Raw genomic sequence first — 72,089 nt, 5'->3', positions numbered from 1 at the left:
GGCCTGGTCACTGTCCCTAAGCTCTTCAGCTCAAGGCTAGTGCTCTACACTTGAGCCTCAGCACCACTTCCAGCTTATGTGGTGCTGAGGAATCAAACCCAAGGCCTCATGCATGCAAGGCAAGCACTCTACCACTGAGCCACCTTCCCAACTCTATCACCATGTTTTTAAAATTAAAAAAAAGTAATGTAAAAAATTTTAAGAGGTAGTCAGCTCTCAAAATGCGCATGCTAACATAACAGCTGAACTAGGTGGGGTGAGCCTGTGGTGTGGGATTCCTTGTCTCCATGAGGTAGACAGCAGTGATGGCCAAAGCAGCAGTGAGTTCTTTGTCTCCATTCTGATGAGGCTTGACACTAAGCAGCTTTCATTATCCCTTTAAGAGGGTTGGAGTCATATCATGCATTGTTTCATCCAGTCATGCCCTGAGCATGGATCCAAGGACAAAGTGCATCATGCTGAATTAGGCATATAGGGTTCCACTCTCCCCTTTCTCTACCTTAGCTTATGCTCAGAAGAGGAAGAAGCATATCCCAACAAAGAATCAATGATAAAGGTGATGTGTGTAGCAAGGAAGTACAGCATGCTGTATGGACAGATGGAAGAAACCTAGCTAAACTTCTATTGACCTCCAGGTGACATCTGAAGAATAAATAGGAATTTACCTGGCAGGAAGAAGAGTGACCCTTGGAAGAAAAGAAGGCAAAAAAAAATCAGATTAATTAGGCCTTGTTGAAGACAGAGCTTTGACCCTAATGATTGGGGCAATGATGGTGGTTAACTCGGTGTCAGACACTGCGTTGTGTCCTGTTGGGTTACTGGACATAATATCCATGTGTCCTCAGTATGATTTATTTTATTAATGGAACAAATGGATGAGTGGAGAATCCTATAATAAATTTTTGACTCTGTATTTCTGAATAATTTAATCACAAAATGCTTTTTAGAGATGTAGAAGACATTATGTCAAAAAACAACGAACTGCACAACTTTTGCGCAGGGGGGGGCTGTGGTGGGGGAGGAGATGGGAAGGGATGGGAAGGGGAAACAAAGGAGGCAACAATGCTTGATAAGAAATGTACTCATTACCTTGCTCATGTAATTCTAACCCCTCTGTACAGTATTTTCACAATTTAAAAAAATCTAGCAGCTTTCATTGGGTATTAGTGGCTTGTGTCTATAATCCTAGTTCCTCAGGAGGCTGAAATCTAAGGACTGAGGTTTGAAACTTGCCTGGGCAGTTAAACCTACAAGACGTTCATCTCCAGTTAAGCAACAAAAATCCAGAAGTGATAGCATGGTTTAAGTGATAGGGCATCAGCCTTGAGTGAAAAGACAGAATGAAATGAGGAGGTCCTGAGATCAAATACTGAAAAAAATGTAAAACCTAGAATATTTTATTAAAAAGAATACATGTTGGTAGTTTTATGAGTTTTAAGATACAACTGACATCTCTATAACCAAGCAGAAAATAAATTCTGTTTCTATGACATCCAAATATTCCAAATCAACGAGGGGTAGGGTAACTTGTGCTTGAAATATATATTCACCTTCTAATAACCATTGTTATAGATTGCTAGTAAGTCTCTTCTCTGTGTTTAATGCATAAAACAGGAGATATATTTAAAGCAGTGTGAGACTTACACAGTTCTTAAAACCTTTGTGCAACATTTAAATCCTGTAAGCCTGCTTCAAAGCAAAAACAAATAAATAATGCCAGTAATTACTAGCATTATTTATATAATTACTTCTTACTCTCAAATAGGATTCACTTCCAAAACACCTTACTACACTTGTTCTCTCCACTTGTTGCACAATGTCTTTTTGCCATCACCTAGCCCATTTAAGCATTACATTAGCTCCACTTGGAGGATAAGAAAACATAGGCACAGGTGTGTTTATTCCCAAGGTCACAAAATAGTTGATAGATTGGAGAGAGATGCAGTTCTCACAAGCCTAAATTCATGGTCTTTCCACATTATTGACACTTGGCTAGATAAGTCTTTGACTTGTGCATTGTAGAATGTTTAGCTACTTCTCTGGTGTCTACCTAGTAGATGCCAACCTCCCCCATCCCACAGTCATGACCACCCGAAATGTCCTCCAATACTGACAAATATCCTCTGGGAAACTTTATATATCCTCTTAAGAAACTTTAGCTTCATGATTTTATCTGCATTGACATTCTCTAGGAATGTGTATTTCTACAATGGTAGTTATACATGTATATATTTCCATGGTTTCATTATTTGGGTTCAAGATATTTATTATTTATTTGTTCATTAATCTCCATTTCTATGTAAAAATAAAGACAAAATTCATATATGCATTTGAAGAAAATTTACTAAAGAATATCTATAAATATGCCCCCAGTAATAGCTTAGCTAAAGGTTTTGATTTTTTGAGTTCATTACTTTTTATATTTCTAAATCTAATTAATAATATTGAATAAAACAACTTTATAAGAAAGATTTTATATACCATAGAATATTTTATGCCCAGAACCACTGGCTCATGGCTATAATCCTAACAACTCACAAGGTTGAGATTTGAGGATCTCAGTTTAAAGCTAGTCCAAGCAGAAAAGCCCAGGAGATTCCGTCCCAAACTAACCAGCAAAAAAGCTGGGCCAAAGGCATGACTTAAGTGTAAAATAGCCGCAATAAAAGTAAAAACAAATATGATTTTAAGGCCCTAGTTTCAAGCCCCAGTATCACTACAAAAAAAAAAGGAGGAAGGAGAGGAAGAGGGGAGGAGGAGAAGGAAGAAGAAGAAGAGGAAAAGAGCAAGAAGAGGAAGACAAAATATATCTTGTATATAAATATATCATTGCATTTTTAATTGTAAAGTTTCATTACAGGCAAGTCTGTTGTAAACACTACTGTATTGAAATCTTCAGGAGTTTCTTCCAGAGTTTTGTATTTCCTTAATATAACTTTCCAAAGTAAAGTTATTGAGCTAAAAGGAGTGAGTGGGTTTATTGTTATATTGACAAATTAAAGTTTTAATCACATTGTAATTTAATTTGTCTACTTTGGATTGTGAAATAAAAGATTTTTAAATACTTTGGCTAGTTGTTTTGTAAATTGCCTGTGCATGGCTTAAGTTTTTTCTATTCATCCTTTCTATGGAAAGCTCTACAAAACTAAACATTTAAAAATTTTTCTTTCTCAAATGTAATTTACATTTTGTTCTTCAAAGTTTGTCATTTCTTTTCATTCTTCACAATATTATTTGCCTTTTAATTCTGGGTTATGTCAGAATTCAAAAAATAATTGCACCACAATTTTATTTTTGAATTGTATTAAATCTAAAAATTAGTTGTGGAGAGCTGGCATTGGTACAATGTTGAGCTCCCCATCTCTGAATGTTAGTTTCTTTTCTAATTCCTTCTTAATGTCTTTCAGTAGAGTTATTTTCTCTATAAAGGGCCCACACAACTCCTAATTCTTAGTTTTACCAAGTTTTATTATGACCAGATAGGGATGATTTTTCATTGTATTTCCAAACTGTATTTTGTTGGGTTTTCTCTATGTTAACAGATTTTATATTTCATACAAACATCTTGTTTTCTGCTCACAGTATTATTTAATATTATTGACTTGGAATTGTTTTTCATTTCAGTAAGTTCTATGCCTTTCATTTTCTTATCTGTTTCTATGACTGACTTTTTTTCCTGCTGGTAGGAATTGAACCCAGAGCTTTATACCTACTAGGCAAGTGCTCTAACACTGAGTTGAACCCCAGCCCTACTGGTATCTTTTAAGAAAAATGTTCAAATCACTTTCTTTCCTTTCTAAAGTATACCACTCAGATATATTTAAAGAAAGGATCTTCTGATACATTAAGCAAAAATATTCTACAAAGAAAAGTTTACCAAAATAAATAATAAAATAATGAGACATATGTAGGAGTTTACAATTTTTAAAATACACAGAATACATTTATTTAAATACCATAGATAAAACTAAAGTACCAATTAATGTGATGGTATTTTTTTATTTTTGGTTCAATTTAGATGAAGGTGGTAAAATAACAGTATTTACTATTTTAGTGAAAGGCAAAAGCTCATTTATATCATGACTTCATTTTATTACTTGCAATTTTGTATATAGAAAATATTTAGTTAGTAGATCTGACTTCTATAATTAGCACAGTTGATGTTTCATGTAAAAGCATGTGACTAAAGGGCTTTTCAAAACTTGAAAGCAGCTTACCCAGGCTAAGCATTCCTTTTGCAATCTTTACACTCTTAAAATGCTTAGCATTGGAATTCTTTTATTTTTCATTTATAGTGCACAGATAAAGCAACTTCCACTCATTAGCATGGTACAGTTTCATGGTATTTATTGCCTCTGAGTGTGGGTACTTTAAATCACTAACAACCTGTGCAACCTTGGATAAATCATATTGTCTCCCTAGACCTGTTTCCTCGTGTATCACAGGAAAATGTTAGAATCAAGGAATAGTTAAAAAAAAAAAAAGAACACCAAAGAAAAAAAGACCAACATTCCTTTAAACGCTAAAGTTCTAAAAGTTTATCAGTTGAATTGTATGCTGTGTCATCCTTTATCTGGCAATTTGCACTGTGGCCTCCATAAAGTAGGTAAAATCATATAAAGCAAATAGGTTACTTGAAATACGAAAGAGGATAAAGTAAGAGCTCTTGTCTGTAACCTCCAGTCGTGATTGAGTAGAGAAGCTAGTACCAGGCAAGCCCTCCTACATGAAACCATCATGAAATAGGACAAATTTTTGCATCCATTGGAAACTAAGCAACCATATGTTAAGATTATGGTCCTTGACAATTGGATGACTCACAAGAAGAGCTCTCTGTGCTCTCTGCTAGATAGTGACTTCCCATCTGTAGATTAAAAGACTAGATTATCAAACAAGTATGGTGGGCCCAAGAAAGGAGAGAGGCAAAGGAGTGTTTGAAAGCAGATAGAGTATTGGAAGGTTAAGGAAAGAGCACCAGTGCAGATGGAAATGAGGCCAGTGAGAACACTACTTATTTGGACAGGGTTTTCCTACAGGTTCTTGGCCTATATCCTGCTTGACACTACGGGTGGCTTCTAAGACAGGAACAAACACCCTAGAAATTAAGTATTGCCTGAAGAATTGAATTATCTACTAGTCAGAGTGTGGAAATGGTGTTAAAATCATACAGCATTTAATGTCACATTGCATTCAGTGAAAATAACACAAAGTTCATATGATAAGAATAGAGACCATGTCTTACTGTAGGCCTTTCTTTCAATCACTTCACAACAGAATAAACATCAAGACTTGAAAATATCTGTGGTGAAGTCATCCCAATGAAAAATCCTCATGAGGAAAGCACCCCACTAGAAAAAAATGCTCAGAAGCCCTTGAATTTTGCAGAAAAATCAAGTCTAATGAAATATTCAGTAGACACAGCATAGGATGATCAATTATTGAAGTTGCTAGTATATCAAATCATCACGTTTCAAAAGAAGACAGCAGAATATAGTGTCCTATACAGTGTCTAGAACTTAATGAAACTTACTAGAGATGAAAGATAAATAGGTAAATGTGATCCAATATTTAGAAAGTAAAAGTAATCAATAGACCAAATTGTCAATGGCCCAGATACTTGGCTGGTGAATGTACTACTGAAGCCAATGTGAATATGTTCAAAGGACTGAAAGAAAATGTGTTCAAATGATTGTGGAGGCGGGAGGGAAGGGATGGTAGGGGAAAAACAAAGGAGGAGGCAACAATGTTTGATAAGAAATGCACTCATTACCTTGCTCATGTCACTGAAACCCACTGGACAGTATTTTCACAATAAAAACCTTATGAAAAATTTTAAAAAAGAAAATGTTTTCAAATGATTAAACAAAAACATGTTGTTGTTTTTGTTTTTTTTTTTTGCCAGTCCCTGGGGCTTGAACTCTGAGCTTGGGCACTGTCCCTGAGCTTCTTTTGCTCAAGGCTTGCATGCTACCACTTGAGCCACGGCTCCAGTTCTAGCCTTTTCTATGTATGTGGTACTGAGGAATTGAACCTAGGGCTTCATGATTCGAGGCAAGCACTCCACCACTAAGCCACATCCCTAACCCCAAAAACATGTTCTTAATGAATGAACAAATCAGGAATCTCTTAAAAACAAAACAACAAAAATCAATAGTGAAAAATGTAAGATGGTACAACTACTTTGGAAAAATCTGTTTCCTTGTTTCTTGGGAATAAAACATATGGCAGAGTACTCAGCATTACAAAAGGAATCAGTTATTAATGCAGGCAGCCACAATCTCAAGAGACCATTGCTGAGTGAAAAAGTCAACCATAAAATGTAATGCACTGCCTGATTCAATATATGTAATATTCTTGAAATGATAAAATGACAGATAAGGTCAAGCCTGAGCAGAAAGGAGGAGGGTAGATTCCATTGAAAAAGTGGAATCTGGGGCATTGTGCTGATGCGTTGGTCTGTATCTTGACTGCCAAATATCCTTATCTTAAACCTAACATTGGACTACCATTTTGCCAGACATATTACCATTTGAAGAAGTCAGATAAAGAGTACTTAATTTTTCTCTGTATCGTTTCTTCAAAGTGGATTCACATTCACATTATTTCAAGATACATTTCTTGCTCAAAAGAATTGACTTGCACTCCCAGCTATGTAGGAGGCAGTGATTGGAAGGATCAGAGTTTGAAGCTAGCCGAGGCAAACTATTTACAAGATCCAATTAACCAATAAAAGCTAGGCATTATCATATGTGCCTGCCATCTCAGGTATAAGGGAAAATAAATGGGGTCATGGTCCAGGCTGACCTGGACATAAATGTGATACTGTACTTGAAAAACAACTAAAACAAGCCAGGTGCCATGGCTCACGCCTGTAATCCTAGCTACTCAGGAGGTTGAGCTCTGAGGCTCACGGTTCAAAGCCAGTCTGGGCAGGAAAGTCCGTGCGACTCTTATCTCCAATAAAACACTCAGAAAAATGGAAGTAGCACAGTGGCACAAGAGGTAGAGCGCTAGCCTTGAGCTGAAGAGCTGAGGGACAGTGCCCAGGCCCAGAGGTCAAGCCCCACCACCGACAAAAATAAATTTAAAAAAAGAAAAACAACTAAAACAAAAGTATTGGAACATAGTTCAACTAGCAGAGTACATTCTTACCAGAAGAATAAAGAATTAGAATAGCTCTATATCTAAAAAATTAAATTCATTCCAAAATTGATGCCTATACCAAAAATCAAGGCTAGTCCAATTTATTTTCCTAATGAGTTTATCACACACTTAAAGAAAAGTTACTGGCAATCTTAATGAAAAATAAAGGACAATTATTACTCATTTTCTAGGACTTCAGAAGCTGAGAAAACCATAACACCACTATAAATTAAAAGAAAAAAAGAATCTTCACTTTACTTCCCAGTAAAAAAATGGAAAAGGCCTGAAAAGTAGGATAGAGCAACATCAAAAAAATATTAATTCATGGCAAGATTGGGGTTCAACCCAGAAATGCAACATTGGCAAAAACTCATCAATATAAATTACCATCTTAGCAAAATAGAAAGAAATACCTATGGTTTTCTTGATATTTGCAGGAAAAATACATGAAACAATAGAACATTCTTTCATGATAAAAAAAAAAACTCACAAAAACAAGGAATAAAATGGAACTAACAAACATATCCTGACAAAACAGAGAAACCTGAGGTAATGATTATTGATGAGAGGCTGAATGGCAAATTCCCTAGTAGGGAGGAAGAGCAATCTGGTGACTATCAGCACTGGTATTCAACATTGTACTTGTGTTTTAACCAGTGAGATAAGGCAAGATTAAAAATAGAAAGCAAACAAGTTAGAAAACTGCAAGCAAGCCTTCCTTTAGAAATGACATATCTATGTACAAAAATTTAACAACCTCTCAAAAAAACCCTTACTACTAAATTGATATAACAAATTTGAGGACACAAGACTAGTGGTTAAAAATTCATCTTTATGATATAGGTGTCATCAACTTGAAATATGTTCAAAACATGAAAAGATCTCCCCACTGAACAAATACGCACAGAAACCTGAATGAATGGAAAGAAAGCCCACTGGATGGATGGAAGACACAGCAATTTGTGCACTGATCCACACCATGAACTTAACCTAATTTATTCTCATCAGTATCTATTTTAGAAACTGCCAAGCTGATTCCAAACTTCATTCAGACATTCTAAGGACTTGTATATTAAACAAATTTTTTACAAAAGTGAACAAAAGAAAGTAGCTGTGGTGGGAGTGATTATACACACCTGTAATCTCAGAACTCCAGATGCAGAAATAGGAAGATAGTAAGTACAAGTCTAGCCTGGACTACATAGACAGTTCAAAGCCAGCCTTTGAACTGAGACCTTTCACACAAAACTACAGGCTTGGAATGCAGTAGCTCAGTGGAAGCACACATTCCTAGCATGGGTGAAGCTCTGAGTTCCACCCCAGAAACCCAATAGAGAAAGATGCAGGAATTAAGACCACTTCACTTACGGATCATCGTGTATTGGCAGTGGTCAAGAGACAATTAGGTGAATAGGATAGAATATAGAATGCCACATTTATGCCATCAATTAACTTCCATCAAAATGCCAAAGCAATTGAGTGGGGGAAATGGAAGATTTTCAGAAATTGATGCTGCAATAAATGGTAAAAAAAAAAAAAAGTGGGGATGTCTATAAAACATCAGAAATAAGTCAGAGGCCTAAATATAAAGTTAAATACTTACACAAGAAAACCTAAGAGAATATCCTTACGACTTGGAAGCTTGTAAACTGTGGGGTTTTTTTTTCTTCTTTTCAGGTTCACACAATAACAATAAATGTAAAAATTGTTAGATTTCACTTTTTTTTTGGTCCAGTCGTGGGGCCTGAACTCTGGGCCTGGGCTCTGTCCCTCAGCTCTTCAGCTCAAGGCTAGTGCTCTACCACTTGAGCCACAGCACCACTTCCGGCTTTTTTCTTTTTGCTTATGTGGTGCTGAGGAATCAAACCCAGGGCCTCAGGCATGCAAGGCAAGCACTCTACCACTGAGCCACCTTCCCCGCCCCTAGATTTCACTTTTAAAACCTGAAAACTCTGCTCATCCAAAATACCACTAATTATCTGTCTTACAAAATGGCCACCATTCTGTACATCATCTTTAGAGTAACAACAAAAATATTTAATAATAATAATAATAATAAATATATGTATAACTACCACTGGTAAGACCAAGCACAGTGGCTCACCTCTGTAATACTAGCTACTCATGCATCATGGTTTGAGGCCAGTCTGGTTAAAAATTTAGTGGGACTGCAGCTCAATTAACAAGCCAAGCATGGCACTTATATACCTGTGGACCCAGCCACACAGAAGTGTAAGGAGGAGGATTGTAAACCCAGGCAAAAACGCAAGACCCTACCCCCAAAATAACAAAAGCAAAAACAGCTGGCAGAGGGGTTCAAGTAACCCTGATTCAAAACTCCGATACTGCCAAAAATTAATTAATTACTGACGCAATTTCATTTATGAACAAGCCTTAGTTTGTTTCTCCATCTGCCTATTAATGAGCACTTGGACGATTTGGGTGCTGTGAGTTATACTCTGAGCATTCTCCCACGAGTTTTCATGGAATAGGCTCTCCCAACTCCTGGGTAGATACCTACAGTCCAACTGCACGGATTGATCCGTGCCTGGTTGTATGAGAAACAGCTGGGCCCCTTTCTCCAAGCAGTTCTAGCGCTCTCCACCCACACCACAATGTATGGAATTTGAGGTGGCATTGCGCCCTTGCCAACATTTGTTGCTGTCAGTCTTTAATTTTAGCCACTGTAGCGGGTGTGGAATAGTCTCTCACCATGATTTTGTTACATGTCTCTAGTGTCAACTATGTTCAGCTCTTTCTCCTGGACTTCTCTTCTTTGTGAAGTATCCAAGTGTTGTCAATTTATCTGGCTATCATTTTTTTTGCTATTGAATACAATGATTTCAATTTCTTAAAAAAACCAGTAGTTTTTTAAAAGAAACATTTTGCAAAACTGTTCTCTCAGGGTTTGGCTCACCTATCATCTCTTCTTTTTTGCAGTACTGGAATTTTGACTCAGGGCCTCCTACACGCTATGCAGGTACTCTATTCGTGGTTTTGCCCAGACCAACCCCACACTGCAATTCAAAATTATATTAATTGAAAGAAACTTTGACTACATATTACATGATTGTACCAAGGTCTAAAACAGGGTAAACTAAGGCATACTTGAAAAACAAAAAGAGAAGAGCTTATTTTTCAAGATATGAGTAAGAAAGATTCACTTAGAAGAAGCATAGGAGAATGTAATAATGTTACATGCCCCCCCCAAAAAAAGCTTGTACATGAATGTACAACAATTTTGTTCAAAATAGCCAATACTAGAAACAACACGCATGTTATCAATCTGTGGATGGATACAATCAAGTATCTTAATGCTAAATTACAAGGAGCAAACAATAGGCTAGGCAGTATGGAAGACTTTCAATAATATTATGCTAGGAGAAATAAGGCAGACACAAAGGATAGTATCTATCTGAATACATGAAGTTACAGAACTCTTCTAATTAATCTACAGTGAAAGATTGTGCTAGCTGCTTCCTATGTGTTTGCTTATGGAGGTCGGCAGATGGGACAGAATCCCAAAGAGCAAAAGGGAATTTTCTGGAGTGATTGGGTTAGTGGTTACATTAGTCAAAGCTTATCAAAATGTACACCTCTAATAATACCTCAAATGTGCATTAAAATACACAAAAAACTTAAGTAGGCATTTAGTACCTAAGTCTAATTTTAGAGACTTTTCCTCTCCGCAATACTTATGGAGACTTTCGTGGTTTTTTGATCTATTTTTTTGAACTTGGGTTTGGCTTGTGCTATGAAAAGCTTAGAAGTTTATAAATGCCAAAGTCACATCTCAACCTCTTTCCACATTAAAACTGTCAATCAAATTTTACTACATGAATGAAGTACTTTACCTTAAATCTGTCAAGATAATTGCTAAGAGTAAGTTAAATGGAAAGAAAAATAAAAGTAAAATGTAGGGCAGGAAGTTATTTTTAAATTCAAGAACGGGTTCTATAAGGAATTGCAATGTGGTGTGGTGATATACTATGTTAAATTTCCTTTGCATCTTTTCTAAGGTTGGGTAGAACCTTAAGGTAGGAGCCCCTATTCAATAGGCTTACACAGAAAGCATTCGTTATCTTGAAGTAGGGAATGTAACCAGCACCATCTTGGCCATGTGTTGGATGACAGAGTCTGGGGTTTAAGTGGGCCATCTTGTCTTCATGGTGGAGGCAGGAAGTCCTACCTCCCAAGTGATGGACATGTCTGAATTCCTAGAGGCAGGGCGGGGACTTGGACGATAGGTTACTGGACCTGCCAATCTTGAGTGTGAACTCTCAACTCCCGACTTCCCTGTCCCCTGACCTGACCTTATTTAGGCCCAAACCAGCTCAGGCAGAGATATGCCATGCCCCGAGTCTCCTGTCTGCTCCTGTCCTGCCGCCTGGCTCTCCTCCTGTCAACATGTGTGCCATTTCAGCTCTCCATTGGAGCCGATCTGGTTTGTTGGTATTGTTTTTCTGCTCTTTCTTTTCTCTCCTGCTCTCATGGCTGTTTTCTGACAGTGTTAAGTGTATTTGATGGGGGGGTGGCAAGTCTTTGCAACAAGAGTCTGCCAGCCGTCGCTGGCCTTCTAATGAACACTCCCAGGTTGACCTCTCCAAGTGTGGCTTCTCTGTTTTCTCACAGTACAACAATCTCATGTATCTGGGGACACCTTTCTCCATCTGCCCTGGGAGCAGCACCTCTCAAAGGTTTAAGAAGATGATCAGATGATCATAGAGTGATGCCTTATCCTCATGCCTTTCTGCTCACCTCCTGGAAACCAGCAAGGATCCTCTACCAGCATACTGATCTTCCACATCCCCAGCCAGACTTTAAGGGCATGCAACCTATTAACAAGAGGAATGGGACTGCCTAAAGCATTAGGGAACAGAGGGAGGAGAGTGGAGATGGCGAAAAGAGAAGGTGACGGAAGTAGAGGGCACTAAGCCCTCTACTGATCAGTTAATAGTGAGTGCACACAAGGCCATGAAGAAAATTAGTTCTATTCCTGAAGTTCTATTCATTTTTCCATGTTGCTTTCACATGAATGCCTCGCACTGGGGGCCTTTTGGAACGTGAAAAGGAAAATCAAATTGAAAAACACCAGCAGTCAAAGCCCGTTTCCCAAATCCATTGCCCCCTTTAAAGGGGCTCAAGAACATTTGCTGACTTTTGGATAAGTACTGAGGAAATTAAAGCAATTCTCACTCCTTATGTGCTATTTACTGCTCTCTACATCACTAAACCATATTTATTTCTTGGTTTACAGCACAGTTATTGTAGAGTAAGTGCTAAGCGGCAAATAACCTCCCCACTGCCAAAATTGGTAGCGATTTTGTTCTCAGTTGAACACATTACATGACCCTTCTACATTGGCAAGTGGCTTTAAGCTTTTTCTCCACCAATAATTGCGATGACATGTAGCATTGGTGATGGGTAGCTGTATGTATCGCACAGATACATTTAAAAAAAAGTGGAGATAGAAGCTACTAAGCATTATAGTATTCTCATACTATAACCCAGGATACTACCCAGAGTCCAAATTGTCTTTCTGTAGCTAGGCACAGTGGCTCATACTTGTAACTGTAGGCTACTTAGGAGATTGGGAAGACTGCAGTTTGAAGCCAGCCTTGTCAAAAAGAAAAAAAAATTCTAAGACCCCTCCCTCACAACTCATGAAAGAATGAGTGTGGTAACAAGCACCTGTCATCTTGACGACTCAGAAAGCATAAATAGGAGAATCATAGTGCAAGCCAGCCTTAGGCAAAAAGCAAAATCTGTTACAAAATAATAATAATGAAAGTATGAAGGGTATGAGTCAAATGGTAGAGCATTTGTCTAACAAGCTCAGGGCCTGAATTCAGACCCCAGTACAGGAAAAAAAAAGATAAATAAATAAAAATGGGTGGGGGGAGTTTGTCTAGTAGAATATTCATGTTGCCATTTAGGTTTTTACTTAGAGAATGTCTGCCCCTTGGAAGAGTGTGTGCTCCATCCAAGCATTCTCCATGCCTGGATGGGGATGGGGAGCCGAAATCCGAAATAACACTAAAGAAGAGCAAGAACATATCTTGGCCTCCTATTCATGGAAAGATATTTTAGGAACATCAATTAGAACATAAATCTCTCACTCTGAACTGCTCCGTTCAAGTCCTTGTTCTAGACCAAGTGACTCACATTTATGGATTTTGCAAATGTGGATTATATTTATATACATTATTGTGCTGTGGGAAGCTATGAGACCAAGCGAGTGGGCTGGAAATAAGATATTCCTAAAGGGCAGTGGAAAGTTGCAGCTGAGGCACTGGAGAGAGACTTGTCTCAAAGAAGAATGTGGAAAAGGAGGAGGTGGAGGAAGAGGAAGGGGGAGGAGGACCAATAAAAGGCAGAGAAAGAAGACAAGGCATTTCTTCTTCTTTTGGTTTCTAATAATAACTAAAATCCTGTTTTTTCCCCCCAGCATTATTATTCCTTATAGTTACTTGTCCCCTCTGCCACTAACTTTCAGGATAGGTAGCTGTACAGAAAACAACATCATGTTAGTTGCATGAAAAGCATTAAAAGTCTTAGCCTTCTTAACCTAGTTGGAGTCAACATAACTATCATGGACAAATGTTTATCCCAGAGTTCCAGAAAATAGACCCAGAGTTCTAGGGTGTAGATAACCAGCAGTAAAGTAAGCAGATGTCCAAGATGATGTGAAACTATGTGGTAGGAACAGGCATCAGTAGTCAAGTACCTATGTTGTCAATTCACAGAGGAAGAGAAGTGGAAAAATCAATCTGCCAACCCCAAGTAAAAAACACCTTCTGAATGTGGAGTTTCTCTCAAGATGTAGTGAAGATAAAGGCAAGAAATGCTTTATTAAAAGTCTTTTACCAGCTATTATAATTTTTGAATGTTGGATCATATTTTTGACATCAGACTATTCATGCTACTCATGTTGTATGAATATTTAGAAAAGCTCTAGCTCTTTCAAAGCTGTGATAAAATGTGAAAATTGTTTCAGTGATGAAAAACTCATCTCTCTCTCTGTCTCTCTGTCTCTGTCTGTCTGTCTGTCTGTCTGTCTCTCTCTCTCTCACACACACACACACACATACATTTGAGCATGCATCCCCAGTATCTGTAAACTTTGGAAGCTATTGGGTACACACGTTATTCTGCTGGTTGGTCTTACATACACCAAAATGCATTCAATCAGAAATGTCAAGGATGTAAGAGCCTACATAAATAAGCATTCTACGTTAGGTTTCCTATATTCACACCTGTCTGGAGCCCTTTCTTAGTATTAAAGTTGTTGAAACTCAAGAGTCAAACAAATCTCCATTAGAATCTCAGGTTTTCCACCTATGGGTTGTAAGAGTCTCATTCTCCGACTCTTAAGATTATAATAATGCCCTCCAGACTATTCATGAGATGATGATCTAAGTGTCCCTGGTGCCTTTATACCTAAAAATATAGGATAGATATAACAAACCTGTAGGAGTGTTCCAAGTCACCATTGACAGATCCAAAGCCCGCTGGGATCAGAGGAACCAGACAATGTCTTTCTCTATAGCAATAAGCTCAGAAGATAGCAAAGAGTTAACACAAAGGCCTCATGGATAGATAATAAAGAAAACCCCACCAGAATAGACAAAAGTGATAGCCTCAGGGATGGTAAGTAGTTACTTACTGTATTTATTATCCAGAGAGGAATACAGATTATATATTTCATGAGCCAGATGGGAATAGTTATTTAATCTACAGTAACGACTACTCTAAATGGCTCGATTGAATCTCTACTTGAAAGTATACTTCAGAAGAGTTGCAGGCTATGAGAGAATAAAGCAAGAAACAAATGTAGTGGTTAAAGGATATTTTTGCTGAAGCTTAATTAAACTTGAGATTTTTTTGTACCATTCTTTATATAATCTTCAAAAGACATTTTTTCTGATAAAGGAACCAGAAAGAGTGTTAAGAAATGAGTCTCAGAGCTATGTAGATTCTGTAGGGCCCTGAAGAAAAAAATGTAAAAAAAATAATAAAATAAAATATAGATTTCAATTTTAAGCAAAGGATTGAAATTGCTTTCTCATATCCCACACTTCCAACAGCATTGGTACCTACTTGAAATGAACAACTGCTAGAGGAAACAGCTGGTAGAAAGCTGTTCATGCAAAGCAAAGTGCAATATGCATGCTGTAATTAGTTTGCAATCATTACTCAGTCCACTGTTGAAGAAAACCCTTGATTTGATCACATCTAGTGCATGCCTATGGCCAATCCAAATGTAGGACACTTTCTCCAAATCTGAATACAGTGCTCACCTCTACCATGGCTGATGGTTTCATGATGTGTTTTAAATGTGGTCAGAGTAAACACTGGACCATAGAGAGATATTTAAAACAAGTCTTTCTTGTTTAGATGTAAGTAAAGAGTGCATTTGTAAGCATTTTTAATGCACCAGATTGGAGCGGGCTGCTCAAAAAAAAATATAACACAAGGCACAAATGCAAACCACCAAAATGATATCTAATTTACTAATGAACACATTTTTGTTTGTTTGAGGGGTTGTTTGTGCCAGTAGTTGGGCCGGAACTCAAAGCCTTACACTTTCCCTTAGCATTTTGGCTCAAAGCTGGTGATTTACTTCAGTCATACTTCCCTCCACTTGTTGGCATTTCTCTGGTTAATTGAAGATTAGAATCTCTCAGATTTGTCTGTCTGTGCTGGCACTGAACTGAGATCCTCAGATCTCAGCCACCTGTGTAACTAGGATTACAGGCATGAGCCACCAATGCCAGGCTGGAAACCCTTTATTTTAAAAAGTGGAAATCATTCTAATACCATATTCTATTTTATTTAACATGGACTATCCAAAATATTGTGGGGTTTTTTGTATGCAATCAACTAGTCATATTTCATACACTCAATAGGCAAATGGCTTTCCTATTGAGCAGTACAGTGCTGAATGGTTTACATGATTATATCCCTTATGTTTCTCGACAATGGTCTGTTGTAGTAACTATAACAGATGCGAGGAAAAGAAAGCACAAGAACAAGTCATTTACTCAAGGACACACAGCTAGGTAGTGGCAAACTCAGGAACAATCCTTCAAAAGTTCAGAATATAAACTCTAGCCAGTAAAACTCTAAATCATTCTGGATAGCAGATGGACTTTTGTCATTCCTCTATATCCTTTTAAAACTGTACTAGACAGTTCAAATCCCAAATATCCTGCACTAGTATTGGAACCTTGCTGAAATCCAAGTACAAACAGGCTATTCACTTCTCATATTATCCTTCCAATTAATTTAAGTCACACAGGTGTGGTGTGTGCTGGGGTGATGGGAAACACTTATGAGTTAATAAATAAACACATTTCAAAAGGACTGTGACTTATCAAAATAATACCTCCCTTTAAAGAAAATAAAAATCAAGACTGACTATTGTCCCAAGACTGTTTGTTGGATTATTGCTTTATATGCAAGCAGATAAATGACAGAAAATGTTCAACAGTAACCTCTCTAGAAGGCAACAATACAATTCAACTGAATTATCCAGCTGTACATAAAAACTGAGTAAAAAATTTTTTTTTAATCCTGAGACGGTGATAAACACAGTGAATATCCTTTTGAAAGAAAAGAAAAAGAAACAGAAACCTGGGGTTGAAATAATATTTGGGGGCTTTACAAAGCTTTTTATCTAAGGATCCATCCACTTCACATAAACAAATTCATTAACTTTGATCACACTCTTTTGATGTGTGCGGAAAAGTGTTATGCTATTGTAACCTTCTGCCGACAGAAGAGATGGGAGCAGAGCCAAGACCCACAGCGTGGATTCGATAGTCAGCAGGGCCTGGATTAAGGTCTCCAAATGGAATCTCAAGGGCAATTGCTCCTGCAATTCTACCTTCTCATCCTTCATAGCTGGACACAGAATGGATGTACTACACAGGTGAGAGCAATGTTACCATAACATCCAGTAATTAGTACCTGTCTTCCAGAGGGTGTTGCAGACATTACCTCATTGATTTTCATAATATCTTTAAGAAAGAGGAAGAGAATAGTCTCTGACCTCATTTAACGGATAGGATAGCAACAGTTTAGGGACACGACACAACAATGTCTTAGCTAAAAATGAGGCCAAATCCTCACGTCACAGCTACTTCAGAAGTGCAGCGAGAGACAGCTGACAGTGAAGGAAACTGAGTCCCAGCAGCACCAAATGCGGAAGTAGGCTCGAGGGATAATGCTATTCATTGTTACCAAATGCACCACTTTTGTAAAGCAAATGCTTACAGAGGCCTGCAAGGACCACTTGGCTGTTGGAAGGGGAAAAGAAAGGAAATCGGGAGAAGCATCTACAAGTCAGACCTGATCACTCAGTGTGCACATTCATTCAGCAAGTTGAAATTTACAAATACCACCAAGTGAAGGTGTGTGATTTGGAACATAGGGTAATATGTCAAGGCGAGGGTGGGGATAGATGAACGGAGAGAGGAAGGGCAGGTGAATGAAGTCATAATGTTCACTGCACATATGTGAAAACGGAGCCAGGTAACTTGAGGGAAAGGCTGGGGTTGGGAGAGATGAAGGACCTTGAGCCAGGTGCATTGTATACTGACATGTTGAATTTAAGTGTCTTTGTATAACTTTTTAAGCATAATAAAATTTTGATTTTTTTTTCTTTTAGAAAAAGAAGACACAGCTAGAAAAGAAAGGGAAGACAAAGGTCAACTTTTAGTACCCAAGGCCTGGATTTTCAAAGAGTGTTTCCTGGGGTCCATCAAGGCAAAGCATGATGGGAGTCCCATAAAACAATGAGAAGTTCAGGAGGCAGAGGTTAACAACTTTGAGCTGACATTTCTGTCTTACTTAACCAGAGTGGACCAGGAAGTCTGGCATTCAGATGACCTTGGAGTAGCAAATTGAGCATTTCCCACATATCCATTCCTGCAGGGAACATGAGGCACTCAGTACAGAGCCCAATTTCCAGCCTGATGCATGATGATTCTTGTGTGCTCCACGTATAGTCGCACTTTACATTGAGATGGGCAGGTACGACAAGCAGCTGCATGTTCGTGCGTCATCTGCATTATGGCTATAACCATGAAGTTGTGACTGAATGCTCTGTTTACATGCAAGGGTTTGTAGCATGCTTTATATCTTTTTTCAAAAATGTTGCTGCACAAGTGATCTCATCTTGATCTTCACAACCCACCTTGGAGTTCACAGACATATAATTCTGTGCCTAAATTCTGATGACTAAAGGTCCTGGAGTTCAAAGCTTTGCCTGGCTCAAAACAGAAAGCGGCACCGCTACATAGGCACCTTGACTCCCTTCCTGTCTGATTCCACAAGAGAACTCAGAGTCTGCAAAGCCAGGTGATGGGTACGGTCATCAGTGGAACCCTCACAAGGTCAGATCTATGAGAAAAGTATCCTGGAGGCATTTCCAGCAGGTTCCCAGGGGTGTCAAGAAAGGAAGAGTCAGGAAATCCTAAAGGAAGTACCCAGGGGGAGCTGCACTGGGCCCTCAGGACTTTCAAGCTCTTCTTCCCAGGGTGGTGGTAACAGGAAGCCAGCTCCTCTTGAGAATTTACAGGCCTAGAACTTTCTAACTCCTGTGATTGGACCCCATTGTGTGTGAAGGTATGAAGAGAGCTCAAAGCAGATGGTGCTATCTTTAATTTTGAATGGTCTCTCATTGTAAATGGTTATCACTGCTGGAGACAATTCTATGGCACCCATCAATTTTCATTTGCAGAGGTGCTCAAGCTAAGGTCAGCGTAGAGGAAATAATCAGAGAGAAGTGGAGCTGTGTACATCTTGTAAATTACATGAAGAGCTATTTTGGGAGAGAGGGGACAATGTGAAAAATGCCTTCCATGTTGAATTTTGTCCCGATTGTGTTTTTTGGGGTTGGATCCTAATATATACATCTTTGTAAGTACCGAAAGTTCATACTCTTGTATGGCAGCTTAAACTTAAGCCCCCAAATTGAAAATTTCACAAACCCTCTATGAGATCATGATAATGAAATTATTTCTTTTATTGAAACTGTTGAAATGACTTTCCCAGAGAATGGATTTTTTCCCCTCCCATAGCTCGAGTGGGCTGTCCACATAATTCCAAAGCCTTTGTTTTCTGGTCTTCAGGCAGGCTACTCCACTCCGCATCCATCTTTCATCTTTATTACCACCACTAGCTAGGCCCTTGTTGGATGCCACCTAAAAACACATCGCAGGTTTTCTTTGCTTCCTTCCCAAGAGCCTGCAGAGACCAACATTACTCTCAAGAGGACTCAGAGGTAGTAGTGTTATTTATCTATTAAACTCATCGCTTCCTGCCAATGTGGTAAGCTTGTTCTCATTCATCTTTGTGCCTCTGATGCTTGAAACTGTATGACACCAAGTTTGTTTGTTTGCTTGTTTATTAAGGCACTTGGAGGAAGGAAGGAAGGAAGGTACGAAGGGAGGGAGGGAGGGAAGGTGGAAGGGAGGGAGGGAGGGAGGGAGGGAAAGAAAGAAAGAAAGGAAGGAAGGAAAGAAGGAAGGGGGAGGGAGGGAAAGAGAAAGAGAAAGAGAGAAAGGAAGGAAGGAAAGAAGGAAGGGGGAGGGAGGGAAAGAGAAAAAGAAAGAGAGAAAGGAAGGAAGGAGGAAGGAAGGAAGGAAGGAAGGAAGGAAGGAAGGAAGGAAGAAAGGAAGGAAGGAAGGAAGGGATAACACATATGTCATCTTTGATTTACAAGTGCACTTAGAAGGCTCAAATGGCCTGATCTTGGTGGTCTGACAACTGGATAGCATCAAATGCAACTCTCATCCCAAGTCCTCAGACACACAGTTCACAAATTTTGCTGCTATAAACATTTGAGTGGATGCAGAATTCTAGCCACCCACCTGCAGTCACTGCCTAGAGGACAGAAGTGATCAGAGTTCCGATTTTATCTTCAAGAGGCTTTCCCTCTGCAGAAGCAATGGGCCTGCCTGCTGCCTTGGTCTCCGTTGGATCATTTATTATGCATGTGGATCCCACACAAAGACCCTCCCTGTCCTGATGTTGGGACCTAGACTCCCACAGGTGCTCAGTAAATGGATGAACAAGGAAGCAGAAGGAAGAAAAGAGAGGTGGAAACAAAGTAATGTACCTTTTGGTTTATTTATCAAGCAAGCATAGGTAAGACATCATGCAGGCCATTACCAAACAAGTATAATACAAACAAGAAACTCAAGAGAAAAGTATCACAAGTTGTTTGTTAAAGTCATTTTAATGTGAGAACATATAACTTCATCTTTTTTTTTTAAGCTCCATTTTTTTTCTCCTGAGTAGCTACAATTACAGGAGTGAGCCATCAAATCAGGCTAATTTAGACAATTTGATGGGTGATAGTTGACTGAGTTTTTAAAGTTTTTATTTACTTTTAATTTTATTATTTACTAGTTGTCCAAAGAGGTTACTTTGGGGGGGGGCAGGAGGCAGTTGTGGGGCTTGAACTCTGGGCCTGGGTGCTGTCCCTGAGCACTTCAGCTCAAGGCTAGCACTCTACCGTGTGAGCCACAGCACCACTTCTGGTTTTCTGGTGGTTAATTGACGATAAGAGTCTCACGGACGTTCCTGCCAGGGCTGGCTTTGAACCGTGATCCTCACAGGTCAGCTCCTCAGTAGCTAGGATTACAGGTGTGAGTCACCAGTGCCTAGTAAGGTTAGGTTTTTAAGTTGCATAATTTTATTTTAAAAATCACTTCACTAGCCTCAGTTTCTTTTTTACTGAGGATGGGTGTAACATCAGCAGAGCCCTTTTACTAGTCCACAGATAGTTGCCTAACTTACAAATGGTATTTGGGAATTGGTACCCTCCAGCCTCACATCCAGGATGCTGGATGGGATGGGGACTGAGCATAAGGGCAGACCAAACAATACTATGTGATGAAGAGCAAGTTGATGCATACCACAAAGACATAAAACACATGGAATGCACTTGCTTTAGAGTGTTAAAGATCAGCTGTTTAATAACCAAACCAGGGGACGATACCTCTGGGAGAGATGGAATTGCACCATGAGATCTCACCTGTGCAGTCCCTTCCGTGGCTTGATACTCATCTGCACTGTGCAATCAAAACAACCTTCTCAAACTCCATCTCCCTGCTCAGACACTAAGCCCGTAGCGAAAAAGGAGAGGTATTTAGACATCACAGGACTGTGACTTTTGGTGTTTCAATTTGTCAATAACATGCTGTGCAATGAGTTGACAAGAGCAGGCTTTTCCAAAATATGGGGGGAAGGAGTCATGGGAAAAAAAAAAAACCAGAGTGGTTGTTACATTCAGTATCTCGCCTGCTTTCCTTCTGTTGCTTGAGCATGCCAACTTGATCATCCTCAGGGCATTTGCATTGTATATCGCTCCTTCTTCCTGGGGCTATTAGAGCCTGCCCTCAGGGACTGGCTTCTCAGCTTTCAGATCTCAACAGAAATGCTTACTTCTCTGGCAGTCTTTTGGGACCACATTACCTGAATTAGGCACTGGGCACTGATTCTAGCCTCACTTTATTTTGTTTATCTGTAGAGCAGCAATCACTGATGGCGATATTTTTTGTTTGTTTGCTTGTCTGTTTTCTTCCTGCCAGTCTTCACTCAATAGAGGAAAGACTTCAGGAGGACAGAAGCCTTGCTGGTGTCATCTTCACCTGCCAATCAATCCCTGGTGCCCAGAACAGGGGATGTTTCTTATCTATCATCTATGTTGAAATGACCACCTAGATTCAGAATAACTCTTTTACAAATAAGAGAGGTTCATACGGCACATCAGCAAGTATAGCGACTTTACAACTGTGTGTGTGGGGGGGGAAATCATGGGGTTGATTTCTAGACCAATTATTTTCCATGGTTATATGTTAGTTTTTATATGATTTGACCTCTATCCTCAGGAAATACGTCAACAGAGGAAGGGGAAAATAGAAGTCTAAAGGAAGTATGGGAAGATTTGCAATATAATATTACTAGGGAAGTAAGCCACTGAGATGACTCTGCCTTATTTAAAGAATAGACATAGGTACTTTTATATTAAAAACTAAGGTACCTTGACCTTATGAACTTGCTCACAAGTTTAGAGAATAATAACTACTGAATTGCAAAGATTGTCCTTATCCTAAGGCATGCCTTAGATGTCACTTTCCAAAGTAATTTACTCCTGGCCATTGCTATTTGATTCGATCAATGCCATTCCCAACTCTTTCTTGGATTCTTTAGAAACTAAAAAAAGAAAAAAAGAAAACCTAAATACAGATGCTCATATCCTGCAATAGGCCCACAGGAATGACAGGACCAAGTCCTAGTGGATCAAACATAAGTAAAAGTCTACAAGAAGATGGTGAGAAAATGTTTGCTTTCCTAATAAAGGGCTACACATTGGAACTGTCTTCCTTGCCTCATTCCTTTCTGCCTTGAGTAGGTACATGATGCCTGGGACTTCAGCAGCTATCTAGTAACGATGAGGAAGATATCAAGAGATCTCAGAGACACAGGCAGGACCTTGAGCAAGTAAAATAGGATCAGTAGCTTCTCATCTCCAAAAGTTTAGTGTATGAGGAAAACATGCATTTCTATTTTTACAAGCCACAGGGGGATAGAATTGGACTTTTTTTTTTCACCTGTACTCTTTTTATCCTAAAAATTTCAAGTACCTGAATTCTCCATTGGAAAGAGCCAAGGGAAGAAGTAAGTACCAGGATCTCATCCTTCTATCTAATTGCCTTCACTCTCCTCGCCACCTCTCGCTTTTCAATAAACCAGAGGGCAAGAGAGCCCACCACAGATAGTCATTCCCCAGAGGCCCAGAGCTGGGTGAAGTGAAGTTGGAGAGGCCCACAGGACAGAAGGGCTAGTCAGTGGTTTTCAGTTCTTAGCAACTAAGATCTTGTGACAAATGAAACCAAATACTAAGTGCCAAGACTCCTATCAGACAATGTTGGAGCTTCACCTGAACTTGGAGGAAGCCCCAGCCTCTGCTCTACCTCCCTCTTCCTTCTAAAACATCTAGTTCTCTTTCCTCCCCATCCTGGGCCCTACCCTGTCCCCTTTGCTAAATTCTAGAGACGCTTGAAAAATAAACCCTCCAACTACTACTTTATAGGCTTGTCAGAACACCAGGTATCCTCCAGTTAAATCTGAGTCATAGATAACACTATAACGTTCCAAGGGGACGCACGGAAACCAAAATTTGACTGGTTATGCATGTGATTTTGAAATTTAAGTGAGGGACTAGTTAGTTACTTGTGTTTGTTCAGTCTGACAGCCCTACTGGTTGTTCACATTATGTTACACACATCTGAATGGATTTTGGTGAATGAAGGTGGTAGTTATAAACACACAGACATAAGACATAGGTTTGAAAGTGGAAGAGAATACCAGAAAGGTAACTTCAAAAGGCTTGCAAAAGAACTTATCTAGTTCTCCACTTCGCCCTTGTCTGTCTGAAATGATCCTTCTTGCATTTCTGAATCTACTTGAGCCCACAAGATTTATTTTTCTTCGAAGTTCGGTTTGCAGAGCTGTCCGTAGTAGAGGAGACACAGGGAGGTACATGCATTACTCGAGATGATGTCCTCAAATTCTGGCTTTCCGACTCCCAATCTGGGACATTTGGCTGTTTTCACAAGCAGAAAATGTTCCTCATCCAATTAAATAGAATGCAGCCGAAGCCAGGTGGAATGCTTCCAGTTAAAGCCTCGCTTCTCTTATCTTCCCTCGTTCAAACCCTTTCGTTCATTATCGCGAAGGCGCACATCGGCGCACGCTCCGTGGCTAATAAAGATGTTCCCGCTGTACTCCTAATGAGCCGCCCCCAGCCTAGTGACTGACGCCTCGCCAGAGCCCGGCTGCCTGGAAAAGCTGGCGCCCGGGCCGGGCCCCTGGCGTACGGGGCCCCGCTGGGGCGAGGAGGGCAGGCCGGAGCGCCCGGACCGTCCTGGAAGGAGACGCGCGGTTCGCCAGACGTTGTGCGCTCCTCGCTTCACTGTGCCCCGCGCTGCGCAGAGTCAAATCCACGCACCCCGCCACAGAGTGTCCAGACCTGCACCTTCTTCACGGATAGACACACAACGCTCCCGCTCGACTGGCTGAGAACCGAAGCAGAGAGGGAAGCGCACCGACCCCAAGAGAAAAAGGAAACCACCCAAAGTGCTGCTGCTTGTGTTGATGAGCAATGAGGTTTGGAGTCAGAACAGGCCAAGCCCAAAATACAAAGTGACGTTTCTGATCCTTGCCATACAGAATGCTACCTGTCCTGAAAAAACAGACACAGGTTCCTTCTGGAATGTATGATTCATTTGAATATATATATATATATATAAATATATGTGTATATGTTTAATTCAAAGATAGAGAAAATTGGGATATATGTGGGAGACGACACCCGGAAGTCATCTTTGTGCACCCTATTTTTAGAACAGGAGCTGAAATTATTCAGGAAGGTGGGAAAAGGCAGAGTTATCCGCTGTTAGTTTTACTTTGACTCCTGATTCAATAATGGTTTCTGACATTGTTCTCAAGTATGTAAGAATATAGCTCTTCCAAATTAGACAAATACTTTCCTGATTGAGACACAATAAACACTTTCAAAAGTACTATAAGAATTATATTTTAATTTGGGAGTGCTTATAACCACAAGTCTGATATATACATATAACACTATGTACACCATATCATATATTTATCCTATATTATCATACGTGTATCATATTACATATCAAAATGTGTGTTACATATGGCATCATACATTATATATGTTGTATATTATATGCTGTATATCATATCTATTATGCATATAGATACTACATGCATATTATCTATGATTTTATATATATGTAGCATCTACACACAAAAATAACTTGCAATTTTCCTGAATAATGAGTTGTAAGTGGTGACATACACCACCAGGCAAGTCCATTTGGCTTTTTAATGTCCCAAATGTAAAAGGGATTGCCTCCCTTTTCATTTTCGCCTGTGTATATCTGTTCAGAAATAGATACAGTCTAGCGGCGCTAACTTCCTGGGCCCTGCTGGGGGTCTGTGTGATGAGAGCAATTTTACCCAAACTTAACACAATTACCCTGCTGCTGGTCACGCTAGGCTGGAGTAAACAGCAACATTAAGGGAGTTTGGATGTTATTAGCCAAGTGCTTCCCGCCATTCCGGGAACCAGGCGGCGGCCCAATCTAACAATGATCAAATGTATTCAGGCTCATGTCTTACACCAGGAAGGAATTAAAAATCATGTTCTTTAACATCACCTTTGGATTATTATTATTATTAATAATGATAATAAAGAATCCTCATTCCTTCTGCAGCCCTGCGACACTGAAAGGTAAAGGCTCTCATTTCTTATTTTGGTAGCTTTAATGTGTAGTAGGTAAACCCCATTTGTGAAATGCATGATTAGTATAGTATGCTTAGAGCATGTATCATGTAACTCTACACATGTGCCCTGGACATCCTATCAAGAAATCTTTCGGGCTGGGAATGTGGCGGAGTACTTGCCTAGCATGCATGAAGTCCTAGGTTCTATTTTTCAGTACTACATAAACAGAAAAAGCCAGAAGTGGTACTGTAGCTCAAGTGGTGGAGTGCTAGCTTTGAGCTCAAGAAACTCAGGGACAGTGCCCAGACCCTGAGTTCAAGCCCTCAGGACTGGCCAAAAAAGGAAAAAGAAAAAAAAGAAAAGAAATCTTTCTAGCACAGGGGCTCACACCTATCCCAACTACTCAGGAGCAGCAAATCATGGTTCAAGATAGGCCAGGGCCAAGAATTCACAAGACCTCATCTCCAATAAAAAGCTGTACAAAGTGGTATGCACCTGTCATTGGCACCGGCCAATCTAGGCAGAAATACAAGATGCTATTCTAAAACTAAGTAAAGAAAACAGGGCTGGGGCATGGCACCCACTTTGTAAGGGAGAGTTCCTGAGTTTAAACCTCTGTACTACCAAAAAAAAATCATCTTTAAATGCTTTTTTTTTTTTTTTTGTCAATCGTGGGGCCTGAACTCCGGGCCTGGGCGCTGTCCCTCAGTTCTTCATCACAAGGCTAGCACTCTACCACTGGAGCCACAGCGCCACTTCCAGCTTTTTCTGCTTATGTGGTGCTGAGGAATCGAACCCAGGGCCTCCTGCATGCAAGACAAGAACTCTACCATTGAGCCACCTTCCCAGCTCCATTTAAATGCTATTTTTAATTGCAACTAATAACTGTATTTAAATGGTACTTTATATATATCCATATTGTGGAATGTAAATCAAGGCGTTTTCTGCATCAATTTTCTATCTCCCCTCCCCCACCAGCACTCACTGTGTAGCCTCTCATAACAACCTATTACTGCTGCCTCCTCCTATGAGGTTAGCTGCTGGTCTATTCACACAGTAGTAAGATGGCTCAATATTTGTCGCTCTATACCCATAATTTTACTCATTTGTTGACTGGCCACAGAGTCACCAGTCACTATAAAAGAGACAGAGTGGAATAATGGTCTCATTAGTTTGAAACTTGTCTATGTTGTAACACATATCAGTTGTGCATATTGCATTATAACTGAGAAGTTGCAATTGAGGTACTGCATTTTTTTTTTACTGGTCAGTTATTGTATACTTAAGTTGGCTCTAACTTGGGGATTATTAAATAAAGCTTGTATAAATATTTGCATGTGGTGTGTGTGTTTAATTTTCTTTGTGTTTCCTTGTTTAGGTACTAAGGCTTGAACTCGGGCCCTGGAAACTGTCCCTTAGCCTTTTTTTGCTCAAGATGTGTACTCTATCCCTTGAGCCACACCTTCACTTCTAACCTTTCTCTGGTTAATTGGAGATAAACGTTTTGTGGACTTCCTGCCTGAGCTGGTATTGAACGGTGATCTTCAGATCTCAGCATCTTGAGTAGCTAGAATTACAGTCATGAGCCACAGGCACCCACTTTGAACTATTAAAAAGACTTCCGAACTGTTAACAAGAATGGCTTTACCATGTTATCCCTTCCACAATGTTGCACAGAGATTGCGGGGGTCCAATGCTCTATTCACAGAGAAGTCACAGACAGGCAAAGCACTGTTAGCTTAGTGTTGGTGGCCCTAAGCTCCAGAAGGTCACAGCCTGGACATTTCAACCCAGAAGGCTTATAGCTCTAAGACTTGAGTACGAGACGCTTATGGCTCCAACCTTGCCAATTCAATGCCTTATTGCCCTACATGTTCAATGTGGAGGCTTGTTCCTCTAGGCTTAGAGCACCCTTAGCTGGAGTTACGGCTTTCAGTGTTAGCTCTGTAGCTGTGGAGGCTCTCCCAAACTCTTCTAGGGAACCTGGCTTACAGCCCAACCGCCACACCACTTGCCTTGCCTCCTGCCTTCAGCCCTTCCTGGCTTCCCCACTATCTCTCCAGTTCTCAGTTCTCCTGATTCTGCCAAAGTCTTAGCCTCTTGCAGTTTTTGTCCCTGGCTGCTCTCTGGAGCTCTTGTTACAGCTCTGTGTGATAGGTGTTGGAAGCCCCTGATAATGTATGTTTGCTGTGTGTATGCATGCATGAAAAAAAGTCTTCATTTGCCTTCATCATTGGAAAACTAATTTTGGTGACTATAGAATTCTGGGCTGTCTAGTTGTGGGCTGTCTAGTTGGTTCCCCCCTTCCTTTGTTATATTAAGAATGTACTCCACCATCTTGCAGTATGCATTGTTTCTGATGAAAATTTAATATCATATTTATCTTAGTTTTGCAGCACACAGCTCAGATTTCTCCCCTCAGATTATTTTTAAGTATTTCTTATTATCATTGATTTCATAAGGTTTGATTGTGTGTCATGGGATCATTTCTTTATCATTTTTATACTTGAGAGTCATTGGATCTGAGAACTTACAGTTCTCGTCAAATCTGGAGATATTTACTTCCTGTTCCTCCTACTTCTCCTTTTCCTTCCCTTCTCCTCCTCCTCCTTCTTTTGGCAGTGGGTTTAGATGTTAAGGGGGTCATGCTTACTAGGCATTCTTCCACTTGGGTTACTTCTTCAGCCTATCAGCTGGTACTTCTTGAAATCATTTTTTCATCTCCACTTTTCTCTAGTTAGACATGTCTAAATTTCTCTCCCTCTGTGTTGAGAAACCTTTGACCTCTGATGCCAATTATACTCTATCTTGTTCAAGTTCCTTTACCTCAAAGTTAATTAAATTTTCAGTCAACTTCAACTTCAGTAAATGATAAGTCCCACTTGCTCAAAGGAAATGTCTTGAGAACCAAAAATTTATCATTAGAATATGGCTGTGCTGAAAAGTGTGAAGCACAAAGGAAAAGGAGTGAAAGGAAACTCTGAGAGAACTTGTCTACAAGCAGCCCATCGTCAGAACTTCGTAATCAGGACAATCAATGAATTGATCGTTCAAACTGAGTGCCAGGTGTGTCCAGAGGGTTTACTTACTTGTGAAGACCATTGTGGGTCTATAGATGTAGCTTTTGTGTCATTTTCCTGAAACTCTAGGCTTTATAAAATGGCTCTTGCTCTCAACCAAGAGGCTGTAATTTACTAACAAAAGCTCTCTTTGCTCCAGCTTTAACTGCATGTGCTGAGGAATGGGAGGTCTGTGTACTGGGTTGTATACATTTTATTTGGGGAGTGAGAATATACCAATTTTCAATCCAAAGCTCCTATCTATCTAGGCTTCTCTAACAATACAGCCTATAGAATAGAATAGCTGTCATCTTTTCTAAACAGTTGGTACAATATGATAATGACTCTATATTTTTCTCAAATCATCACTAGAAGTTATGTAATAAAAGTTCACGTTATTCCATTTTAAACATGTACATGGTAGCTCATGCCTGTAATCCCAAATTCTCAGAAGTCAGAGATTGTGGTTCAAGGCCAACCCAGACAAAAAGTTAGCAAAATCTCATCTCAAGAAATAAGCCTGGCATGCTGGAATCACCTCTGTCATAACAGCTACACAAAATGCATAAGTGAGCGGATTTCAGTCTCAGGCCAACCCAGTCAAAAACATAAGACCTTATCTGAAAAATAGAGTCTTGTGATATCTGAACATAGCAGCATGTTTTCCTGCAAGAACAAGTCCTTCAGTCACACACACACACACACACACAGAGAGAGAGAGAGAGAGAGAGAGAGAGAGAGAGAGAGAGAGAGGGAGGGAGTTAACATCATTCAAACATCTGAACTTTGCTGTCTAGGCTTCTCTCAAACTGTAGGTCTCCTATTCTCATCCTCCCAAGCCATTGGCCCCTAGCTATCTACTAATTTTTTTTCTTATATCATCCCCTACTCAGGGGTTCATAATTAGAAGTCTAAATTGGTTGGCATTGAGTGACGTTAGAAATCATTGGGTCTAAGTTATGATAGTTTAACTTACAAATCCTTGAATCTATGCTGGAGGGAAAGTGATATGCATTTTGTAGAATAATGCTGTATATTTTGGACTTTGGTATTTTCTGGGACTAGTGCTATGCAATATGATGCCATCTTACAATACTAGGCAGTGGCAGCAAGCTGTTCCCAATGCTACAGTGGACTGTGCTATAAGTTATCATCTTCAGTAGATTAGGAGATCAAATGCATTTTTGACTTGCTATATTTTCAATATTCCATTGCATCTATAAACACATAACCGTACCATAAATCAAAGAGCATCTGTAGATGCACAGATTAATCTATATATAGCTGGATATAGATGTGTAGATATACAAATACATAATAACCTATCAAGCATATTTAAATATGATAATGAAGGGTGATCAAAATGCTAATATGTGACAAATCCATAGGCTGAGGTTTAAATGGGCCAACTTTCAAACTACTCTATCCTCAGTTTTCCCCATGTACAAAATAAAATGACCGTGCTTTTCAGGGTTATTGAAAGGTGTAGAACTCACAACTGACAGAGCACCCAGCACAGCATCCAGCACTTTGCATAGCATTTATTAATAAAATACACAATGGTGTGATAAAGATGAAGCTTGGAAATTATGCAGGACTGGGCTGGGATTCTAGCTCTATCACTTACTTTCTCTGTGTCTTGGGAAAATCAGTTAAAATCTCTGAGCTTCAGTTTCTCCATAAAGTCATGGAGATGCCTGGACAAAAGACCTTCCTTGCAGGACTGATGAAGTAATAGATATGACATGCAGGTCTGTAATGTTCCCCAAGAGTCTAGGAGAAGAGTCATGGACCATGGAGGAAGGTGTGGTGGAGGGATAGATGCCTCCAGAGTTTTGTTCCTCTGCAAGAGAGGGAAGTAGCTTTCTGATCCTGGCAGGGTGTATACTAAAATCCTGGATAAAGCCCTACTTGTACCCCTCTACCGAATTCTGCTGATGGTTCCCCAAGATGTATTCCACCAGGAATACATCTGGCCATAAGTACTTGCAGAGATCTACAATATAGTTCTGAAAAAGAAGGCCCTCCTGCTGCACCATTCCCTGCCTGGGACAGGGATCCCTAGGCAAGCCAAGATTACCCTCCTATGCAGCAGGTGCGCACAGATGGTGAAGGAGCAGGGCCAGCTGGTCATTGTCCTTGGTGCCACTTTGGTTGTTGACATGTGGTATCCACTCCTTGCTAAGTGAGCGGCTCCACATGGGTGCTTGAGGCTCATAACATGGCAGCTCACTTCTTCATAGTGATTGGTCCACATGAAGGAGCAAAGGGAAGCCATGATAGTTTTTATGACTTCCCTTTGAAGTCATCGCCTATTATCTTACAATACCCTGGTGACTTAAGTCAGCCCAATTTAACTTGGAAGTGGCTACCCAAGGACAGGAATGTCATATGATAGAGATTATTAGGATCAACTTCAAATTTGACTACTACAATCTGTACTATGAATATAATTCAAATTACTTCAGTTATATCTTCCCTGGCTACATCAGCAGTGTTGATGTTACTTTCATGTCCCAGTGGCTCCCATTCAGGTTTAATAGTTTAAATTGAAATACGCTATTTTAACATGAATGTTATATGACACAACTCTTGTAGGAATTGAAACTTCCTAACAAAACTTCTTGACAATTTCTAAGACAGCCCATAAGGACTTCCATGAACAAAATATGTCCACTAACATCAGCATTTTTCTAGCTCTTTCCTCTTTGTCCATGAGATTTCCTGCAAAGATCTTTGTTATGATGCTATAAGAAACATGTCCCTCCTACTCCAGAGCCCCAGCTGAATACTTTCTTAGTCCAACTTCCAGTCATTTCTTCTGCTCTGCTACTGATGCTCTTTCTAATGATGGCAAGGCTGCCAGTTGCAGCATCCAGATAATCATTTAATCAACATGTACTAATACATACTAATTCTCTGACATTGTGCTAGGGGAACATGATCTGAGCCCCCTTCGTTTATAGTCTAAGCTCTAAACTACTATACTCATGTTACCAACCTAGTGGCCAAGTCAAGTGTCTATGTGGGCTATAGTTGGGCTAGTGGGGCTCCCAAAGGAGTATTTCCATTGTCTACATTTTTTGCAAGGTTTGGCTATTTCTATTTAAGTTGATAGTTTTCTTCTCTCAATAAAAAATCACACAATAGCCTATGAAAGCTAGACCAGAAAAAAAATCAAGAGATAGATTTTTATACTCAGAAGCCCATTTTCCTCCAACATGTCGGTGTGTAGGACCAACTGTATCTGCTACTCTCTTTGGATGACATCTTTCCCGAGATGCTCTTCATAACATCACACAGATAGGCATGTGGGCGGGTGTTTTCCCTAACTTTCCTTGGGACATAACCAAGCTTTTGCAGTGTACATCAATGAAAAAGACATTCGGGAACAGCTTTACTCCCTAAAGACTTTCTAATACGTAAAGAGAGAGAAAATGACCATCATATTGCACTGACATTTTTATGTGCTTTAGAGATTTCTAGTTGAAATTGATTAAGTCATTGCTTCCTGCTCCCTCTAAAACTCCACTGAAAAGACAGATGAGGATTGAGCACATAGACATAAGATTATCCCCAGCGTAAACAATAATGAATGAACAGTTAACCGCCCCACCCCAATGTCACTTATAGGTTGGAAGTTAGTAAATAGGAGTATCTACTGATTTGGCAAAGAGGAGAAAGTGTGAAAGAAATTCAGCAAGAAATAAGCCAAAAATTAGCCCAACAGAATGTCCCCAAAATTAGAGATGCTGAAAATGCAGGAAACTTTAGGCTGCTCCAAGGAACACTTCAACTTTTGTGGATCCTCTGTATTTCCCCATCACCACTCCTCTTCCAAAACCCACATCCCACAATTAAACTAAGATCTCTGAACCTAAGAATATATGATAGATCCAAAAGCCTGCCTAAAGAATTCTTGCCGGGCACCGGTGGCTCATGCCTGTAATCCTAGCTACTCAGGAGGCTGAGATCTGAGGATCACAGTTCAAAGCCAGCCTGGGCACGCAAGTCCATGAGACTCTTATCTCCAATAAAACCACTAGAAAACTGGAAGTGGAGCTGTGGCTCAAGCAGTAGAGCGCTTGCTTTGAGCTGAAGAGCACAGGGACAGCACCCAAGCCCAGAGTTCAAGCCCCACAACCAACCAAAAAAAAAAAAAAAAAAGAATTCTTGTGTAAATCAAGGGATCAGGTGAAAAGATACGTGATTATTAAAAACTGATTGCTTCTCCTCTCTGACAGGGATACATTCTACTGGTCAGAGTGATATCCTATTGCTGGCCCAAAGAAAATTATTGATGACAAGTTCTACTAGAATTAGCATTGTCTGATACAAAATTAGAGATATCTCCAGTAGATATGGTGAGGCATTTCTTTCTCCAAGTAATTACTTTGGTTATAACGCAAGCTTCTTTCACTTATCAGCTTGTCTACAAGACTTCCCTGAAGTCCTACTTTCCCTTGCATTGAAGATGAGGAGCCAATGACAGAGGGGTAAGCAAAAAACAGAACTGCCACTCAGAAAATTCTATTACCTGAGGCAGGAAAGTCCTTGAGCCTCTTATCTCCAATTAATCAGTGCAAAGCCAGAAGTGAAGGTGTGGCACCAATTTGCTTTGCACCAGCCCTGAGCAAAAGACCAAAGAGAGAACAGAAGGCCTTAAGTTCAAGTCTGAGTCCCCACACAAAAACAAATAGATAAATAAGGAGCAGGGCACTGGTGGCTCACACCTGTAATCCTAGCTACTCAGGAGGCTGGGATCTGAAGAACACGGTTTAAAGTCAGCCCAGGCAGGAAAGTCCGTGAGACTCTTTATCTCCAATTAATCACCAGGAAACGGGAAGTAGAGCTGTAGTTCAAAGTGGTACAGTGCTAGCCTTGAGCAAAAGAGCTGAGGGACAGCGCCCAGGCCCTGAGTTCAAGCTCCACAACTGACAAATAAATAAATTAAATAAATAAATAAGATAATGGAAAGAGATAAACTCTGAAACATTTGAGCAGTAGTAATAGTCCTATAGCAGCTACACTAGCCCAGTCCAATCAGAACACCACATCTCTTTGATGGAGTATCACAAGTTTTAAAAATTCGTTCAATGGTTTGTACGTGATGTTAGCTGTGAGTGCTTTTACTGCTGTGGTAGCTGCTTTGTTTTTTTCTATTCAGAAAAATCTTCAAACAAAACTACTTCCATTTGGAATTGCTCTTTAATCTCCCACGTTAGTTTCAATATATTCATGATACTGACTATTTGCTATGCTTTCTCCAGTTATGTCTCGTTCTATTTTATTCTCCATTCAGTTTGTGGAATATGGTGTCCCAAAGGGGTTTATGTTGCTGTGATTTGATTCTGATGTCTGCATTTATTTCTTTAATGACACAATACTGAAAGCAGAAAAGCAAAAAAATGATATCAGAACACATAAGCCTTCTGGATCCACAGAACAATAGCTGCGCTGTCTTAGAGAAAAGGCATTTCCTCAGTAAAACATCATCTCAATCCCCAACCCTAGAGCACAGAAACTTGGATAAGGCCTTGGTGAGTCTTCCAATGAAACTGACTCCTCCAAATTACAGTGCTAGAACTCCATAGAAACTGACTTCTCCAGATTAGAGTGCTAGAACTCCATAGAAAGTGACTCCTCCAGATTATAGTGCGAGTACTCCATAGAGAAGCAAACCAATCACAAAAACATACTTGGAATATTTTATTAACTCTGGTCCAATTGTCTTTACATTGAAACAGCTGAAATAAACTCCATATGGCACATTTTTAACTTAAATCATATTAAATATACCTAACATTGAAAAAGAATGGAATGTGTAGCAAACCTTCATAGAGAATTTGAAATACCATCAAACAGCATCCACATTTCAGATACACTCTTAATTTTACAAACCTCTCAACAAGTAAATGTAGCCATTACACATAAACTTGGCAGGCATTCAGTTAAAACTAGCATGCTGAAATAGTAGATAAGCAAATCACTAAATCAAGACAACTCACTTCTTTTGCTTAAACAGAAATCTTTGGGGATAGAACTCAGTTCTTTTGTTGTTGTTGTTGTTGTTGTTGATCATGGGCCTGAATTCTGGGCCTGGGTACTGTCCCTCAGCGCTTCAGCTCGAGGCTAGCGCTCTACCACTTGAGCCACAGTGCCACTTCCAGCCTTTTCTGCATATGTGGTGCTGAGGAATCGAACCCAGGGTCTCATGCATGCAAGGCAAGCATTCTATCACTTAGCCACCTTCCCAGCCCCAGAACTCAGTTCTTTCATATTTTCAGTATAAAAAAACGAAAACTAAAGGTCATCCCTAGAGTTACTCAGCTCCTCCCAGTTGAAGTCACTAACACTTTACACTGAGAAGTTCAGTTACCTTATTCTGGGTCTACCTTAAAGAAATAACCCATGACTCAATGGCTGCTGGGATTTGCCTCGGGGAACTTCCAAACCATTCCTGATTACCATGTCCATCAGCAGCATCATTCCCACTTCATTCCACCTCCTACTTACACTGAACCATTCCTATTTGATTTGTAGATTACACTGGGTTGTAATTCCTTAGTTATTCAATTCTCCAGCCTTGAAATGGACTTTGAGACTGTGCCTTACTGGTTGCTGTATCCTCAGTGACCACAGCAGTGTTTGTATATAATGAAGGCTCAAACAAAATGTCTAATGGATGGATCTTAAAGTACTCATCAGCCAAAGATTCAGGATTCAGTGGAATTAAATGAACGTCTAGCCTTAAGACAAACCTTCATCCTCCTCCTTCCAATCTCCATGGTTCTTTGATTTTAGCTTCCCTCAGCCAATGTGGCAGTTCTCTGCATTTTGGCCCTGCTCTGAGGCCTACTTGTGAGGTAAGAGATGCCACTTTCCACAGTGCTCCTCTTCCTCTGTGTATCTTCTGTTCTGGCCTTTCCCCTACTCCCTGACCCCACCCAACATATTGAGACTGTTACTGGATCCTGATTTTTGCTAAAGGCAAACTTTCATGGACTGTTTCCTCTTTGAAAATAAGTCCTGGATTATGTTCTAGATTATTCTGGGCCAAGGCTACTCCCAGATCAGTTATCTCAGCCCTGAGACCACATAGTACCAATTTCTTCCCCTTCTCTACCAACTAATATAAAACAAATTTAGGTTTATTTCATTTCTATTCTGATCACTAGCTTCTTTCTTAGAGATAATATGGGCACAGGTGTAATGTATGTCACTCAAAGGAAGAAAATTAAAATCTCAAAAGAGAAAGGATGAATAAATAATAATTGATCTCCTTTGATTCGATACAGAGTCTGACTACAAATTATGGCTAATTTCATTTTATCAAACATTTTAATATATGAAGTTTACCTTCCTGAGTGTGAGGGAAGATTCATTCCACAAACGAACCCAAACCAACATGTTGGACAGATGAGGAAATTTAGCCTGAAAACTTTTAGTTTATGTTATCTCAAAACTTGATTAAAAAATAAACTTGACTTATAAGAGCTGATAGTTAATTTTCAGAAATAAAATTTACCCTTAAAAATAATCTCCTAAATTGGGCACTCATGATTCATGCCTGTAATCCAAGCTACCCAAGAGTGTGCAGTCTAAAGGATTGTGGTTCAAAGCTGGCCTTGCGGGGGAGGGGCAGAGTCTGAGAAACTCCATCTCCAAGATAATGGGTAAAAAGAAGGGCCTGAGAAATGTCTCAAGTGGTAGAGGATGAAAAGAGCAAGCAATTTAAGTGTAAATTCAAATACCAGTACCACCAATAAGTAAATAACAAAGTAAGGATGGGCCCTCAGTAAGAATATTCACATCAGTGAGCAGTAAGATATGAACACATTTCTGAGAAGGAAGTATATTTAACATCTGGGGTAAAGTTAAAGTAGTATAACCTAAACAATTGTAGAACCTCCCCAAGAGACAAAAACACAGATTGTGCTTTTTCTTTCCTGATTGTACAGTTTAATGTACAAATTCCAATGCATCTAACTTTAAAACAATCTGATTATCTCTATCTTCTGTATTATTTTCTTGCTTATGTCATTCAGAATGCCATAGAATGTAATTTTTATTGTACTCAAGAATCATACTTTGAAAGAAATACCTCATAAAAGCTATGTAAATAATACCTTCTGTATGCAATGTCTTCCTTGCCTAGCATTACCATTCAGCCCCTTCACATGTGCTTTAATGGGGATTAATTCCCTTGGACAAGTAAGGGAACTGCATGGCTCTTGAAACACTGACAAACCATCTATAGGAAAGGGCAAATTATTTCCATCTCCTGGCCCTCACCTTAAAGATTCATTTTCTTCCCATCTTACCTTCTGTTTGCTTCAGCTGTTTTCAAATCACATGTCAGTTGTAGGGTGGCTACAGAGCTATATTCTTCCTCTATAGAGTGATGGATCAGCGTCTGCACTGATGAGACTTTGTACAGCATGACAGAGGATAATGACAGAGGGCTAAAATCAAGCAACAGTACACCATATTGCCATTACCCTCACATTGCATTGGTTAAAAGAAACTGTGTGGCCAACCTTGATGCTGGTTTGCTTGGAGGATACTCATCCCACAAGAAAATACTTTAAATTATACAGCTCTGGGGAAATGGCAGCAGTACTAAATTTGAGCAAGAAGACGAGAAGTATGATACTTCTTCATTATTCCTTGATTGCTCTGCAGGCCTCAGGAAGACAGGCCACTGAGGACAACAAGATGGGAACCTGCTACCAGCCTAGTTTCATTGGTATCCTGAGAAGTCATAGCTCCCCAATGTGCCAGCTCCTGTCCCCTGCACTGAGTCTGACTAACGCAAGGAGTGAAAATAATGAAGTCATTCTCTTTCCCTAGCTTCCTCCTTTCATTTTAGGCCACTGATAGATTTTATTTTAAGGTTATACATACACATGGAACAAAGGACTGGGTGAGATTCTCCCACATCTCAGAACAGCCAAAATCAGTGATTGTCCTCAGCAAGTCAGACTGAGGCTAAGGCAATCAGCAATGGCACCTGTGGGAGCAGCTCTGGTGGTAAGAATAGGGGGAACAGGAAAGGGACAAGTAGGCTGCTAGGACAGATGCCAGAAAGCTGACAGAGTTAGGGCAGGAGGAGAATGAGTGGGAATCAGGAGTCACAACTGGCCAAGTGGTAGGCTCCCAGTCCTGTGACAAAATACCTGAGGTGAGCAAGCTAAAAGAGAAACAGGTTGTGGTGGCTCACATTTTCCTAAGTTTCTGTCCCTGGTTTCTTGGTCCCATTGCTTCTCGGCAAGGCAGAATGTTGTGGTGGGGAACACCTGGTAGAGGACACCACTTACTTGGTTGGCCCAGGCAAGTGAATAATGAGACAAAAAGGGTTCCAGGACCTGATATCCACTTCCATACAGTGCCTAATGACTGAATTTTCTTCCAGTGGGCCCACCTATTAATGAGTTCAGCACTTCCCAATTGAGGAGGGACCAAGCCTTTAACACATGGACCTTTGGGGATATTCAAGAGCCAGACAACAAGCTACAGAAGACAAAAGAAAAGTAGTATGGATGGATGGATATATGGATGCATGAGAGAGAGAGAGAGAGAAGAGGGGATCAAAAGAAAAAGAATGCTTGTGTCTATGCACCTGAGGTGGCAGTTGCTAATTCCAGGTAAAAAAGGGGTCTGAGAAGGCTGTTAAGTGCAGTTCATACACGCTGTACAATACCATCACTATAGATTTGTTTGGTGTGAAAGCAAACTAGTCTACAGCTTGATTTTACTTTCAGCACCTCTTTAGAACAGTGTGTCATGGGTCTTTGAATTTTTGAGGCAACTCTTTTTTTTTGCTAGTGATGAACTCTATCTTCATTCTCCTCCCAAACATGTATTCATGAAGTAGTGAAAGATGGACAGGTATATTTTCACAGATATACATGCTCACATACAGAGAGAAATATGAGAGAAGAGGGAAGAATACATATAAAATACTCAACTTCTACTCATTCCCTACATCAATATATTAGTAACATAATTTGCCATTTCTGTTCCATTGAATACCATTAGGGGACAAAAATTTATCAGCAACAGTTTTGAGTTGATGCTCTTATTTTTCAGGTAAGATTTTATTTGTATATTAAGAACCTTGTTAAACATATAACTATTATTTGGTTGTTTGTTAACTTTGCAATAGAAGTTCTGTATAAGTAACAAATGCTCAGAGTGATAATGATAGCCAGACAGATCCTTGATGTGGTCTTTTGACATGATTAGAATTTGTGTACTCAGATACATCTAGTATATGAAGTATTCTACTGCTCTTTGTGTCTTCCCTTGCCAACCTTCTGATTGAGTGTTTTGCTTGACATGAATCTGCTTAAAGGATATTTGTCTTGATCCTTTTCTTATTCTTATTGCATCTTTCAGCTTAACTGTAAAATCTTCTGGTTTTGCCATTTTTATCCCATAGGACATAACTATTTCTCTTTAATCTTGTGCATTCATCTGATCTAGCTTTCTACTGTGTGTGGATTTCCCATTTGGATTTAAGCTGCTTATAGAATTCTTATTTTGGCTAATTAGTTTTAATTCTGAAAGCTGACAAAGAACTAAATATACCACTTTTTGCTTCCCACTTCCCTTCAAAAAAAATAAAAGTTCTATCCCAGATGTAGGTGTGGGGAACATGAACAACTGTGAGTCCAGATGTCCATGGCACATCATTTTACAGGAAGGATCCAATACAGTTTCTGTGTCCCTCTTTCTAGCCCCTCTTCCTGCCAAATGTCTTCTGCCTGTTGCCTCTGTCTGCTTACAAAATTTTGTAGGAGGAAAGCTTTGCATTTCACAGTTACAGGTATCTTAAAATGCATAGACCCATGAAGGGTGGAGAGAATGATTGAAACTTCCTTAAATGTAAATTTAAATACATTGAAGAGAAAGTTTTTCATTCTTCAGAGCAAATACCAATAAAGACAGAATGTCAGGGGGAAAATATTAAGAAAAAGTTTCCCTGCTTTATAGTTCAGTAACACATAGCATATCCAGCCCAGATTGTTCATGGAGACAGTCTCCACGAGAAATGGCTGTGGTTGAGGGATCTACACTATTTGAGAGTTTGCTTTAGGGAGAACAAGTTCCCTTGCCCTCCAAGGTACTTCATCTCTTCAGAGATTCCACTGGAACTCAACTAAACACCACACTCTAATCTATGGAACAAAATCAAACAAAATGAACAGATTATTTTTTATTTTTTTGAGCAGATTATTTTTTACCTTTGCTACGATCATAATTTTTGCAAGTAGTATTTTCACTCAGCCTGCTCCTACACAAATATTTGACATAAATATTCACATTATTTTAAAAGGTATTGCAAAGTTGTTCAGTGCTCATATCTGGAAATGATTGTAGAGAAAAAAGCCACACAATATTAGAGAATCCATACCTGTTTTTCTCCATACTTCAAAGGCTCAAGACTTCAGAGCTGCCCTTGTTTTATTTTTCAGGGTATCTGGACCAGATTTGGAGCCTCTAATGTTCAAAGACAGACATTATTTGTTCCAGGACAAAGCTGGAAGAAATAAGGGCAAATGTCAAAAGCTCCCTTATCTTTCCAGAAAGTTCTAAACTGCCTCCTCTTTCCCCAAACACACACACACACACACACACACACACACACACACACACACACACACACACACACACACAGCATTTCCTTCAGGAATGGCTCATTGTTTTATTTATTTTATGATGCTTGTCCTGTGCCCTGTGTCAGTGCTTCTGTTTTTGGCTGCATATTAGAACTCAGTAAATTGTTTTAAATTGCAGTGCTCAGGCCGCACCCCAGACCAATCAATTTAGAAGGTCTTGGAATGAGACCAACGCATCAGTACTTTTTAAAGTCGTACAGATTCACCTGTCATGCCACAAATATACACCGAACAGATTCCAGCAACTCAGCTTCTTCCCCTGGTTCTGGCACAGTGTAGTTCTGTGGGTGCAGCGGGCTGATGCTGCAGTTGAACCTAGACCCGTGTCTTTGGCTTCCTTCTCGTGTGATCATTTTTCTTCACATATTTCAGACTCTTGGCTCTCAAGAGTACTTACTGTGCTCATTACCTACAGTTATTCTTTTGGCAATCATCTCTCCCTGAGCTTGTTTGTTTACAACAACATCAATAGCATGCTGGGCGGCATCACAGACACATGAGCTTTGCTATGGTAACAGTTGGGTACCATTCATTCATGAGCAGTCCCATCACCTTGGTGTCTACAAATTCACCTGTATGTGGCCAAAGAAATGACCCTGTGGAATGAAAAAGGCCAAAAAAAACTTTAGTCAGTATCTTTCTCCTTTACCTTTGTGTCCATCTTGTTGAAATACTGGAAGAGGGAGAATGCAGATAAAAGTAATTCATCAAGCCAGTGCCAATGGCTCATGCCTTTCATCCTAACTACTCAGGAGGCTGAGATCTGAGAATTGCCTTTCAAAGCCAGTGCAGGTAGGAAAGTCTGTGAGATTCTTATCCCCAATTAACCACCAGAAAACTGGAAGTGGTGCTGTGGCTGAAAGTGGTAGAATGCTAACCCTAAAACAAAAAGCCCAAGGACCTGAGTTCAAGCCCCACAACCAACAAACAAAAAAAAAGTAACTCTTCAAAGCTTTTCAGGATAAGCCATGAGCAGCTAGGGTCAAGAACTACCATGCTATTTCTACAGGTTTACTGTGGAGGTAGATGCAACAAAACTGAGGTAATTCAACAACAACTGAAACCATAAGTGACCATAGCCTAATACATCTGCCTCTTAATATGTCCTCTTAAAATTCTCTCTTCCTTTCATTGCTGACACAGTACACTATGTTGGCTCTTGTCTCACCTTTGTCATGCCTCTCTTGCCTTCTCCTTTCTCATCAAAACCCTAGAATCAGGCTGGGAAGATGGCTTAGTGGTAGAGTGCTTGCCTTTCGTGCATGAGGTCCTGAGTTTGATTCCTCAGCACCATATACACAGAGAAAGTCAGAATTGGTGCTGAGGCTCAAGTGGTAGTCTTGAGCTGGAGATCTGAGGGACAGTGCCCAGGCCCAGAGTTCAAGCCCCATGACTGACAAAAAAAAAAAAATACTAGAGTTGGTTGCTTCTTACTATTCATGGTTCACGGTTCTTTCTCCAAAAACCAGCACCAAATACATTTTAAACAACAGCATCCTACCCATTTTCCTGTGTTTATTTGTGTAATACATATTCATTGGGAGGTCATGTGGGCATCTCAATTTCAATATAGCTAAAATGTGACTCACATTTCTGAATAAAATCTCTCTCCATAAGGCTCACTAATGTGAATGCAGATTCCATTTTTTAGAATCATCTTTGCTTCTTTTTACAGTCTATGTCTAAAGTTCAGTTGGACTTTTTGGCACAATACTATGTTTACATTCTGATTACTAGCTTTCAAATTTTATTTCCTGTCTAGGCTACTGAATCAGTCTCTTGTTTAGCCCTCTTTGCTTTGTTACTCCCTACCACAAAGTTATCAATACTCCACTAATAGAAGCTTAATATAGGTCCAATTCCAAGCATGTTATTCAAAATCCATTGCTCAAAACTCTATCATTAAAAGGTAAGTTTCTATCATCCGGTGCTTTGTGGTCCAAACTATCTCTTGGACCATTTTTGCAAATATTTCTGCAGACTAGATGGAAGTATTTACTTTAAGTAGAAAGATATAAACTTTGAATCTGACAGATTTAATTTCAAATTCAAATCTGCTACTACTATCTAGGCCCTTTTCTCTACTTGTTACATTTTCTGGTAATTGTAAAAAATAGTTTAAAAAATGGTAAAAAAAAATTCTGGTAATTGTAAAAAAAATTATGCCTATAAAGTTCTCAACAAATTTTATCTCAAAAGATGAAACTTAATCTGGACTAAGTGTCTGGATTTGATCCCTTGTTTCCCTAACGAATAGAATTGGTCAAAGATATCACATATTAACTTTTTATAGTAGGTCATAAAAGTCATTGTGGTGTCCATTGTGGTCTTTTGGATCACCAGTTCTGGAGAAATTAACCTACCCTATCAAGAGACATTGAAGTAACCTAGGAGAGTCCCAGGTGCCAACCCAACAGTGATCTCCAACTTGCCCCATGGAGCCATATTGGAAGCTGATCTTCAGGGAAACTTCCTGACTGAACTGCCCATCAACATCTGAACTACAAAACTCATAAGGTCCACCAACCCTGAATCATTTTGGCTGAACCATTCTAAATACCTAACTACAGAAAGTATGAGAATAACAAATGCTGAGTGCTGGTTTAATTATTTAAGGTTGAGTTAATTTTTATATAGCAATAGATATCTAATATGCCAGAAAACCTCGTTACCATCTAGAGAACAAATAGTAAAATGTCAGCTACTACCTCGACCTCTCCTCTGACCTTAAATGGATAGCAACTGCTGAATTTGAATCTTTTCTTAAGTCAAAGTCACCAATATCCAACCTGTGCTAATTGTTGATTCTTGTTTAAATGTGAGATATCTCCAAGAATCCTTCTCTCAGTAAATGGCACAACGAGCCTAATCCTAAACTATAGATCTAGGCATTTATGGTCATTATCTTTCCTTCAGACCCCAAATCTAACCGATCACCCACACTAGTTTGAATCAATTGCCATCTAGCTTTGAAATAAGGTTGCTCTTCTCCAGCAGCACTTCGAGGACACTGTTCAGCATCTCCCACATCTGTTTTCCTATAAGAAGTCTGCTCTAAGAACTTTATTTCTTAGAAGTAATCTATATTTCCTTCTGATAGCTTTTGACAATATACATCCTTGAACCTAAAAGTGGTTTTATTTTTTATTAATCCCACCCAGGAATATGTTGTGATTGTTGCATCCTGAAAACTGACATAGCTCTTCAACCTCAAAATCCTCTGTCATTGTCTCTTTGAATATTGCCTTTTGACTCTTCTTGCTATTCTCTCTCCAGAAGTCAGGCTTTGATTGGGAAACACAACTCAAATCAGTGATCTTAAATTAAGCTAAAGCGTGAGAAGGACAAAAATTGGTCACTGAAATCAGATACTATTGATTTAGAAGTGGTAGCATCAAAAAGTTTCCACCACCAACCATGAGGTTTAAGGGAACAAAAAGGCGAGGTTAAAAATTACCAACATAGGGCTGCGAAGGTGGCTCAGTGGTAGAGCGCTTGCCTTGCATGCCTGAGGCCATGGGTTCGATTCCTCAGCACCACATAAGCAAAAAGAAAAAAGCCTGATGTGGCGCTGTGGCACAAGTGGTAGAGCGCTAGCCTTGAGCTGAAGAGCTGAGGGACAGTGCCCAGGCCCAGAGTTCAGGCTCCAGGACCAGACCCCCCTCCCCAAAAAATTACTAACATACCAGTTGAGGTATTATAGTAATTATTAGTGTTCAAAGAAGCATAATGAGGCTAATTATGCAAGTTTTAGAACTACTGCAAACTGTACTAACTTCTGCTACAATCCACTACACTTTCAGGTCAAGCATCAAACATGCATTCCTTAAGGCACTCCTCTGCTTCAGAACCAAATGAACAAAGGCTTCCCCTCTCTCCATGGCTTTGGGACATTGGAATGCCCTTCCTTTTGCCTTTTAGTTCAGTTACACTTGCTTTTGGACCATCATCTGCTTAATAATTTCAAGAATGTTAACTTCTGACATTGATCAAGATGCATTGTGTTAAAAAAACTAACATTTGAATTGAAGCTCATTTGTACTGAAGGATGATTTGAAGAATAAATAATAATAATAAAAATGATAAAACTCCTCAATCTCCACTATCCTCACCCAAATCCTAATGATTCTCATGTCTTTCTGAGACTATTAGTACCATCTTCTAATTTATCTGTTTGCTAGCCTGTCTAACATACCAGCTTCTACCATTTTCTCTTTACCCTATGGTTCATGTTTTGCCACTGTCTCTCATTGCATATTTCCTTCCCACAGAAAACATTCTGAAGTCCTATGCGGTCTTGTGGGTCCTGACCTAGTACCATCTTGCTTCTCGTTGCTTCTTCTGGTGCTTCCTGGCCATTTGAGCTCTCTTCACTATTCTCACACGGGACCAAGCCGTTCAATGTGCTCATGCCCTCAGTGCACTGAACCACATTGGACTGCTCTTCTTTTCATATCTTGGCCTATTTAGTCATCTCTCATTCAGCACAAGCCAATGAACATTTCCTTCAAGAAGCCTTCCTTTCCTTCGTCACACTAGTTTAGCTCTCTATATGGTCTCACAAACTTGAACTTTCATTTTATAATTTATAACATATTACTTGATACAATCTCCTCTAAACTCCAGAGAAGAAGAGATATAAGCATCCCGAACTCCTGGTAAGAGTTTTTAGCATATAGCAGGTGTTTAATAGCCATCTATAGACTGAATGAGTGAACCACCCTGAATTTTGATTGAATTTCAGCATCTTATAATGATTCTGATACACTCATATAATTCATTAGGAACATTTATTTTTACAATGAGTCTTTTGGGGTGCTATTCTGGGATTTTGAAAATTGATTAAAGCCACAAGTATTATTTTGTAATTACCAGTGCCTAGTACATTGCCATGAAGGTAGTATACAATCAACAAATTCTTCATATACTTGTTCTTCATGATCATGATTAAATAATTGATGCCATTATAGTTAATGCAGTAAAATTTTCTAATTCAATTATTTCCTTGGCTAGGATAAAACTCTTAAAGCATGCTCCTTTCAAGTAAGTAAATGGTAGAATTTAACTAACCAGTGCAGTTTCCTGGATGCTAGTCTATTTTTTTTTCCAGCTACTTATACTTGAAATTAATGGCATGTTATAATAATGTTTAAGGTCTTTAACATGTCTCACTTTGACTGAAAACACAAATGTCGTTGAATGGTGTTCACAATCGTTTAAATTACACAGATGTGAGCAACGGTGAGATTTTAGAAAGACTTCTCTAAGAATGATACATGAGCTGGGGACATGACATCCATCTTGGAGGATTTTTCTGCCTCTGAACAAGTTTGATAAAATACCTTTACTTCCACTCTGACCTTAAGCACTTAGAAATCATTTGCTTCACAAAATCCATGTGGTCCAAGATTATGGCAAGTAGAATAGTGACTTCTGTCTCATATTTCAATTGTGTATAGTTTATCACTTGAGTGTAAGGAGATTCTTTTTCGTAACAGATTTCACTCCTATGCCTTTGTTAGACTTCTGTGAATAAGAGCTTTGTGCTTTCAAAGCAAGGAACTGCATCCCTCAAACTCCTGCTAGAATCTCCAAATGGTATGGCATCTGCATACCTATGTTCATAAACTCAGGTTCTAGGTTTCAGTACTCTGATATGTATGAGAAAAAAAAGTTGATTTTATTTTAGAATTCAAGCTTTGAGGTATCCTACATTTTATTTTCAGGAAGAATCTCTTGAATAAAGTTTAATGTTTATATATAAATATATATATACAATATAATATTTGTATATATTATATTGGGGACAGTACTAGAGCTTGAACTTGGGGCCTAGGCACTGTCCCATAGCTTTTCTGCAAAGGCTAATGCTCTCCCACTTGAGCAATGCACCCACTTCCTGCTTTCTGGTGGTTACTTGGGGTTAAGAGTCTCACAGACTTTCCTGCCTGGGTTGGCTTTGAAGCACAGTCCTCAGCTCTCAGCTCTCTGAGCAGCTAGAGTTACAGCAGGAATGAGCCATGGATACCCAGCTATCATACTACATTTTAAACTCTTTGCCACTAGGCTACAAAAATTGCTAGTGTGATTCATTCTTTAGACTTCCCTATAGCTTTCATGAAGTATCACCATCTAGATATTTTGGCTTTGTTTTTCTAAGATGCCTAATAACCAATGCTTTTGCCAGAGACTGCTAAATATTAATATGACTTTATATTTTCATCAACAGCCACAGAGTCTCGATCTCAGACCTTCTGCTCAGCCTACTAAATACATGACAGGGACTTGTCACGAATTTTCCAGCTATTTGTAGAATTATGAATTCTTTTTTCAAATTTAAATGAGTAAAGATTTCGGAGAAAGTATCATTTTTCTGTAATATCATTAAATGAAATACAATAAGGTCATAGATTTTATGCTGTGTCCAGCATTTTCACTATGTGTCCATTACCTTCTCATAGAACTAAGAATGTCCTCCTCTTGTCCTGTGCAAGTGTATGATCACTGCTATGATAGACCTAATCAACTTTTTTTGTTGTTGTTGTTGCCAGTCCTGGGACTTGAACTCAGGGCCTGTTCTTGAGCATTTTTGCTCTGGGCTAACACTCTGTTACTTGAGTCACAATTCCATTTCAGGCTTTTTGGTAGTTATTTGGACTAAGAGTCTCACAGATTTTCCTGCCCAGGCTGGCTTTGAACCTCAATCCTCAGATCTCAGCCTCCTTAGTAGCTAGCATTATAGGTGTGAGGCACCTCCCTCTGGCATCAAACCAATTTCTTGGAAAACATACCAATTTTATAACTTATCTGTGATCCTAGTAAATATTTCCCATTTCAATCTACTGTATGACCACATTTACTTTACATACAACAAAGCCCAAAAAGCACATTTTGCAAAGACTGCTCATACTTTGAAGTTAGCTAATGTACATAGCTAGTGTTGAAAATTTTCTAGAGCTTTTCAATATGGGGTAAAAGAGAGGAGTCTCAGTAGATAATTTAAAAAATAATTTTACTGTATTTCTGAACCAAAAAATGTAACTAAAAATTGTGTTACTACAATTCAAAATGTTTTTAAATGTTTTTTTTAATAATTAGATTCAATCAAATTCAGACTATCATTTGAGTGCATAAACAGAGAAAGCAAGGTTTCCATTGGAAGGTGCATGGTAAAGTGACACTGTGAAGTATCTCAGAGTGAGACTTTTTCCCAATCCCTTCCCACATATTTGAAAGCGTGACCTTCCTTCCTGATGTCACCCAGCTCCTAGTGAAATTTCAGGCAAGTATCAACCATGAAGTGAAGGTCCTCAGAAACCTGTTCCTCAACAAGCTTCTAGTGATCAGGAATTTTATTCAGCCACGGAGAAGGGTGGAATTATTTGCCAGAAAATGAGTAGAGCTGGAGATCATTGTGTTGGGCAAAACAAGCAAAACAGAAAGACAAATGTCACGCTCTTTTTTATATGTGAAATCCAGACTTTCATAAAAAGGAATATAAACGAGAACAAGTTGGGTGTGGGAGCCAGGAGAGGGACAGAGTGGAAGAAGGCAAAGGGGAATAAAGTACTTTATACACATGTATGAAAGTAAATAATAGAGCCCATTAAAATTGTTTTACAAAGGGTGGAGGAGAATAAGAAAGTAATAGAGAGGATACATTTGATAGAAACCTCATGTGCATGTATGGAAATATCATCATAAAACTCCCTTGTGCAATTCACACATGCTTCAAATGAGAGGGAAGGACTCACATGCTCCTAGGTTACCTTCCCGACTCCTGGCTGAGCTTGGTGACTTCCTGCCACCGTATCTTGTGGAAGCCATCGCTGGGGCATCTATGACCTGTGCTTCAATGTGTCTGATCCCTGCACTGTTCTGTAAAACCCACGATCCCTGGTGACAAAGTGGCTTTTCCTTCTAGCACATTGTAGCATATCTAGCACACAGTCAACGTTTGTTGGATATCTGGTAAGTCAGTGTGGCTCGACAGGCATGTTCATCAAGCAAAGACACAGTCTTTAGCACCAGCATACTCTGAAAAATCGCTGGGTAACTGAGGCCACACAATTTCACAAAGCAGAAAGCCTTTCATGTGAGCAGAAGTCTCTCACCCAGCATGCATCACAGGGAAAGGAATGGACTGTCACCCTACATTTAAACAGCCGGAGAGGCCACCCACAGGTTTCTCTCCCCCCTATAGTCTACGTGAGGCAATCACATGGGCTAGCCTATTTTTGGTACCAAAGAAATGGTCGCTGTTCTTTGTTCAACGTCGTTGTGGTGGTTCGTTTTCAGGTGTTGTTGCTACATGATTGCAGTGTGGCGATTGAAATTCGTTATGAAATTCGGCTCTACAATACGTTTCTCCACTTTATAGTTTTCTCTTGCAAAAAGGGACACCGATGCAAAACTTCTCAATAAAATTTTGGCCAATCGACTTCAACAAGTCATCAAAAAAAATCATACACCATGATCAAACAGGATTCATTCCAGGGATACAAAGTAGTTCAATATATGCAAATCAATTAATGTAATACATCATATCAACAAGAGCAAGGATAAGAACCACATGATTATCCCAATAGATGCAGAAAAAACAGTTGACAAGATGGAGAGGCTAGGAATCCAGGGAACATTTTTAAATACTATAATGGCTGTGTATGACAAACCCACAGCCAGCATTATACTTAATGGTAAAAAGCTAAAGCCATTTCCTGTAAACTCAGGAAAAAGACAAGGATGTTCACTCTCTCCACTCCTCTTCAATTTAGTATTAGAATGCCTAGCTAGAGCAATAAGACAAGATGCAAACGTAAAAGAGATCCAAATAGGGAAAGATGAAGTTAAACTCTCTCTTTTTGCAGATGACTTGATCTTGTATTTAAAGCACCCAATGGACTGACTCCACTCCCAAGCTACTTGAACTGACTCGAAACTTTGGCAAAGTAGCAGGGAATAAAATTAACCCTCAAAAATAAATGGCTTTCCTGTATACCAATAATAAGAAGAGCGAAGCTGAAATCAGGAAAGTAGCTCCATTCGTAACAGCCCCACAAAAAATAAAATACCTAGGAATAAACTTAACAAAAGAAGTGAAGGAACTCTATGATGAAAACTTCAAAAACCTGGAAAAGGAAATTAAAGACAAACCTCCCATGTTCCTGGATAGGGAGGATTAACATCTTGAAAATAGCAATACTGCCAAAAGCTTATCTACAAATTCAATGCACTCATCAATATCCCAACCTCATTCTTCAATGAAATAGAAGAAGCAATCCAAAAATTCATATGGAACAATAAAAGACCCTGAATAGCAAAAATAATCCTTATCAAAAAGAACAGTGCTGGAGGAATAACAATGCCAGACTTAAAATGCTATTACAAAGCCACTGTAATCAAAACAGCTTGGTACTGGCAAAAAGGACATTGGAAAAATATATTATTTGCTTTTAAGTGAAAAGGGATTCCAGTTTCTCAGTGCTGACACTTTGAGAAACATTAAGGATTTCTTGTTGAAATTTTTAGTAGTGACCATGTTATTGGACCTATTAAACTTGGTCAAGATATCCCTGCCAAAGCATCCCTGTAACGATCTCCACATGCCCATTTCCAGGAAGGAGAGAAGCAGAGTGATGTGGCTTCTGCTTTTATATGTCAAGTTTCAGACCATCCAAAATAGAAGCATAATTTGGTGGTAGGTGCAGCTAAGTAGCGGAGCACTTTCCAAGCCTGAACAAAGCACTAGTTTTCATTCCCAGCACCATATGGACGCACAAATGATATGTTGGAAGTAGAACTGTGGCTCAAATAGTAGAGTGCCAGTCTTCAATGAAAAGCGAAGGGATAGCATACAGCCCTGAATTCAAGCCCCAGTACAAGCATAACAACCACAAAAACCTAAACCTCTAAACATAGGCCTTTGCTCATGGGACACCAAACTCCTCTCAAATCCCACTGTTACTGTAACCCACCCTTGGTGCCGGAGATTTAGCCAGGGAACTCATACGTGCTAAGCACATACTCGGCCACTGAGCTCTACCCCTTGTCGCTTCATCAAAAATTTTTAACAATCAAATGTACTTCATCCATCTTTAGGCACTATTCTTTTCCCCAAAGCATATAGTATTCACAGACAAGAAATGAAAGGAAGATTATTCCTAGATAAATTTTGCTGGAGGATCAGGAAAATACGATCTAATAGAAGAAATGTCCAGACAAACTGAAGATAGTGAGTGGTAACATGGGAACTGGCGTAAGTATTGCGGCAGATTCCTCCTTTAAGTAGAGGTCTTGATAGAATACATTTTGATTTATATTTCTAATGAAAACGCGAAACAGAAATCTACTTTTCCATCCCACCTGGGTTTCGTCTGAACACGCTGCCCTCTCCCTAATGAGTCAGAATAGTGTGTACCATATAACAGCACAGCGCATCTGAAATGCTGACATTTCCTTTTTAATTGAAATCAAACAGAAATGACTCCACTGGGGAAGAAGAAAGTAAAGCTGGCTTTTGATAGAAATTAATAGGGGAAAGAGAGAAAAATACTTTTCTCTGTCTTAAAGTAGCTCACGGTGGAAGGCTGCCAGTCCTCTCCCCTGAATCCAAGATTATCTCCAGGATTACAGTTGGTAGAAAGAGCACATCTCATTGTGAGTGGAATGAGAAATCATGTTTGGATGGACATATTAAATGAAGTGGAAGAAATGAGAAAGTGCCTCTTTGCTTCTATTTTTTCTTTTTACAAATTATATAAATGTAAGAGTTCAAAGAAAACCTACTGAAAATTCCTGCAAAAAAAAATCAAATGATCACCAAAGCAAAAGAGCTCCTATCACCAACAAGTCTACAAAAATAAGTCAGTAAATACCTACTTTGGAAGGTAGGATAAACTTACCTTACTGGATTAAAATCCTCATATGGATAAAGCACATTTCTTTCTTTTTTTTAAATATAAAAACCAGTTTTATAGAAATACCTATAGCAGTCATATTTTTAACAGCTGGAGCTTGAATAGTAGTAATGATAGCTCTATATGGATTATAAAATAGTTTATAAGAACCTTAATAGTCAACACTCCTAGAAGTATTATGAAAGTAGCTTCAGCCTTTAGAAAGCCATATTTTATCTCCAAAAAGACAGACTTTAAATACAAAAAGCTATAATTTTAAGAGAAACATTTATCTTTATGTCAAAATTTCTAGAACTAATCTGTAGTACTCTGTGTGTGGGGGGGTGTTTGCTTTCCTATATGATTCATCTTAGGGCATCCATCATTCTGTGCAGTCTGATGCCAAGATGCACGGGGCAGGGCACCTGACACCAGGGACTTCTCATACCAGTGTGCAGAGAGGCACTTTCGATAAATGACCATCTGATGTGACACCTGCAATAACCACGACATGAACAAAGTGGTTTGGGGATGGCTGTATTAAGGAGTCGAGTGGTAAATGAAAGAATATAGCCACAGGGGAAGGAGAGATGGTGTGAGAGACTGTTTTCAAGCTAAGCTTGCACGGATTCACAGGTTGAATGAAAGAAAGGAAGAAAGTTTAAGGCGGAAGGAGATGATAGATACATGGGGATATTCAGATTGTAAATTGTGTCTTTCCAAAGCTCACGTCTGATGACACTGACTGCTTCTTGGGGCAAGCTCAACTGTAAGATTTTCATGACCATTAGAATATGGAGGACTGAAGGTCAGATGCTTCCTCTCCTCTAGAGGACTACAGCCTATCCTGACCTTCCAAAGACTGCATTCCTAGAAGAAGGCATGCAAATTGTGGGGCATGACGTCACAGACTCCCCTTGGATGAGTAAATAAAGAGATCTATGCTATAGACTGCTGATTCTCATAGACGTTTCTTCCCATACAAGACCCTCTATACATTCTACATACAGAATTTTAAAGAAAGTCAAGAATGAGAATCAACTTTTCAACAATCAATCATAAAACCCACTGATGTCTACGCATAAACAACAACAAAAATCACAGAACCAAAATGTACATTATTTCTGCTTTCATCCAATACCCCACTAAAATCTCACAAAATTAATATCTAATTTATTTTGAGAAAGCAATTTAATGAATCATCTATAAAAATAAGAAATAGATGATCTGACACTCAATTTTGCCACAATGAAAGAGAAACTCTTTTGAATTCAGCTGATTCTCCCCTAAAGAATGTTCCTCTAATAACGAAGGACATTGCAGTATGCTTTGAATAGATGTTTAAAATCTCCCTCATAAGTTCTGGAAATCTCTCACATTGAAACAGTCCCAGCTTGACAGCCTTGCAATAACCATTAAATATTAAAATAACATTAAAGAGCAACTGCTCAGCTCGTGGATTTAACTGCAAAACTCCGATTCACACTAATGGGACCCACGTAGCTAAATTCCCACGTGCTAGACTGAAATTTACCCCCAAGGATCCAAGGATCAGACACAGTCAGGGAAATGATGAATTCACTTTGAAAGAAATAATCGATCCAGAACCAAATTATTATCAGTCATGCAATTTCAATCACATAATCAACATAAAAATCAGAATGTCTAACATTTAACAGCATGCAGTTTTGCATTCATATAAATTTGTGATGCTATAAAATGCATACTTCAACTCTAAGATAATTTGAATGCAATAAAGACATGTATAGTTATCTTTTTACGTGTATCTCTTTTTATGAACATATCCCACAGCCAAAATTGAATTCTTAATATTTTATACACATTATTTCTATGAGCAATATTGCCATAACTGCCAAAGCTAAGGGACTCATTTTTGTAGTTATCACTAATATATAGTTAGTGTAAAGGGGAAGAGACCCAGGTCAGTTACTAATAGTGTCATATCTAAAGGTATAGGGAGATCATAACTTCCCAAAAGAATATCTTTGGAGCCGGGCGCTGGTGGCTCACACCTATAATCCTAGCTTCTCAGGAGGCTGAGACCTGAGGATCACAGTTTGGAACCATCCTGGGCAGGAAAGTCTGTGAGATTCTTATCTTCAATGAACAACTCTGGGCCTGAGCACTGTCCCTCAGCTCTTCCGCTGTAGACTAGCGCTCTACCACTTGAACCTCAGCCCCACTTCCAGCTTTTTCTGTTTATGTGGTGCTGAGGAATAGAACCCCAGGCCTCATGATGCAAGGCAAGCACTTTACCACTGAACCACCTTTCCAGTCCCTGTTTTCATTCTTTTAATTGACAAAATAGTGTGTATTTATCACAAAGACAGGCAGTTGAAAGGAATGTATTATGAACTAAAACCTAGCTTACCCAGATGCCAAACTAAGACTTTGTGAACTTCTATGTCTGAAAATCCATGACTTTCTTTTGTAACAGCCAACTTGCTTCACAATGTGTCTGACTAGATTTTCCTCTTTTCCCCATCTCAGCTTCACACTCACCTTCTATTAGATGTTTCCAAATCCAGGGAAGGGGAGGATATAAAAATCAACATTCAGAAATAGGTTACAATATGGGAAATTAAAAAAAAAACTATCACAATAGCTTTAAAGGAATAAAATGCTTTAAGAATAAATTTAACCAGAGATGAAGGACTTACACAATGAATACTGTGAAACATTGGGTTAAAAAAGATTACAAATATATGGGGAAAATCCTATGTTCATGGATAAAAACCTCAACATTATTAACATGTCCAAGTTATTCAAAGTGTTCCACTGAGTCAACTCAAAATTCCAATGGCACTTTTTTTCTTAACAGATATTGAAAGAAAAACCTTAGAGTTCCTATGCAACCACAAAATTATTTCAGTAGTCAAAGAAATTTTGAGAAAAGATGAGTTAAGATCATCTGACTATCTCACTTCAATATATACTACAAACTATCGTAGTTGAAACAACATACTACTGGTATGAATGCATATTTATAAAAGGAGACCAAGCAAGGTGCTGGTGGCTGTAATCCTAACTACTAAGGAGGCTGAGATGTGAGGATTGCAGTTCAAAGCCAGCCCAGGCAGGAAAGTCCAGGAGACTTTTATCTCCAAGAAACCACCAGAAAAACCAGAAGTGGCGCTGTGGATCAAATGGTAGAGCACTTACCTTGAGCTGAAGAGCTCAGGGACAGCACCCAGACCCATGACTGACAAAAAAATAAAAAATTTAAAAAGAGACCAATGGAATGAGAAAAAATGCATGTTACATAGAGTCATTTCACCTTGAATAAGTATTTCAAGAAAGCACAGTAAAGAATTAATGATCTCTTCAAGAAGTAGTATTGGGAAAATTGAATAGCTACATGTAAAGAATATACTGGACCTTTATGTTATACCATTCAGAAAAAGTTGAGCTCTATGTAGATTAGATATTTGTTTGTAAGACCTGGAAGCTATAATTCTCCTGGAAGAAAATAGAAGAAATGCTTCAAACATTGAGTCCTGGCCAAGAGTTGTGAAATACAAGCATAAGCAGCAAATGAAAAATTAGACAAGTAGACCCACATCAAAGTAAAATGTTGAGTTAGACAAAAAAAAAGATTCAAAAGCTTCTGATGAAAAAAAGGAAAGAGTCCACAAAATAAAGGGGCAATCTAACACTGAACAAGAGAAAACATTTGATAAGGAGTTCACATCCAAAATATGCAAAAAATACTGTCAACAGTAGCAAAAAAAAAACAAACCAAAACAAAATGACCCAGGGACTTGAATGGACATGCCTATAAAAAAGACGCACAACACAAGAAAGATGTGGAAAGATTCTCAGCAAGACTAATCACCAGTGAAATGCAAACAGGAATATTATTTCACACCTGTTGTGATGATTACTGATTTTTAAAGTGCTGGCAAGAGTATGGAGAAATTAGAACTCTTAGAAACTCTTGGTTGGTTTATAAATTGATGTAGCTACCAAGAAAAATAGTATGTAATTTCCTCAAAATATAGTAAAACAATAGAATCACCAAATAATCTAGCAACCTACTTGTGGATATGTACCAAAAAAATTAAAATTAAGATCAAGGTTAAATCTACATTTCCATGTCCACAAGACATAGAAACAATCTAAATGGCCACCAATGGACAAATAGATTTTTGGAATAGAGCTATAATGTATATTATTTAACCAGTAAAAAAAAAAGTGCTTCAGATGCCAATGGATTGAGTCTGTCATATTAGCTAAAATATTAGCTACTTGGAAAACTGAGATTTAGAGACATCATCAGTCCAGGTTAACCTTGAAAAGGCAAGAGCCTATCTGAGAAAAGAGAAAAGCAGAAAGTATAAGAGGCATGGTTTGAACAACAGAGTACTGTCTTAGCCTTGAGTTCAAACTTAGCAAAGCCTTGAGTTCAAACTTGAGTATTATGAAGAAAGAAATAAAAAGGAAATGCACCACATGTAGTGACATGAACCATCCTGGTGAACTTTCTAAATTGAAACAAGCCAGCCATAGAGGACAAATACTTCATAATCTCACTTAAATGAGGGATCTAAAATAATCAAATTTACAGAAACAGAATGCTTTCCCAGTCTATGAGAAGAGGAAAGCAAGGATTTGATGTTTAATAAGTACAAAGTTTCAGTTAGAAAAGAGAAGCTTGAGGGATCTATTGTACAACATTGTTGTTTTAGTTAATAATACTTTAATATGCACCTACATTTTTGTTGAGAAGGTTGATTTTGCAATAAAAGATGAAAAAATACAAGAAAAGAAAATCAATATCCTTTGTGAACACAGATGTAGACATTTTAAACAAATTTTAGCCCAATACGTAAAAATGGACAATATATCATGATCACGTGGGGTTTATCCCTGGAATTCAAGTCTGGTTTTTATCATTGTTTTTAATACAAAATCAATTGTATTAACCATAGTCAGACAAAAGTTTAAAGAAAACTCATTTGATGTTGACAAGTATCAACATTAATTTCCAAAGAAAACTCTTGATAAACTGGAAAAATTCAAAAATATTCCATAATCTCATGAGGAATTTATGAAAAAAGGCTTCGATTCATATCATATTCAATGGTGAAAAACTGCATGTTTTTCTCTCAAATCAGTAACAGAGTAAAAATGCCCCATCTCACCATTTCTATTCAATTTTCCATTTAATATCATAGCCAATGACACTAACATTATAATAAAGCTAAGAAAGGAATAAAAATCATTAAAACTGGAAATAAATAAAATTCTTCTCAGAAGACATGATCACCTCTATAGCAAAGATGATAGCATCTATCAAAAAAAAGGAAAAGCAAGTAATAAAGGAATTTTCCAGGTTGCAATACAGAAGATAATTTATGCAGAAACCAGTGACATTTCCAAGCACTAACAGGAACAATTCAAAATTTAAAATTAGTAATCTGATATAAATGGATAAATTTATCTCAAAATTTCACAACAACTCTACACTGAAGATTGAAGAACATTACCAATAAAATCTATCTGTCAAAGATTCATTACGGTGTTCATTTGGCCTACATTGATCTACAGATTCAATATAATCCCAATGTAAAAGCAGACCTAAGCAATAAACAGATGGTGAGAAAATACGGTTTTAGGTGAGATGTCCATAAAGTTCCCCAGTACTTCAGTCATGAATGAGCAGAGATATCCACTCTGTTATGGCTAGAGTTGGACAGAGAGGGTCTAACTTCAGCTTTGCCAAGGCAAAGAAGATTTTGAGAGCAAATGAGCATGCTCAGTAATGTCATTCAAATTTTAATCAAAGAAACCTGCAGGAATGAAACATGGAGAGAAAGACCCTAGCGGAATACCATCTACATGGGGAGATGAGGCCCAGGAAATGGGAAAAATTCCATCTCTGACCTTTGCTCTTATATGAATGTATTTGCTTGCATGTTTTCAAAGATGGAATAGGTTTCTGTGAATGTACTGGTCAATATTTTGGTACCTACCGTAGAGGTACTAGTCTTGAGACAATTTCCTTTTTTTTTTTCCATTTTAAAAAATGTGTACACTAGTCTCTGTTCTAGGTGACCCTAGATGAAGAAACAGACAAAGGATTAAGGAAGATTTTCTGGGGACATGATCTTAGAGAAATGACCTGATAGAAGAAAGAACCAAGCACTGCAGATACCTGGGAAACATGTGTAAAACAGAGTAAACAGCCAGAGCAAAGGCCCTGGGGAAGCCTGATGTACTAGGAGAAAAGCAAAGAGGACCGTGGAGCTAGAAGAGAATTAGTAAGGCATTCTATGTCTTTAGGGTCTTTACAGAGCATGTTACTGCAGCTCTTTGCTACATTTGTGTTTTAAACTTCTCACTCTTTTTTTTCTTTTCTTCTTTTTCACACGTAACAGGGGGTTTGAACTCAGGGCCTCAGACTTCCTTAAACATCTTCTTAATCACCAGACTCTTCACAGGTATGGGGCTTCCAGCAATGCCCTTCATCTGTATAACTGATAAGCAGCCAACAAGCCATATGTACATTTGTTTCAGCCATTCTGAACCTGCCTCAGCTTCCCACAAAGCCTGAAAAGTTCCTGGAGAGCAGAGCCTCTCTTTTCATCACACATCTCTGAATCTATCAAGTATCCAGCAAACGCCCCTCAGAAAATGAGTTCTCAGTGTATGTGTGGTGAAGAAATTCCCAGACCGCTGCCTCAAGAACTTCCATGGGAACCAACCTCTAGACTTTCCTTCTGACTTTCCTTCCATACTGAGTATGGTTTTTCCCAGCCAGCAACCGTGGCTTCATTTGGACCATAAGGCTGATGCTGGCATTGTTTCTCTTGTCCATACTTAGCACAGCATTCTCCCACCATCTTAGTTCTGACCGTTGTAGTAAATTATTGCAGAAGGTGCTGCACAACAAATCCCCCCTGCAGAATTCTAGAGGTTCCAAGTAGGGACGTCCAACAGCAAGAGTGACTGATGCAGCGTCTTTTAGCTTTTATTTTGTTTTTTTTTTTCTGGGGGGAAGGGTGTCAGTACTGGAATTTGAAATCATTACTACATGCTTGCTCAGTTTTTCTTACTTGGTTGGTGCTCTACCACCTGAGCCATGTGTCCAGCTTGCCTTTTTTTTACAATGAACTTTTTTTTTAATTCAAGGAAAAATCCCCCTGATAAATAAGCCCAAATAGATTATTCATCTACAAAGGACCTAAAAATGTTTCCTAATCATGTGAAAAGATAGTCCATCTCATAAAAGTAGCAGCGTGGCTTTTTGCTGCTTATATTAGAGATAGAATCTGTTGGACTTGTCTGCTTGAGCTGGCCCTGAATCAAGGTCCACTGGGTCTCAGCCTTCTGAGTAGGTAGTATTATAGGCTCAGCTTTTGGTCTGGTTTCAGATGAAAGCCTCTTCCAGGTTTGTAGATATTCTTTCTGTTGTCTATTGTGTTGGGAAACTAGCTAGAGTGTTGCCTGGTCTCTGCTGCAAGGACACCAAATCCAATGGAGAGGCTGCACTTTTAACATGTAGCTACCTCACAAGGTACCACCTCCAGTCACATCACATAGGAATGGAGGTACAAACACAAGGCTCATCTTTCCTCTTCGCATCTAGCTGCTAGCATTTGCATATACTCATGTCTGCTCCTCTGATTCTACCTCAGCCTTTATTTTACTGGTTTGACAACTACAAGTAATCATTGAAAGCAAGTTGCAGGCTGTCAGTGAGACAGATGCCTGTCCTCCAGAGCTGATACTCTAAAGGGCAACTGCTTTGTTCTAGGCAGGACACTGACTCAGCCATCACCACGCCCACTGTCTGTAGCACAGAGATATCATTCCCTAAACGGTCTGTAAAAATATACAATTTTACTAGGTGCTGGTGGCACATGCCTGTAATCTTTGCTACTAAGGAGGCAGAGATCTAAGGATCATGGTTCAAAACCAGCCCCAGGCAGGAAAGTCCATGATACTCTTATCACCAACTAATCACCAGAATACCAGAAGCTGAGCTGTGGCTCCAAGTGGTAGAGGGCTAGCTTTGAGTGCAAAAGCTCAGAGAGAGTGACTAGGTCCTGAGTTCAAGCCCTACAACTGACAAAAATAAATTACACACACACACACACACACACACACACACACAATTTTGTGAGAAATACCTTGAGTCAATTACAAAACAGTATTTTTTTTTTGGTCGGTTGTGAGGCTTGAACTCTTGGCCTGGGTGCTGTCCCTGAGCTCTTCAGCTCAAGGCAAGCACTCTACTGCTTGAGCCACAGCACCACTTCTGGTTTTCTAGTGGTTTATTGGAAATAAGAGTCTCACGGAGTTTCCTGCCTGGGCTGGCTTTGAACCGTGATCCTCAGATCTCAGCTTCCTGAGTAGCTAGGATTACAGGTGTGAGCCACCGGGGCCCAGCACAAAACAGTATTTTGTAGAAACAAAAGTAAATGTGTTATTCATATCTTTTTAATGGCAAAATTCTTCAAACAGCCTGGTCATGATAGAGACTATTTAGGTCAATGACTTCCTCTAAAACATACTCAAGATCCATTTATTTGCAAGGTGTTATCTTGGTACTTGATAACATACACCTCAAAAACATTGTGGCAAGATAGTAAAAGGGTCTAATTTTCTCCTTGCATTGTGCCATTTTAAGACAACTGGCGGTGAGAGTTAAAGGTGGTGGGTGCTTCAATGTGACTATTTAATAAACTGCAGCACTGGTAAGCCATAGGCTTTAACCCCTCAGAATATCAGTATATCAGTATATCAGAAATCTGTAACATCGTTGTCAAGGAGAAGAAAGTGAATCTTGAGAAATTGTTTAAAGTGCTGGGATTAATATGACCGTTTTGTGGTCTAGGAAATTTTTGAACAGCCCTGCTGATTTTCCATTAAGGGTACGGTAGGACAGAGTGGTGCACGGCTTCCTTCATAGATTCACAGTGAAGCAGACAGATAATGTGGTTTTTATCAGCATTTGCAGGGCTAAGCCCATATGTTCACAGGTGTTAGGAGTCATCCCTTGAATGAAAAGCTGGGCAGAGAAACAGTACTCACCTAGAGAAAACAGAACTGAAATATATACACAACCTACATATCTGAAGATGTCACATTCTTTGTTGCTGCAACATTTTCTTTCATTGAATTAATCTAAAAAAATCAAATTAGCAAATTTTAAATTCTTATGAATATGACACTAGATAAAATGAGAGCAGCAGCATTTTCAATATTAATTGGAGGCCTACATCATGAAACGACATAATTATTCCAGCTAGCAAGTGGAACTTGTGAACAGTGGCATAAAAATTTCCTTGACAGAAGAAGGCTGAGATATAAAGGATCATAGTTTGAGGCTAGCCCCAGTATAAAGTTCATAGGACCCTATTTTAAAAGAAAGGGCTGGGCATGGTGGTGAGCACCTGTCATCCAGATATGGCAGGATATATAACTAGGAGGATCATGGTCCTAGAAAGAAAAGAAGTGAGACCCTGTCTTCAAAAGCAACCAAAGCAAAAAGAGCTACAGGCGTAATTTAAACAGTAGAGCTTTTGTCTTGCAAGCATAAGGTTTCGGGTTCAAACCCCAGTACCACCAAAAAGAAAGTTCCTTGACAGACTAGAATTAGGTATCAAATCCTGGGAACAGAATCCCCTCAGCTTTGTCCTGTTCATCCTTGGGCAGATCTCTTGGCAGACTGAACAGTGGAGGCTGTTGCTTTTCCAATCTGCTGGCCTTGGAACTTGGGAGAAATCCCTACTACACTTCACACACAAAATGCTTCCATTGGTTTACACATTTCCCTGGAAGAGGGAAACGAAGTCTGGTACACTTGTGCATTTCTTATTTTCCTTGTAGAAAAGCCGAAGAGAAAATATAATTTGTAGGAAATGAATACAACATGAATCGACAGTGCAGCCTATCTCTAACACTGAAGGGATCTGGCGTAAACACACTCACCGCTGCCCATTGTGTCTCTGAGCTGGAGGTATTGCTGAACATATGGTAAGTGATGTCACCCACTGTTCTCATCTCCCCTTCCTCCGAGATGTGCCGGGGAGCCCCCATCAGCATATCTACAGAGGATAATATAATTATATCAAGTTACTGGATTTTGATGTGCAAAAAATGAATCAGGTAGCACTTTCCTAGCAATAGGAGTATATGCAAACAACATTATTGAGCGAACATTATGAATTAATTTAACATAATTGTTACAGTAGATAAATATTCGCCGGCATTTCAATTGTCATCCATCCACCAGAAGAGCGAGCATGATTGAACAAATGTGATTTTAATCAGGATCAAGTCTGATTATTGCCTTATTTCTAGCCTACAATTTTTTTTATCGCCTTGAAAAATATTTACCCTGCTTAAGTTATAAATATCACCTGTTATTTGGAAGGAAAGTGTTACTTTCATTTTTCAAACTTCAGTTGACAAAATAATCCTATAGATAGAAATATTGCTGAGTTATAGAGCTCTAGTATCAATTTCAGACACCCCCCCACATACACACATGGACAAAATTCTAGCTGGTGACTGGGATAAAATATTGAAAGAATAAAGGTAGTTTCAAAATGATTTTTTTGAGTCCTGATTCTGAGCTGAGAATTAGGCTTAGATTTGGGGAAAGAAATTTTCTCTCTTTCTCTCTTTCTGGTTATAGTGGAGTTGGAACTGGTCTTGTGCTTGCTAGGCAAGGGTTCTCCCACTTGAATCCTGCCTCAGCTCTTTTTACCTTTAGTTGTTTTAGGCAGGGACTCACATTTTTGCTTGCAGCAGACCTGGAACTGTGATCTTCCTACCTAAGCCCTCCTGAGCAGCTGAGATTATAGGTGCATACAATCATGCCCAGCTTGTTGTTGTTAAACTGAGGTCTTGCTAACCTTTAACAGGGCTGAGCCAGAACTACAATCTTCCTAATCTCCACCTCCTGGGTAGCAAGAATTATAGGCATGAGCCATCGTTCTGGGTGGAGGGAAAAAAAATCATTTCTAACCACATTTCCTTAGAAGAACTGACTGAAGCAAAAAGAGAAACCATGCCATCTTTCTCCAAAAAGAGGTGAAGGGTAGAGGGACGAAATTGTTGCCTATGATTTTGGATCAAGCATAAGGTAGAAGGTATGTGTTACCCCACATCCTCCCTCATTTCCTGTGTGGACACGTGTTGACAGAACACCTATTTATTCAGCTGAACATGTTTAGAGGGGAATTTAGAGTTTGGATCTCCCCAGGATTAGAAGAACTGGATCTGAGATGTCCCTAACTACATAATAATCATTTGTTTCCTACGGCCATGATTCTCAAACTTGAATGTTCTTCAGCACCACCAGAAGGATTCTGAACACAGATTGAGGGCATCCCTCCAGAACTTCTGATGAGATGCAGGTGTGTTTCTAACAAACTCCTAGGAGGTGCTGATTTGACTGGCTGGGGAACCTCTGTTTGAGAATCACTGACCTTGAAGGAATTACTAACGTTGAAATAGCTGCAAACTCTTACTTTCAACTTTGGCTCCATCTGTTCTGAGCTCTGCGTCTCCAGTAAGTGACTGAAACCTTTGGGCTTGTATTTCCTTGTGTGGAACACGAGGAGCGATCCTATCTGTGTCATGAGCTTTTTGTGGTATGTGTGGCTATGTGTATTTGTGTATCTATGTATATGTATATATGTATCTGTATGAAAAAATGCATGGCATATTGCAATGGTTTACTTTATCTACCTGGACTACTAATTTGAATCCATCTTTTATGTTACCAATTAGCCACTTGTACCTCCATATGACTGGTATAAATCTGTGTCTATCAGTCATCTGTCTCTTGAGATCTCTTCCCCAGAATATATACCCATGAATTGGATGGGAGCTAAAGAGCCGAACTATTTTCCAACTCCACATGAGAGAAACAATGGGTCTAATCAGGGCAGTGGCCTTTATTTCACACAATGTCACTATGAAAAACTCAGGAGCTCCCACTATCAGATGAAAAAAAATTTAATGTATATAAATATCCTTGATGGATGGCCAATAGACACATGAAGAAATGCTCAACATCCCTAGCCATAAAAGAAATGCAAATCAAAACAACGTTGAGATACCACCTCACTCCAGTTTGAATGGCAAAAATCAAGAACTCTAACAACAACAGATGCTGGAGGGGATGTGGACAGAAGGGAACCTTACTTCATTGTTGGTGGGAATGTAAACTTGTTCGACCACTTTGGAAAGCAGTATGGAGGTTCCTCAAAAGACTTCACATAGAGCTCCCCTATGACCCAGCAATCCCACTTTTGGGCATTTACCCAAATGCTTACAAACAAAACCACACTAAAGCTACCAGCACAACTATGTTTATTGCAGCATTATTTACCATAGCTAAGATATGGAACCAACCCAAATGCCCCTCAGTAGATGAATGGATCAAGAAAATGTGGTATATATACACAATGGAATTCTATGCCTCCATCAGAAAGAATGACATTGCACCATTTGTTAGGAAATGGAAAAACTTGGAAAAAAATTATATTAAGTGAAGTAAGCCAGGCCCAAAGAAACATAGGTGTCATGGTTTCCCTTATTTGCAATATCTAGTATATGTATGAGTCAAGTGGAAAAGGTCAGATAATGTGATGTTAGGAAAATGAATCCTTAGATATGTATTTTAATGTTTTTTATGCATTTGTTTCTAACGCATTTATAAGATTATCTCTTTGTTGCTTTGTATGTTCCTCCCCCACAGTATAACCCCTGCTTTCACTATATTTGATGTCAGTATAACTTGTGGAGGAGATGGGGAAAAACAAGTTGTTTAAGGATACAGGTGGACCTGTTGCAACAATGAGAAGTACAAGTTGTCATGTCGAAAATGAGCTTTACAACGTTGGTGCAGGGGGCGGGGGAGGATTGGGTGAGGGGGGGGAGAGGCTGGGAAGGGATGTGAAGGGTAAACAAAGGAGGAGGCTGCAATGCTTGATAAGAAATGTACACATTATCCTGTCCATGTAATTGTAACCCCTCTGTACAGTATGTTCACAAAATAATTAAATTAAATTAAATTAAAAAAAAAAGATTTCATCCACACACACACAAAAAATATCCTTGATGGACTAAGTTCCTTTACAAACAACAGTGGTACCTCTAATCTGGGGCTCTAAGATGATAACTCTTTTAGTTCATGATGCTGGGCTCAGTCACATCCCCATGATGTGACCCTGAGCAGAATAATCAATGGGTTTTCAGTCAAGGCCACACAGCCAAGTAAACACAAGCACCCACATCCATCAGGCAGGCTAAACCTCTAGTCTGGTATTATGTGTGTGGGCACCATTCTTGTCTCCCTGTTTTGTCAAGACAGATGCTTCTTTGGGAATCAGGGGCCTTTTCATTCAATCTTATCAGCCCGCATGAGGACCATGCTTGCTCATCTATTAACTTGTAATAATCTAAGAGAGAAAAGGGACTAGAATCTCAATTTTCTTCCACGATGGAAGCCCTTATGCCAAAGAACCTATCTCAATGGACTACTTTTCATAATTTGCCAGCCACTACCACTTTTTCCTATTCCCCTGGTTCCTACTGGAAGAACCCTAGCATACAACAGGCTGTCTCTAATGGGTAGGCATTACCATGACTGCCAATCATCTAGTTATCTACTTTCCAAGGCTACAAAATGGGCTACATACACTTGAACTAATTGCTAGTCCTTTGGGAAATTGATTTTTCAAGTGTGTTTGTTACTAGTGATCATGGTGCTTTTTTGTTCCTGTCCTGAATAACATTACATCCTACCATGACCCCTGCCATTCTGCTCACCTTCCTAAATCCATAATTCTTTTGCTCTGATCAGACTGGGTGGGCAATGTTCTCAAAACCTGAATCAGAGCAGGCCTTCATCAACTTCCCAATACAAGGCACACAGAGGCCCATCTTACCCACACAAAAAGAATAGAAATGAAGAAAGAGAGAGAACTTGCCCTCCCTCCCATCCAACTCTTCCCAATGTGTGGCCATGACACGTAGTAAAACTGTTTCTCCAAGAATTCTGGGGTTGCAGGTAGGTATGTGACACAGTAAGGGAAGAGTTCACTTGAAATAAATTGCAGACATGGCCGTCTTCAAATCTTCCCATAGTATTTCAGGGTGGAATTCTTCGTACTCGGTGCTCTTGGAAACATTTTTGTTAAGAGACATCAAAGTGACGATTATAGTCATTCAATAAAAATGTGTCTAGTGCCTGTCCTGTGTAATGAGTGTTCTGTGCACTACACTACTGATGACTGAATGGTAGATCAGGTAACATCCTTACTCTCTGGAAGCTTTGGTGCTAATGGGGAGCTCCAGGACCCAGCATGGATGGCAGCAGTATCAGTGAGTGATAGGACTATCTGAAGACCACACAGCTGTATAATTCAGGGAGTCTGCTCTGTCCTCAGGAGCAATTACTTCCTGTGTTGTGCTTTCAAATGGAGATGGTTTTCCAGCTTGATGACACTGTGACATGTTCTTCCTGATGTGTGTTTCTGACCATAGACTATTCTAAAGACTCTGTATAGCTGAGACACCTTGAGGCTGATAGACACTCTTTCCTATTTAGGTTAACCAGAAGCAGGGAGACAGCCTGTGGTTATGAAACCCAGCAATGTTAACTATTAGCTTATTGACAAGAGTGAATAGTGACTTCCTGTTACTACAGCAATTCCTCTATTCTGATAGAGTATTCTAGTAGTCCTTATTAAAAATAGGTTCATAATGATATTCTAGGTTTCCTAATTCCATATTTTAGATCATACATAGGGCTCTCATAAACAGCATGGGCTAATTGAAAAGAACAATAATATTTAGCTTAATGCTTAAGGAGAAATTCATAATTTTCAAATTAGCTGTTTATAACAGGTGTAATAAGACAAACAAAATGATCCTTGTCTTTATAAGTGCATAGACTATGGTTCTGCATTCAAAGATTTGTCTAGAACAAATTGGTTTTCAGCGGGGGCAACTTACTGGACAGTTATGACTGTCACAACTTGGAGGATTGTGGAGGCCTCTGGCATTTGGTAGAGGCCAGAGATACAACTAAAGTTTCTACAATGGACAGGGAAGCCACCATTAACAGCAAAGATTATCAAGGCCAAAATGTCAGAAGTGTGGAGATTATGTCAAACCTGGTGGAAGAATACTGGTAGGATGTGGTCCTGGCTTTCTTATTCTGAATCCAATGTTTTTCTAAAATTCCCCAGATGGAGGATTTTTTTCCATCATGAATTGAATGGGATGTACTATCTATTGCATTTTATTTTATGTTCATTTTGTTTCTCGTTTTCCTGAGCTGCAGGGAAGAGGGGAGAAATTATGATTTCCATAGACAATGAAATGTTGGTATGGTATTAAATTATTGCTAGTGATTCTGGAAAGATTTTCAGCATAATCCTCCTCTCTTTCGAACCTCATCCAACTCTGTTATATCTGCAATTATAATTTTTTGGACCACAAAGGGTGATAAAATTGTGCTATGTTTCCCAATTCTAAGAATGAGATAGACAACATGTAGAACCATGCAGGAGAGAGGGGAGGCAGGAATAAATGATTGATTAACACGTGTGTGCGCTCTCAATCATCGATGGTAATGGCCCGTGGATGTAATATGGGATTGCCAAAGCTACTGATAACCCAAAAGTCATTTTTATTGAGAGTTGGAATGTAAACATTATTTTAAAAGGAAAGTCATTGATCTAATAATCACCTTAATTTTGAGGTAAGCTACTATAGCAGCTATTTTTAATTCCCTAAATACATATCACTGTGAGGCAGGAAAGGCATCCAAGAATATACTAGTCAGTGGGGGATGCCAACAAAGATGAAAAATTGGAACAGGATGAGCAAAGGAATGGATAAAAATACCATGCAGTAGAGTGAAGGGCGTGCATAATAGATCCAGACAGCCTGAGTTTTGATCCTGGGCCCAGAGACTTACTAACTTTATGACCTTATGCAAGTGACTTAACTTCTCTTCACCTCAGTGTCCTCAAATATGAAATGGAAATGTCTATAGGGTAGTTCTGAGGAACTAAAATGCATTTAATAGTGTTCCTGGCACATGGTAAGTATGATACTGTTATGTATTTTCCATATTTTTCAGACATTAACACAATTCCAGAAAACTTACATAAAGTGATGTGAAAACATGGGATGGCATCTCATTAAGTAAAAAAAGAAAAGAAAATCACAGACCAGTAATTATCACAATTACCATACTGACCCATTTATATCTTTCCATTCCTAATGACTGGATATGAAACTTTCAAGTTGCCAGAAGAGAAAGGTTTTGAATTTGATTTTTTTTTTCAGGGTGAGACCTTTATATTCACTTCCTACTTCAGGAGATAGAGAACACAAAAAGTCACTTTGTAAGTACATATACTTTTACTTTTCTTGGCAGTGGAATGTAAGATTGGGAGGCTGGTGTGACCACAGGAAAAATGACCTTTAAAGTCTTTTTTTGGTCGGTTGTGGGGCTTGAACTCTGGGTCTGTACGCTGTCCCTGAGCTCTTCAGTTCAAGGCAAGTGCTCTACCACTTGAGCCACAGTGCCACTTCCAGCTTTCTGGTGGTTCATTGGAGATAAGAGTCTCACGGACTTTCTTGCCAGGGCTAGCTTTGAACCGCAATCATTATGGAGAGCAGGCTGTGTTAGCATGATTATGTCTGAGGCATGTCAGTAGGAATGTTTCCCCAATAGCTCCAAAGAGGAATGCTCCAGGAGTAAAGAAACATCTGCTGGGTGGCAAAGTCTTTGTTCCCTGAACTGGTGTACAGGAGGAACGCCATATTTGGTGCATAACTAAGGTGGGTGGGAGGGAGGGGGGTGGTATTTGGGACAGCATTCTTGAACCAAAGGTTACTCTGTGAATGGGCAGGGTCATGGCCTTTATGGAAAGGGTCCTACTAGAAGAACATCGGCAGTCTGTGGATTACCATCCAACTTCACAAGACCGGCTGTCAGTGCAGGCACTAAGTCACAGAAATCCAGGTGGGAATAGCTTTGACTCTCCAGTCTTGGCTTCCTGATTTTTGGAAGCAAAATGGATCCTTTGCGATAAGTAAGTACTCAGTATATAAAGGTTATCTGAGGAAGTAAAGTGCTCTGGATTCGTCAGTGTAGAGGGAGATGTGGGTGTCAGGTGCCAATATATCAATACAAGATGGATGAACTGATTGACAGGAAGATGCATATAAATAGAATAAGACATTTGATCCCTAAGAGATGGTATAACTTCAGTCGCCATTTGAAAGCCTAATACACGCAGACTACATGGAACAGAAACATACTGGCTTATACAATCTAGAGCTGTGTGTGTGTGTGTGTGTGTATTTGTCCATGTTCATAAAACTCAAACTGTGTTCCCAGAACTTAACATGTCAGCATCACAAAGCATCACCTGTGTGTTGGCAAACCTGTGTAGGTGTACTCTGGTAAATGTTGGACTTTGGGCTTTCTGGGTACAAGTCTTGTTTCTTAGTGTTTGGTGGTCAGTGCTATAAATGTCTCTATCTGGCCGATTTTAAGCCAGCTGTTCAGTATCTTTGAACATGAAGTTGGGAATAAAGTGTGCTATCAGCTCTCATTAGCTGGCGTGACTGGCCCAATACACCATGGCGTGGGACTCTGCCTTTCCCAATTGAGGACTGGAGCCCTCCAGGAAGTGCTTTGACAAGCCTTTAGATAACTGAGATGCTCAGGAAAGTTTGTGAAGCAATTATATCTCAGAAGTAAGTAATTGTGGGGGTCCGTGGATCCCAGGTTTCCTATAGAGCTGAACAGTGCCAACAGTGAGAGGCAACTGAAACTCCATACTTACTGAACCGTAACTCCTTTTCTCCTTTTTCCAGGCCCTAGTATCCACAATTGTGAATGAGCAATTTTTATTGAAGCCAAATAATCTCAGAGAAAAGAAATGTGGTCGAGGGGGCTTCAGCCTGTAAATTTGTCAGCAGAATATGAGGAATATGCATATACATATTCATATATATATATATATAAATGAATGAAAAGACAGCAGCAACACAAACAATTAAAATACCAAGGAGTAGGCCAATTCTAGATTAGGGGAAACTGCTCATAAGTTTCTTGTGAAGTAGATGATACATTAAAAGAATTAGTCTCTATTAACTTCTATTAGTATAACTATAACTAAGGTCAAGTTGCAAATGGCTAACATAGCATAGTGTCATCTATGCCACTTGTCATTAGCTAAAATAGACTGGAATATCAAATCAGTGAAATGGAGACCTGTAATGTTTGCCAGGAAAAATTAACAGACAAGAAGTACTAGCTGTATTGTTTGTTGTGAACATAGCTGTGGGTTATATTGTACTTATTTCTCACTTCTAAATTTCTGAAATTAAAAGAAAACATTTTTATTGGGGTTAAACTATGGCATAAATGTATCATCTTAACAATTTTTAAGTGTACAGCAGGGTTAACCCTTTGTGCACAGTAACATAACAGATCTCTAGAACATGTTTGTCTTGCAAACTGAAACTCTGTACTCATTAAACAATAAGTTCCCCTCCCCGCACTTTCCCTAGCTCCTGGCAACTACAATTCTTCCTTCTGTTTCTAAGAGTCTGATTACATTAAATATCTTATAAAAAAAAAGTGGGATCGATCTTTGTCTTTTGGTTATTGGCTTATTTCAGCATATCTTCAAGGTTCATCAATGTAGTAGCATTTGAGATTTCCTTTTAGGGCTGAGTAATGTTCTTTGTATAATTCTGACCTCTCTCTCTTCCTTCCTCCCTCCTCCTTCCCTTTCTTCCTTCTCCTTTCTTTTCTTTCCTTCTTTCTTGGTCCTAAGTTTTGAACTCAAGGCCTTGCACTTGAGCCATATGACCCAGCCCTTTGACATTTATTTTTCATATAAGATCTTGCACTTTTATCTGAAATATCCTCAGACTGTGATCCTCTTATCTCTGCCTCCCATGTAGCTGGGATTAGAGCATGCCTGGGTTTATAGGCATGTACCACCACACTCCAAGCCTTGTTTTCTTGATCTATTCATTCACTGGTGAATACTTAGATTCCTTCTACTATGACATTGTGCATAGTGTCATGGATATAGGTGTACAAATATCCTCAAAATGCCCATTTTCAATTCTGGATATGGATCTAGAAGTGGGATTATTATGTATCCAGAACTGACCATATTACTGACTATTCAATGATTGGTTAATAAAACATCAAATACAATTTTTGAAAGTCATTGCTAGGGGTTTGTTGACAATGGGCAAAAATCTTCACCTCTAAGTAAAACTCACTATTAGGCTTTGGAACAATAAATAATTCTAGGACAGCCAGGCATCGGTGGCTCATGCCTGTAATCCTAGCTACTCAGGAGGATCCCAGTTCAAAGCCAGCTCAACTGGTAGAGCGCTAGCTTTGAGCACAGAGAGGCTGAGGGACAGAGCCCAGGCCCCTGAGTTCAAACCCCAGTACTGCCAAAAATAAAATAAATGCCGGGCGCTGGTGGCTCACACCTGTAATCCTAGCTACTCAGGAGGCTGAGATCTGAGGATCGCGGTTCAAAGCCAGCCTGGGCAGGAGAGACCGTGAAACCCCTATCTCCAATAAACCACCAGAAAACCGGAAGTGGCGCTGTAGTTCAAGTGGTAGAGTGCTCGCCTTGAGCTGAAGAGCTGAAGGACAGCGCCCAGGCCCAGAGTTCAAGCCCCACGACTGACAAAAAAAAAATAAAATAAGATAAATAAAAATTCTAGGGCAGAGAATTCTTATTCTCTCGTTGCTTCCTGGCTGCTAGGATGTGAACAGCTTTATTCTAGCATTTACTCCCTGTCACAACGCTCTATCTCACCACAGGCTCCAAACCAATGGAGTCAAATGACCCTGGACAGAAACCAATGAAAGAGTGAGACATAAAGCTTACCTCCTTTATGTTGTTCTCAGATATTTTGTCATAGGGACGGAACGTGGACTAACGGAACAGCAGATGACCCTGGGCAGTTTGCTGTACTTCTGAGCTTGTCTCTTCCTCCATAAATGTTAAACTGTTAGAATAGTGAAGCACAATAATGACAACATCTTGTACCACATTTGTAATAATGAGAAGGTTGTGTGTTTGGAAAATTAAGGAAATTATCCTGGTTTCTCTTTGGGGGTGGGTGTAGGATTCAGGTAACAGAATTGCCAGTGACCTGTTGCAAATCAAATGGAATACTCACAGCCTCATTTATAAACAAGGAAATCAAACTAAAATAAAATCTGAAGAGAAATTGATTTGGAAAGGTATAAAAACTGCACTCTTCTATGTACAGTGTGCATCCAGGGGATAAACATAGGTTCTTTATTCATTCATCCATTGAACAAATAGTACAGTGATTGGTGGGGAAACAAGAGCAAAGAAGATTTGCATATTCCCTGTATCATGATGACAAGTGATATAAAAGAAAATGCATTGACAAAGGGTTGTAAGTGGGAAAGGTGCCAATATATAGGATATAAACCTGATGCTGCAGTAGAAAAAAGACAAAGAAATTACTTGAGATAAAATGGTTAGGAAGGCTTCTAGGAGAAGGTGAGACTAGAAGGACAACAGGAAACAAGATTTGTGAATAATCAGGAAAAGAATCACGGGGCCAGTGAATGCAAAGGCCGTGGGTTGCAATAGCCTGTCTCTACCATAAAACTCTAGAATTCTTCCCTGTGAACTAGCTGGAGCCTTTCCTTTCCTATTCTACCAAATGTGTTTCAGACCCACTTTTTGTTGTGGTTAGAGTTCTGCATGTTCATGCCCATCTGATCTACTAGCCTGAAAACACAAAGGGCAGTCTTTCTTTTTGCACACATCTGACAGAAGCTGTACCTTTCTCACTGTAACTTAGCCATTTAATCAAGAGGGCCTTTGACATTTACATTGTGATTGTTTTGCTTATATTTTTGCCTCAGGTCCTGAGAGAA

Source organism: Dipodomys ordii, unplaced genomic scaffold, assembly GCF_000151885.1.
Source record: "Dipodomys ordii isolate 6190 unplaced genomic scaffold, Dord_2.0 Scaffold43, whole genome shotgun sequence".
Lineage (NCBI taxonomy): Eukaryota > Metazoa > Chordata > Mammalia > Rodentia > Heteromyidae > Dipodomys > Dipodomys ordii.
Note: the sequence above shows the minus strand (reverse complement) of the source record.